The sequence below is a fragment of the Ipomoea nil genome, unplaced genomic scaffold (assembly GCF_001879475.1).
Source record: "Ipomoea nil cultivar Tokyo-kokei standard unplaced genomic scaffold, Asagao_1.1 scaffold2847, whole genome shotgun sequence".
NCBI lineage: Eukaryota > Viridiplantae > Streptophyta > Magnoliopsida > Solanales > Convolvulaceae > Ipomoea > Ipomoea nil.
The window spans coordinates 331,269-392,216 of NW_017619275.1; the positions used below are offsets into that span (position 1 = coordinate 331,269).

Genomic DNA, 60,948 nt, shown 5'->3' on the forward strand with positions numbered 1-60,948 from the left:
ACGGACCCTCTGGGAGGTCATCATTAGAGAAGGTGATGGCCTCCTGTCTCTGTTTCTCTTCTCTAGGAAGACTCACCACTTCTCCACGTATAGCTGCCGGCTCCACTTCTTTCTTTGATAGGAATATTTTTGTAAGTTTTGATGAAGCCAAATGTACTTTAGATCCCCTTAGTTTTTAGGTCTTTGAGTACAAGCATCATAAATCAGAATAACGAATCAAAAGGAATCTACCATATGAAGAAAAAAATTAATTTTGGAAATTAATTTTGGTCCTACGAGTATTCATCCGAGAAAGAAGCATAAAGAAATGATGTTGCAAAGAATGATTGGATGAGCCTAACGGCGAAATGGTAGAAGTCCTTACTTAAAATGATCACACCCGAGATCGATTCCCCCCCAAGGACTTACTTTTACAAGTCAAATTTTCGGACAAGCACGATGTTCACCAAGGAGCACAATGCTACCAAGGAGCACAATGTATTAAAAAGAGCACGATGTGCTAAGGAGCACGATGTTTGCTGACAAGCACAATGTGTGCTAAGGAGCACGATGTGTGCTGACAAGCACAATGTGTGCTAAGGAGCACAATGCTATCAAAAGGAGCACAATGTTCTACAGGAGCACAATGTGAACAAGCACGATGTGTCCAAAAGAGCACAATGTGACCAAATCAGAAAAGCACAATGTTCAAGTCAAAGGAGCACGATGTTCAAAGTCAAAGGAGCACAATGTGGCAAAGAAGCAAGATGATCAGAAATTGAATCAATTCGAAGGAATTTATTCCAAGTCTACCCACATGCCACAGGAATCCAAAATTGTCTGAAAGACATTTGATCAGAACGGAAAAATATTTATGAAGACATGAATATAAAAACTTATCCTAGAAATAAATTCTATCAGATGAATTTATTTCAAAAATACGTTAGATATTCAGTATGACAACAAAATAATATTTTGAACAAATCAATTGGAGATAAGATATTATTTTGTCAGGCAAGTTGACAATCAAATCAAAATTGAAGACCTACTATTGTCAACAATATCAGGCTATGAAGATTCAAATTTCAAATATCAAATTATCCCACTCCAACGGATATATTTGATTGCCTATAAAAAGCCATGAAGACTTGAAGACAAGTGTGTATGGAGCAGAGGTGTACAAGATAAACACAAGATAGAAGAGCAATACACACGAAAATTCAAAAAGTGCAAGTGCTCAAATATTCATAGAGACTTAGTCTGAATAGTTTCAAATCTAGTTGGAGAGAGATACAATTACCTTTGTATTTGTAATTGTAGAAAGAGTATAGCTGTGTGCAAAATACTCTAGTGAGTGTAGCTGTGTGCAAAACACTCGTAGTTGCTAAGTGTAGCTGTGTGCAAGACACTTAGTTGGCGTTGAGTATAGCTGTGTGCGAGATACTCGGAGTTGAGTGTAGCTGTGTGCGAGACACTCGGAGTTGGGTGTAGCTGTGTGCAAGACATCCGGAAGAAGTGCTTGTGTAGCGCTTATTCACTATTGTAACTGTGTGTGGAAAAATAGTGAATTTCTCCTAGACGTGAAAGGAGAAAAGTGGACTAGGAAGATTACGCCACTTCCGAACCACTATAAATTGCCTCTCTCATTTACATATCGCACTTACATAATTTGCTCTACCTATCTATCTTATCCGACTAACCCGTTTACTATTCACAATCAATCTTAATCGTTCGGGTTTAGTGTGTCTTCACGTATGCATGTGACTCAAACTTCTCGAGCTTAAATATTGAATTATTCTAAGCAAGTTTGACGTGTTGCATGTAACATTCGTTACACGGTCGACGTGATACGATATTTATTTACAATCTTGAATATTGCTATTATATATTGAGTGAACCATCTCCTTTATATATTCAAGATCCCTCTGTCACTTTATTCATCTTACATGCGTATTTAATTCATTAATTGGGCATAACTCTTTACATACTACCTTTTCCGCTGTGCAGTTTAAACTTGCTCTATTTACTTGCTACTTAGAGTTGAAGTTACCAAAGAGTTATTTAAATTGTGAAAAAGTTTAGAAAGTCTATTCACCCCCCCCCCCCCCCCCTCTAGACTTTCTACCACCCTATCGGGACCAACAGACTTCTTCGACTTGACGCTTCAATCACTGCACTTTTGGCGAACTGAAGGTTCCTAACCTTGATTCTGACGCGTTCCCACGCTAAGATCTATATCAGATCTTCCTCGTAAGCTGAGATCACAAACATATTCACCCCAAACCCATCTTCAAACACTGGTTTCTCCTTCAACTTTGTATCAGCTGAGTGAAACTCACACGGTGCAGGCAACTGTGATTTGACTTGCTTCCCTTATCGGTCTTCATCATAGCGTCGGCAACGAAACTTTTAGCAAACTTCCTTAATCTTCTTAGAGATTCGGCTTGTTGTCCGATCTAGCTAACTCAAGATCGATCGAAACACTGACCACCGCTTTCCTCTTTCTTTAAGCGCACCCGGTTGTCTGTTCTTGCCATCTCAAGACTTCGGTGATTTGCAAACCAAACCTTCTTCTTTAATGCACCTGAAGATCGTCGAGGTCTAAGAACCTGCGTGATCCTTATACCTTCCTTAGCATCGTGACCGTTGGCACTCCAAATCTCACCAAAATCTTGTAAGGAGTCTTTTGAATGCTCGACAAAAACCACCACTGTAAGTGAAACTTGATCCATCATTAGAGCACAATCCACGGCCTTCGAAAATCCATAGCACAAGTTCCCAACTTGTCTTCTTGATCTGTATGGATCCTTCTCGTTAACCACTTCTTAGCTGATTGAATCGTAGAGCTCAGCTACAACCTTAAGCCAAACGCAAACGGTAGAACTTTTGTAAACTGTAGTCTTTACCAAAGTCAACATCTGGAGACGTTACATGGTTCATTGTCCCAAGATTTGCTCAGATCCTTACTAAAAGCTCAGTAGGTCGAGTCTTGTACACTATTGATAACCTTGCAATCTTCATACGGTAGTCTGTTACAACCACTTGGTATTTTCTTGTCTTGATTAACGGTAGGTCTTTCCCTGAAAACTTTGTTGCCGCACGAGCATGTCTTACTTATGAAGGTCTAACGGTAGAATCGGTCTTTAGGTTGATCTCTGACTGTCCTTCCTTTTAGTGTTCAAACTTCCCATACAAGATTAGCTACTTCTCGTTCCTTCCTTGTTTTAGGTAGATCTCTTACCAGGACTCTTCGGCACCGCGTCTCACTTGCAACTTAAGAACACTCGGTGTTCAGATCTGTCTTTGCTTTGCTCTTGTCGGTTTGAGTCTTCTGATGGCCCCAACGATTGTCTGCAACTTGGTTACGGCTTCATTCCTTCTTGTTGCCAAACCTTCTTACGAAAAGTCTTCATGCTAGACATAACTTTCCAAGTGTGTCGCATAGGATAAACGCTACCCTCGTTCACTAACTACTACTCAACCACTTCACGTTTCACCGGGTCAGACGACTTGCTAGCAACGATGTTCTTCTCTTCCATGTACCTGAGGGGTCCAAGCTTTTCATGTATGGCCATCTTGATCTTGATTTCTTCAAGGATAGGTAGAACTACTTCTATGTTGAACACCTCGAACCTACACTTTAACTCTTCGCGTTTTAGAAAGGTTCAAGGTTGACTTGTAGCTCTTTAACTCTGAGAGGCTTCAAACACGTTGACCCAAGAACGATCCCTTGGCGTAAGTTGACATCTTCTTAGAGCGTCTGGGACCGTTCTTGACGTCCCTTCACGAGTGAGGGTCTTCTAAATTTGATCTTCGAACTCTAAACGACGTCTTACTTCTTATCGGACTACGGTTGCATGAAAGATAAACTTCAACTCTAGGATTAGCGTAGAACTTGATGACGATGTCGTACGAGAGACGATGTAACTTGCTTTAATGAGGATTGTTGTAGCTAACTCCCGGTTGCGTGTAGAGTAGTCCATCTTCTTTGCGTTGACCACGTGCCCAGCTGCAACCACCACGCCTTGACTAACTTGTGTCAGCAGATCTTCGGTCTTCTTACCCTTGGACACAGTCTTCGTCAAGACTTTAACGAACCCAGAACGAGGCGACTTACCGAAAAGGTTCACACCAACCGATAGCAACAACTAAAACTACTAACACTAAACAACAAAACAAGATAAGAGAACTACACAGATACAAAAGGTAACACACAACCTCACTGCGCGTCATAAGAATCTTAAACTTAGGTACTTAAACACTTAGAGGCTTCACTAAACATCTTAAGGTCTCAACTTACAGCACTAACCTAAGCTCAACTTAGGTTCTTAAGGTCCAACACTTAACATCATAGGCTCAAACCTAGGCTCTGATACCAACTGTAACACCCCCGATTTTCAACAACTTTTAAAACCAATTAAAGCTTAGAAAAGGGATAAAGTCTACTCATTAAGATTAAACAAGGCGAAAGCTAACTAAACAAACCGGAAGGTGCTACGCCACACCTATATCAAACATAGGTGCACAGGCAGATACTACAACTACAACAATCTAACGAATCAACTACTTGGGCTCACAGGCCTCAACAACTATTAAAGGAAGAGATAATCTATCTACAGGCCACTAGCGCGCTCTCCAAAGCTACCCAACCTGTAAAGCAACAAATAGAAATGGGACGACGCCCGGTCAGCGAATAATGCTGGTAACCCACCAATACATGTGAAATATCATACATAGGTAAGATATATATATATATATATATATATATATATATATATATATATATATATATATATATATATATATATATATATACAAATTCATTTGCGAAACAGAATACATATATATAAGTTCAAAACCAAGAGCAAAGGTCAACACAAGACTCAAAGCACTCACAACAAGATAAGGGAACACATCCCAATACCACAAAGGACAACAACGACTCGCAAGGACGGCCCAAGGTATAATCTATCATCATACAATATATTAACACCCGACATGCATAACTCAAAAGAATAAGGACACACCCAACGGCAACACATGCCTTTGTAACTACACACGTCACAAGAAGAGAACTCACAACAACGGCTACACAAGCCCTCGTGACATCACCCATCACAAGTTGATATGTCTTCCTTATGCCCGGTTCCAACCTTATGGCTAACCCCAACCTTATATCTAGTTCCAACCTTTACCTCCAGGACCCCTGTACACCAAGTCCAACCTTATTCCTCCGAGAACCGTCGTTCCCCCTCCAACAGTCCCTCCAACAGAACCACCGATTTCATAGTACACGAGGGTACCGATCACATACACGGCAACACATGCCTCCCAAGAAATACGTGAACCTTACACAAAGGTCACAACTCCATAATCACGTCATGGCCACCACGAGGACCACTGCAATACCTTGGTGACTAGTGTCCCATACCACTAATCGTGCAATCCAAGTAAAGCCACACATATCACGCCTCAACAGAAATCAATCAACGGATCACAACAAAGATATGAAACCATATTCAATCAAGGAATGGATCACAGTCCAACGACAACGATGAATAATACAAGTCATCATCAACCAATAGGAAGGTACAAACAACACACAAGCTAGCATTTAAACACCGAACTAGCATGCTTATCAAACGGGTAAACCAAACGTAGTTCTGAAGAACACACAAGACTCATCACGGTTCAACGAAACACAATGTTGAACACTTAGCACGATTCCAGACACCAAAACCTACATGGATTCCTACCATATAGTTCTAGATATACGAAACATCAAGAAAACGCTCAAATAGTTCCACAAAAGAACATCGGGAAGTCAAAAGACCAAATACCGAGTCAAAAGAATCACGAGGAACAAATCCCCAACCAACCACATCATGTTCCCCGCGGGTGGACCCACGGGTAGGCCCCCACCCGTGGTTCTACCCGCGGGTACACACCCACCGGCCATATGTTCCCCGCGGGTGGGCGGCGGGTGGAGCTCTACCCGTCGTTCCGCCCGTGGGTACATACATGTGCCCAAAATAATCCCTTCGGGGATTTTCAACTCCAAGCTCAAATTCAAGTCCAAAACATGCCAAATCTCACCAAATACAACAAAATGACTTGAATCAAAGGAATAGCCAAACAGTGGCATACAAGAACCCTAAACGCAAGCTCTAGATATGCATTTTCACAAGACAATGCATAAACACTCACATTTCATAGCAAAACACATGTAAAATCCAAGAAATCATCACATAGGTAAGCAAAATATATTTTGTAGAGCATGAGTTACCTCATTCGCTTAACATCCAAAACAATGCCAACATAGACTAGGCTCAACTCATAAGCCAAACGGGAACCTAAGAATTAAACCGGATCTCAACTATTAACACAAGTACTAATTAAAACTAATTAGGTTTCTAAGGGGATTTAACCTATAATTCAACTCTAAATTACCCACAAGCTCAACCATCTAGGCTAAGCATCCTATTATTAATTTAATCACAACATTATTGTTCTAATAATTAGTAACCAAGCTTAAGGGATAGGATTAATAAATAAAGCTAACAACTTAATTAATTAGCTAAGGTGGGGATTAAACTCGAACCAACAACAAACATAACCACCCCTCTTACCACTAAGCTAAGAGCTCACTTAATTATCCCTACGCAACATTAATTAATTAAACACTAAACAAAGCCAAGCATTAAAACTACTTAATTATCCCTACGCAACATTAATTAATTAAACACTAAACAAAGCCAAGCATTAAAACTAAACCAAACTAAGGATTTGAACCCTAGCTTCATCATCATTAATAAACCACAAGCTTAACCAACTAGTCTAGGATGATTCTTATTACCTAAACAACACTAAAACTATTTAACACTAAATAATTAACAACAATCAAAGAAAGGAGCAGCTCACCATCTTCTTCTTCGTCTTCTTCAAGAAGTTGCACCCGCGGGTGGAACACGGGTACTACCACCACCCGCTATCCTCCCTTTGCTAGCTGCCACGACGGAGTATCACCACCTCACCGGAGAGCACCGCCGACGACGAGATAAAGGAACACAGCCTCCGCGTAGCTCCGCCGCCGTGACACACCTCCACCGCCAAGAGCTGCCGGAAGCTTCTATGGACTCCCCGAGTCATCACTGCCGGAGGAGAAGCTCACCGGAAACGTTGATGCTCTGCCCGCACCGGAGACCCAAGCCGCCACCACGAACCTAGCTTACCTGACTTCGCCGGAAATCCGAAGGAGAAAGAGAGACCGGAGTTAACGTTGCTGCTTTTCTCGTATGCTGGTTCTGACTGGTCACGCCGTAGCTAGGGAAAAGGAGAGGAAGGATGGTGGTGTGCGTTGCTTGTCGGTTCACCTCGAAGAAGAAACGAGAGGGGTAGGGGAAATTGTTCGCTGGTTTCGGACAGAAGAAACAAGGAAAGTGGAGGGTGTTTGGCTGCTAGGTTTTAGGGAACAAGATACACATACACATATACACTATAGGCTATATTTAGTAGGCCAAGGATATTAGTTGGGCTTAGGCTAGACTTGGGTTGGGTCAAGGTTCAAGATCACACTTGGGTTGGGTAATTCTTTTGGATCAAGGATCATACAAAATATATAAATATATTTTGGGCTTTCAAAATAGTAACACATATACTCATATCAACATATGGGTTTGACTAGTTGCGTTCAAAGCTCATATAATACATATAGGCTTAGGATAATAAAACACTTTGAGCTCAAGGAAATTACTAAGCTTTAGGGATTAAAACCATTTGGGTATAAAATACTAGTTCACCATACAAGATAGACCCGAGCCCATTTTCAAGATAAATAACTATATAAATATTTTTAGTAAAAATATTTAATATCGGGACTCTAATTTATTTTAGGAAAATACGGGATGTCACAAATAGGAACATGGCTTTAGAAATTGATGGATTTTCTCCTGACCCTCAAATCGAGTGGCAGAATGGCCTAATGGATGACGACATACCTCTAGACTCCTCCTTTTGGGAGAAGTTTCTTCAGAGTCCACCACCTGTTGAGGTTGACCAGATGGATTCAACCATATTAGAAGATTCTATGGTCGACGAAACCAAGAAAGTTGAAAATGGATGGAACAAAGCGGATCACATGGAACAGCTTACCGAACAAATGGGGCAGCTAACTTCCAAAAACAACAAAGATCAGCCTCCTCCTCCTCTCTAGACAAATGTAAATGAGGTAAAATCACATTGTTTGTTATACTACTTCACTTTTTCTAATCATGGGCCACTCCCCTAGCTTCCCATTACAGAGCATATACTACTTTTTTTTTTTGTATTGGGGCCTTTAACCCTAGATCCCTCTGCCTACTTTTCCTCTTTGTTTGTTGCTTAATTAGTTTATCCTTCCCTGCTTAGGCCATGCTATGTAGTATGTAGTGCAAGGTCCAGTGGACTTCATTGGGATGTGGTATTGAAGGCTTCTTCCTTGTACTTTTACTTTGTTTCCCATAATGCAATCTGTAGCTTATTTTATATGATAATGAATCAAAAGCGAGTACTATGTTTGTTAATTTGATGATGCTTATATTCATTGCTTTGGTTAATATGCCTTCATTTCACATTTTAGATGGATGTACATGGCAAATTATACCATAGACCAGGTCTACCATGTATTGTGGACCCTGGTCTAAAAATAACCTTTAGATTATGTGTTTGTAATTGAGACATTTTGTACCTATAGTTAACCGGTTTTGTACCTATAAAAAATTGAAGGCACATAACATGATAATTACAGACACAAACTATTAATGGTAAATACATAATATGTTAACTGTAAATACAAAACATGGTAACTAACATCTTATGTGTTCACAATTAACATATTTTGTATCTATAATTAACTATTTATGTGTATGTAGTTATATTTATATGTTCGTAATTATCATGTTATATGTCTTCAATTTGTTAACAGGTGCAGAAACTGTTAATTATAGGTATAGAATGTATCAACTGCCGATGCATAATTTTTGGACTAGGGTTCATAATGTAATATGAACCATGGTCCATGGTCTAACAATTGGATATACATTTACTGTGGTTTTGAAATTAGAATAATACACTATTGTGTTTTTATTTTTACTTTTGTTAATTTTAATTTTAATTATCCTTTTAAGTTCATAACTAACTAGGATTAGTCTTATTACACAAGAAGTAGATGCTAGTGCTGGATGGAAAAAATGAACTCTACTAAAGGAAAAAGTTGTTATCAATTTCAAATGCAGCTTCATTAAACCCAAGATCCATATTTACCCAAACTACTTAAATGTTAGCCCCACATATAAGTAAGCGGTAAATTATTGTGTGGACTATAAATATCAGGTATATTTTTAATATATTAAAAGTACATTATTTTTATACTTAAAGTACATTATTTTTGTTGAAGGTACATTATATAAATAATATATTTCACTGGGTTGCGGTGTTGAAGGCTTCTTCGTTGTACTTTGACTTTGTTAATGTGACGATGCTTATATTCATTGCTTTGGTTAATATATTTACTGTGTTTTTTAAATTAGAATTATAAATTATTGAGCTTTTCTTGTTTTGTTTTTGTTTTTGTTTTTGTTTTTGAAGAACACAAACTGGGTTATCCTTTTAAGATTAAAATTAACACACAGTGCATCACTACATTCAGGGGCCATGCATCACTACAAATAAACACTTACAACTAAAACTGACTTGTATTGGCAGTATTGCTGCACATGGTATATATGTTATTAAAATTAAATATGATTTGTGAAGTGGTTAATAATATATCCCGTTAAGAGACCATAACAAATTATACATAATATATACAACAGAATTTTATATTTAGAGACTTATTTAAATAAAAATTAAATATAAAAGAAATTTAAAATTAATTCAACAGATTCAATCATGTCTTAAAAATCTCTACAATATAATAGCAATCTCTAATTATTGTGCCCCAAAAGGTGGCATATTGGGGGTACGGTGCTTGGTAAATAGTTGTTGATTGATAGCTATTTGCTAATTGGGTTAGTGGATTTGATTAGTTGATAGTATTGGTTGATTGTAGAAATCTGTTTGGTAAATTAGTTGTTAGCTGAGAGCTGATTATATATAAAATGACTTTATCAAAAAAGCTAATCGAAAAATGTGTTTTGAACAGCTTTTTGAATTTTAGCATTTTGGAGCAATAAATTGTTATAAAAAACTAATTAACCAAACACTTATATTGATTGTTTAATCAAGTCAAACAATTAATAATGATCAAACAAGTTAAAATTAACTGATAGACTAACTATTTTACCAAACAGGGCTATTATGAAAACCTATGCTGCAAACTAAACGACTTGTGGATAAATCTTTGGTGATGAACACATTCAAAGAGTATTAGACAATACAATAAAATCATATGATAATCTAGCTACCATCAATTAATATTACAATCAAAAGTTTTAAGTAGTTAATACTCTAGAAAACAACTAAATTTAAATCACAAAGTATATATATACAACACAACATACTAAATCTCATGACCACCAGACATTAAATCACAAAAAGAAAAACTTCGCCTGCATTGGTAGCTTAGTTGGTCACATGGGTGAAGTTTGGGAAAAAAGACCAAAGATCAAGTCTCACCAATGGTAATGAGAGCAACCTCTCAAAGTGAGGGGGCTCCTTGTGCGCAGTAAGCAAAGGTCTAATCTCCCAGATGCTGTGTCGGCCGGACTGTAGGGGCCCATTTGGATTGGGGATTAAACTTTTGGGAAGAAAGACAAAAAGAAAAACTCCCTCTTACCCTCTATGACATGGGAAATGTTAGGGGTCGTTTACTTCGTTTCTCTGTTTTTCCATTTTCAGTTTTTTATTTCTCCATTTCTCCAGTTTTTCTTCTCCATTTTTCCAGTTTTCCATTTCTCCAATTTTTCAATTTTCATTCTCCGTTCCTCTAATTCTTAATTTCTCTAATTTTTTGATTTTATTAAATACAATCATCCCATATAACATTTCTACATTTCTACAAAAAAGATGATAATAATAATAATAATAATAATAATAATAATAATATTATTATTATTATTATTATTATTATTATTATTATTATTAAAGATGATAATAATAATAATAATAAATAAATAAATAATAATAATAATAATAATAATAATAATAATAATAATAATAATAATAATAATTAATAATGATGGCGAAAGGCTGAGGTAAAGACAAAAACTGAAACAAGCTAAAATTGAAGTAAGGACAGAAACTGCAACAAGCGCACACAGCTAGATTCGAACTGTCGACCCTCCGCAAAGATTACTGTTCATCCGCATTTTCTCCATTCTTCCAATTAGAGAAGTCTAAAAAGGCTTTCTCCAAATTTGTACATGAAGTTGGAGAATGGAGAGGAGTTAGGCAATTGGAGATATTATTTTAGTAAACAAGTTTTCCATTTTCCATTCCTCCACTTCTTCAATTCTCAATTTTTTTGGAAAATTCTCCATTTTTCCATGTTAGTAAACAACCCCTTAATTTTTGGAATGTGAGATATCTTTGCATACATTTCACTTTGTTTGCTTTCTGAGTCTAAATTTGCAATGAATTTGTCAGCCAAGTCATAGATAGTAATTACCTTAAGATCAGACAAACGTTCAATTCCCATTGGCATCTGCTCAACGAATTTGCATTTTCCCAGTTCAAACTTTTCCAGATAAAGCAGTGCACCTTCCTGTATTCTTATCCATTTCAGTGGGTCGCAGTTACGGATACACAGATGCTTGAGCTTTGAGAACTTTTTGGCCTTGAAGCACAATCCTTCCCCTTCATAAGACTTTGAAAATTGAAGACATGCTAACAGGGGCAGATCTTGGAAAAATGGTAATGGATCTTCAACAAGTCCATTCCATTGCAAGCATAGAGTGGTTAAGCCTACAAGTGAGGATAACCATTGAGGTACTCTTTCCAAACGCCCTATCAATTTAATGTACGAAGACGAAGAGGAATGACGTTCAGAGGATGCTGAATATCAAGGATCTCATCCTCTGAATTCGACCCAAGATTTAAAGAGCAAAGGTTTGTCAACTTTTCCAATGACGAACAAATTCTTTGCCATCCTCTCGTCTTAGTTTTCTAACTCCTAGTCTTCTTAGTTGTGTTAGTTTTCCCATCTCGGACACAAACATTAGTACCATTTGCTTGTATATAACACAACTTTTGTAAAGACAGTAATTCCCCAATCTTAAATGGAGCATTAAAGATTTGTGCACCATTAGTCCAAGGATTGAACCGCATACTTTGGTAACTGTATACAAGGAGATGCCGAAGTTTACAAAGTTGTAAGAGCTCCTCTGGCAACTCAATCACATAAGTTTCCTTAAGATCAAGTGTCTCTAAGTTTTGAAGACGTCCTATAGATTTGGAAATGCTTCTCAACTCTGTCCTCCTCAAACTCAAGTACTTCAGTTGAAACAAGTTAAAAACTTCATTGGGAATTTCCTCTAGTTCAGCACCGGTTAAATCTAATGGCCCTTCTCACCTCCTACGAGTCGTCCGGCGGCCTTTAGAGGAATATATTTGGCAGTAAACATCTTTGACAATGAAGATGATGCCATGCTTGAAAGTGGTTCAAAGAATTGTAAAGAACGAAGATGCATTTTTGATGAAGTGCACTTCAGAATGTTGTCATCAAACTCATGAATTGCTAGGCGTCGAAAATTATTGGATGATTCTGTGTTTTGCCCAGTGGCAATGATGGTAAAGTTTTGCTCTACTGACTTGTAAAGAATAATTTCTCGCAAAATATCATGCACTCGAAATCCCCTCATTCTTCCATCTAAAGCCTTCTCAACAAGTATGATTAAGTTTCGAGAAAGTAATTCATTTAGATAGGCTTCAACAACTTCTTCTTTTACTTGTTTGTTGTTTTCCCTAACAAATCCTTCTGCAATCCATAGTCGAATCACTATATTTTTGTTGATGATGACATCTTCAGGAAAGATGCTCAAGTATAAAAAACAATACTTGAGATAATATGGTAGATCATAGTAACTAAGGGAAAGTAGATTCTCCATGCTCTTCATCCAATTATTGCTTTCCATTTGGATGTTGAGACTGTGCTGGAATCTTTCCCATTCTTCAATGCTCTCACTCTTTGTAGCCAACACCCCAGCTATCACCACAATCGCTAGGGGTAGACCATTACATCTCTTTAAGATGTTTTCAGCAATGCTCACCAAGTGTGGAGGACATGAACCATCAGAGAATATATTTTTGCAAAACAAAATCCATGAATCTTTATGAGACAATGGCTCTAAAGGGTAGACAACGCCTTGGGATTCGTGACTTGTGTAGGCACCAATTTCACTATTCCTCGTTGTGATAACTATACGGCTACCAAAACTCTGCCTAGGAAAAGAATATTTTATAGCCATCCAAGCATTAATGTCCCAAATGTCATCAAGAACAATGATGTATCTTTGGCATGAAAGAATATTCTTAATGAATTCTTTCAATTTATTTGAGTCCATGGTTTCAAAATCTTGTGGGAGATCTTGCTTAGTTTGCTTCACTAGTTGTTTAGTTGCATCTTTCAGCAACTCCTCAATCTTAAATGTTTCAGAAATTGTAACCCACACACGATACTGAAAGTGATTTATCACTTTGGCATCATCATAAACCTTTTTAACCAAAGTAGTCTTTCCCAATCCCCCCATACCCACTACAGAATGGACCCTTAAATCATCATCAACAGCAAGCAGGAGGTTAACAAGAAAATGCTTGGGATTTTCAATACCTACCAGATCCGACTCTTCTGGCAAAAGGGCATCCCCTCGACTATCATACCACCATTTGTTGTAGTTGTGGGCAGTGTGAGCAGAGGTTGTTAACAATCTTGGCTGTTCCTGAGCGATGTCGTTGACTCTTGCCTTGATCCCTCGCAGTGTATGAGCAAGCCTTCGCCGAGCTCTTAAGTTCTTGAGGGAAGTGTACATGTTCTTGATCTCAGTGTAGACTCTTCCAACTGTCACTACTGGAAATTATAGAATTTCCGACCACCTGAAAGTGATCTTGAATCAAATTAATACCAAAAAGTGATCGGAAATAGCAACAAAGTTTTTTCCGGATACCAAAAGTGGTCGGAACAAGACTTTCGACTTGATTTAAGATCACTTTCAGGTAGTCGGAAATTCCAGAATTTCCAGTAGTGTGTCCTGCGAGCTCCAAAGCGGAACAAGAATTCGTCAAGAACATCTTCGGCGTCATATGCCAGCTCCCGGACTATCTTCACCCAGGCTTTAACTTGAGGATCACTTTCTTCCATCTCGTCCGCAACTCTCAAAGTCGCCCTTAGACGATCCAAACCATTTTTGATGTGTTCCACATCTTTTCTGATTCCTCCCAAGAGTGACTTCTCTTCACGGATCAACTTTGACAGTTGGTCCAATAGAAACGTTACGGCAGCGTCAGCCATGGTTACAACAAGGAATTGAAGTTCACTTTCAACTGTTACCTGCGAAGAATTGTTAGTTCTCTTATGGAGTGTTTTCTGTACTCAGTTCAGAACAGGATAACTGAAAGTTGGAATACAGTGGACGGGAATAACAAATTGAATATTATATTTTTAATACTTAAAAAAAAATTAATTTAATCTCCATTTGCACTAGGATGGCAAAGTGGGCCAAAATAACAGAATGGTTTTTTATGCTTTTTTTAAACTTTATTTTTGAATATTCACTGGCCGGCAATCTTGACAGCGATTTTATTTTATTTTATTATATTTGTGATTTTATTTTATTTTATTATATTTTTATTTTAGGTGATATTTTTTTTCATTCTCTGATTTTATCTTCATGGATACTTTGGTGCTAATAATGTTTGTTTCCCCCTGTTTTAAGAATGCAACATCGGAAATAAATATTGTGTAATGAGTTTTATAGTGGAAATTAAAATAACATTTAATTTTCAATTTTTTATAGCTTTAGGAATCGCGGAGTATATATGATTTACGAATGGAAAAATGGTCAAATTAGTCCCCTAAGTCGAGCGGATAGTGCAATTGGGTCCCTTAATTTGTTCAATTAAGTCTAAAGTTTAACAGGTTGTGAATAATATGTTTACTATTATGAATATATTCCTCTTGTAATAAAGTATTTAATATGTGGTGACTTTTACGTGTAGCATTTATCTATAGCATTAGTCTCTCTCTGTAACTGAATTGGAATAGAATCGCATTTCATCTGGTATCAGCTAAGCCATAGGTTAGATCCTCCACTTTTCTCTCCCTCCCTATCGACGATCCTCTCCCAACCGTCGACCACCTTTTTTTCCACCTCCGATGTCGACAAACTCCTCTGAGAGGACTGTGTCCGCCGGCGCACCACCGTCGGCCACCACTACAAACACCCTAGCTACAGCCCACCACTTCGTCTCCATCAAACTCACCTCCCGAAATTTCCTCTTTTGGCGCACACAGCTCGTGCCCTTTCTCCGGGGACAGGGTCTGCTTGGTTACGTAGACGGAGAAACCCCCTGCCCACCACCGACGATCGACTCTCCGCCATCCGACGCCTCCGGCGCTACCACGACCGTACCTCAGGCAAATCCAGCGTACAGGTTGTGGACACAGCAAGATCAGTCCATTCTCTCTCTTCTGATTTCATCCCTATCAGAAGAGGTGATGTACTTGGCTGTTGGTAGGAACACGTCGCGTGACGTCTGGCAGTCCATCACTGCCGCTCTCGGTTCGTCGACTCGTGCGCGTTGCCTGAATTTACTTGGGCAGTTCCAATCGTTGCGTCAGGGCAACAGCTCACCGGCAGAGTTCCTAGGCCGTGCGCAGCTTCTAGTCGAAGACCTCGCGCTCGCTGGCCGGCCGGTATCATTAAACGAACATAATTTGTTCGTTTTCCGGGGTCTACGCCCGGAGTTCAGGGCCATGGCGGCCTCGTTAACAGTTTCACTTAATCCTATCACCATCCTGCAGCTCTCGGATTTTTTACAGGCGCAAGAGTTCATACTTGCGGATGATTACCCGGCGCCAGCCTCTGGAGTCGCGCATTCCGGTCTGTACACTGCTCGTGGCAGACGCGGCAGTGGCGAAGGCAATTCCCGTGGTGGACGCGGCCGAGGAGGTCGTGGCGGGAATGGGCGTGGCGGCCGCAATGGTCGTGGAAATCCGCCGAAGTGCCAGATTTGTCGGGCTCTCGGCCACACTGCCGTACACTGCTTCAAGCGTTACAACTCCGCCACCGCCTGCCCAGGCCAATCTCACGGTCGCTGGAGATGAATCCGCAACAAGTGCAGTAGGTAATTGGTTCCCGGATACGGGAGCATCCGCTCATGCCACGCCCGACGCGTCAATGATGTCTCAATCTGATGAGTACAATGGGAATGACGTTCTAAGAGTCGGTAATGGCACATGTTTGATTATTTCACGCGTTGGTTCTTCATCTATTCCATCCGTGTCTAAGCCTCTTAAATTGTCTAATATATTACATGTTCCCGAATTATCTGTTCCATTACTTTCAGTTCAAAGATTCACTAACGAAAATAATGTATTCTTTGAATTTCACAAAGATTGCTTTTTTGTGAAGGATTCAATAACCCGGGCAACCCTGCTTAAAGGGCCCACTTCTGGAGGGCTATACACACTTCCGCTGTCTCAGTCACGTTTCGCATTCATAAGTTCCCTAACCACTCCGGACATGTGGCACCGCAGACTTGGCTACCCACATAATCGAGTCCTAAATAAAATTCTCCAAACGTGTCCGGTTGACAATAAATCCAAAGCAGTTGGCGTTTGCACCGCATGTCATCTCGGGAAATCTTGTCGATTCCCGTTAGATAGGGTCAATTCTAGTAGTGCAAATGTATTAGAGTTACTTTACACAGATGTTTGGGGACCATCTCCCGTTATTTCTAGTACTGGCTTTCGGTATTTTCTCCTATTTGTAGACGATTATTCCCGCTTTACCTGGTTTTATCCTTTACGGGTAAAGACGGATGTATACAAATGTTTTGAGTCGTTTCGAGTCATGGTAGAATGACAATTCTCGCGTTCTATCAAATCCATTCAATCCGACCTGGGGGGCGAATATCGCAAATTACATAACACTTTTCAATCCCTAGGTGTAAACCATAGACAGTCATGTGCTTACACGCACGAACAGAACGGAAGGGTAGAGCGCCGGAATAGACACATAGTTGAAACGGGGTTAGCTCTACTCGCTGAAAGTAAAGTCCCTCTACAGTACTGGGACTATGCTTTTGAAACTGCCACCACTTTAATCAACTACATGCCGTCTGCCGTTCTACAGTTCCAGAGTCCATACTCACGTCTCTTTAATATATCTCCCCCATACTCCTTTTTACGAGTATTCGGGTGCCGGTGCTATCCCTATCTACGGCCTTATAATCGCCACAAGATAGAGTATTGCTCCGCGCCCTGTGTCTTCTTAGGTTACCCACCGTCCTATAGGGGATATATCTGTCGTCATGTCCGGTTTGACGAAACTACCTTTCCTTTTTCAGATAGAGTTGTGCAGCACACACCGCAACAAGTTGCAGCCATTACACCTTGGGCAGCTGGCCCCTTAGTAACGCAATCTATATCACCGGTTGTGGTTGCACCGGAACCCATACCCTTGGCTAGTGAACCCGCACCCTTGGCTAGTGAACCCGCGCCCTTGGCTATTAGACCACCGGCGAGGGGACGTCGGAGAAAGCCACCGGCTCCACCCGTGCCACTCACTATGCGCCTTCGACATATGACGCAGGGTACGGATGAAGAATTTCACGCTCTAAATGCAACTGTAGACCCAACCTGCTACTCTCAAGCCGTTGGGCACCCGCATTGGCGTGATGCCATGGACCAGGAGTTTAATGCACTCCTTCACAACAATACTTGGCAGCTAGTCCCAGTAGAATCACATATGAACATAATTGGGTGCAAATGGGTATTTAGAACTAAACGCAATGCAGATGGGTCCGTTGAGAGATATAAAGCGAGGCTTGTGGCCAAGGGGTTTAATCAGGTCGCCGGTGAAGATTTTTTCGACACTTTCAGTCCCGTTGTTAAACCGACTACAGTACGATTGTTGTTTTCTCTTGCTGTGTCATATAACTGGACTTTACGGCACCTTGATGTTCATAATGCATTCCTGAATGGACATCTAGCTGAAACTGTCTACATGAAGCAGCCACCTGGGTATGAAGATCCCACGCACCCGGACCACGTTTGCCATCTACAGCGCTCTCTTTATGGCCTCAAACAGGCACCTCGGGCCTGGTTCAAGAGGTTGCATGACTTCTTACTCTCTACAGGATTTTTAGCATCCAAGACGGATGTCTCGCTTTTTTACTATACCACTGGTACATCTCGGATTTTTTTATTAGTGTATGTGGATGATATAATCATGCTGGGAAATGATTCTGCACTTATTGACACTCTTCTCAAGCAATTGTCCACGACATTTAAGATTCGAGACTTGGGGACACCTGGATTCTTCTTGGGTATTGAAACGGTGAAGGTAGATGGGGGATTGCTACTATCACAACGTCGTTACATGGGTGATATTCTCACACGTGCAGGTATGAGTGATTGTAAGTCATTAGTCACACCTGCCGCGGTCACTCAAGCTGTTTCCCCTTCTGATCAACCGTATGAAAATCCGACTCAGTATCGTCGTATTGTGGGGGCTTTGCAATATTTAACAATCACACGGCCCGACTTATCGTATGCAGTTAATAGGCTGTGTCAGTTCATGCACTCACCGACAGACGATCACTGGGGTCTTCTGAAGCGAGTTCTCCGTTATGTTAAAGGTACTCAAGACTATGGTTTGCGTTTATCTCCGTCTACATCGACTGCTCTGCATGCCTTCTCAGATTCCGATTGGGCTGGGTGTCCAGTTGACCGAAAGAGTACAAGTGGTTATGCTGTGTTCCTTGGTACCAACCTCATCTCGTGGTTATCCAGAAAACAGCGTACAGTTGCTAGATCGTCTACTGAAGCAGAGTATAAAGCTCTTGCAGATGTATCCGCAGAGGTTACGTGGGTGGTGTCCCTTTTACAAGAACTGGGCTTACACTCTGGTCAGCCGTCTACTCTGTGGTGTGATAATCTGGGCGCCACGTATCTCTGTGCTAATCCAGTTTTTCATGCTCGAACAAAACATGTGGAAATAGATTATCATTTCGTACGAGACAAAGTCGCATCTGGGGATTTTGTTGTCAATTTTGTGTCTACTAAAGATCAACTTGCAGAAATTTTCACCAAGCCACTCCCGGGCCCGCGCTTCCAGCTTCTTCGTGACAAGCTCAATGTGGTAGCACACCCACCTTGTGCTTGAGGGGGTGTGTGAATAATATGTTTACTATTATGAATATATTCCTCTTGTAATAAAGTATTTAATATGTGGTGTTAGACTAGTCAGCTTAGAATAGTCTATTAGTCAGGAGACTTTTACGTGTAGCATTTATCTATAGCATTAGTCTCTCTCTGTAACTGAATTGGAATAGAATCGCATTTCATCCAGGTTAAGCCTTCCCATGGTCGACATGTGTCTTTTTAAAATATTATTTATTTTTTTTATTTTTATAAATTTTATTTATTTATATATTAAATTAAAAATATATTATATATATAATAATTAAAAAAAAAAAAAAAAAAAAACACAGCCACCCGCTGGTTCACGCAAAATCAGAGAGACCGGCAATCGATGAATATATTTCGGTCCTGGCCGCCGACGGTGGCTCTGGTGATGTACAGTGTGCCACCGTAGACGTGTTCCCTCCTTAGCACCATGGCTTGGGCGGCGCCGGTGGCCGGAAATTTCGCCGGTGATCAATTCTCAAATATAAGCCCACTGGTTGGAGCTCAAGAGTTGCCTCCTATTTCACTTTCTCCTTCTGATATGATGATGCCAGAGATTTCTCAGTTACAAGATATAGTGCCTAAGAGCAACATGGATATCATGGGATCACATGGAATAGCTTACCGAACAAATACGGCAGTTAACTTCCAAAAACAACAAAGATAAGCCTCCTCTCTATCTCTAGACAAATGTAAATATAATGAGGTAAAATCACATTGTTTGTTATACTTCACTTTTCTAATCATGGGCCACTCCCCCATTAAATAGCATATACTACTTTTTGTTTTCAATTGGGGACTTTAACCCTAGATCCCCTATGCCTACTTTACCTCTTACTTTGGGCAAATTATACCGTGCACCAGGGCCCACACTGCCTTGTGCGCCCTGGCCCCAAACGACATCGTTCGGATCTTTTTGTGTGTTTGTTATTAAAAAAAAAAAATCATGTTTCGAATGTACAAAATTGTATAATAGAAAACACAAAATTTTATACCCGAAAACACATAATTTTATACCTGAAAACATATAATTTTATACTTGAAAACACATAATTTTTATAACTAAAAATCCCCATGTTTCGAATGTACATAATTATATAATAAAAAACACATAATTTTGTATCTGAAAACACATAATTTTATACCTGAAAACAGATAATTTTTTTTAAAAAGACAAAAATCCCCTATTTCGAATGTACAGAATTTTATACCTAAAACCACATAATTTTATAACAGAATACAAAACGACGTCGTTTTAGGAGGCGCAGGGCGCACATTGCTATGTGCGCCCTGGTGCACGGTATAACGATTGCTTACTTTGTTCAATCATTATTGTGTGGACCATATTTTGTCTACTGTAAAATAATGTACATTCACTACAAAAATAATGTACATTGTATTTAGGGGATGTACATTATTTTTGTTTTGAGTGTACATTATATTATATAATGTACATTCAGTACAAAAATAATATACATTTAGTATATTAAAAATGTATTTTTTGTTATGGTCCAAATAACATTGTGTGGACCCATGGTCCACACAATAATTTGCCAATAGTTATGATGTGCAACCTAATGCACCATGCACATGGTGCATACGATGCAAAACGACGTCGTTTTGACTAAAAACGCGCGTCCCACTTAAAAAAAAAAAAATTCAGGCTCGATTCTCGGCAATAGCATTATTATAGATATATAGTTATGAATTTCTGGATATATAGTTATGAATTTGTGAATATATAGTTATGAATTTATGGATATTTAGTTCATTCATTATGGATATTTAGTTCATTCATTGTAGATATTTACTTCATTCATTCACTGTGGATATATAGTTATGAATTTGTGGATATTTAGTTCATTTATTTTGGATATTTAGTTTGTTCATTGTAGATATTTACTTCATTCATTCACTGTGGATATTTAGTTCATTCATTGTGGATTTTTACTTCATTCGTTCACTGTGGATATATAGTTATGAATTTGTGGATATATAGTTATGAATTAATGGTTATATAAAAATGCTATTGCCGAAAATCGAACTTGATTTCTTCTTTAAGTGGGACGCGCGATTTTTAATTAAAATGATATCGTTTTGCATCGAATACACCATGCGCATGGTGCATTCGGTTGCACACCATAATTTGCGATAATTTGCCTACTTTGTTGCTTAATTAGTTCTTTGGGCCATGCTCTGTAGTGCAAGGCCCAGTGGACTTCATTGGATTGTGGTATTGAAGGCTTCTTTCTTGTACTTTTACTTTGTTCCATAATGCAATCTGTAGCTTATTTATAGCAGCGTTATGCCCTGGACCCATTTTCACCATGTGTATGCCCTGGACCCATTTTCACCATGTGTATGGTGATTGGTGGACTTTACATTTATAATTTTTATACTGTAGATTCATACAATTTATAATGTAGATTCATAATTTTTATACCGTATATTCATAATTTCTGTACTGTAAATTAATAATTTCTATACTGTACATTCATAATTTTTACTGTAGATTCATAATTTTTATAATGTAAGTTCATAATTTTTATACTATAGATTCATAAAATTTATAATGTAGATTCATAATTTCTATACTGCACATTCATAATTTATGTACTGTAGATTCATAATTTGATAAATGCACAGTATAATTTATGTACTGTAGATTCATGGTTTGACGCTGCTAAATGGAGAGGAAGGAGAAATCTTGTAAAATTATAATTTTATCCCGACTTTTGACAGTCAACAAACAGTCAAATTAATACAGAGGACTAAATTGGGTAAGAATTGTATAGTTGAGGACTAAATTGGGTAATCATTGTATAGTTGAGGACTTAATTGAGTAAAAATTACATAGTTGAGGACTTAATTGGGTAAAAATGGTAGTTGAGGACCAAATTGATAATTATGGCATAGTCGAGGGACTATTTTGGGTATTAACTCTCATTTTAATTACACTTTAGTTTGTTGTAAAAAAAAAAAAAAAAATTACACTTTAGTTTTATTTGACAATATTGTTAATTTTTTTAGTTTCATTTCCTGCCACACTAGTTTCATTATAGCAATACTAAAGTATCATTTTAATTCTACTATAGTTTCATTTGATAATATATATTATTGCATAAACTCTATTTTTTTTTTTTCATTTTCCACACACTAGTTTAATTATAATAATGTTGAAGTATTATTTTAGTTGCACTTCAGGTCATTTGATCATATATGTCATTGTATTACTCTAGATTTTAATTTCATTTTTCACGCACACTAGTTTCATTATCTACTATATCTACTATACTAATAAGAGCCCAAGAGAGTTAGGCCTATAATGGGTAGAAAAAATGGCGGTCACAGATTTTAATCAAATGAATGGCTCAGATTGATTTAAAGATTGATCAGATTTAAATTTTACACTAAAATTTCCTAAAATACCCACACACCGTTACTAATTCCGTTAAAATTTTAAGAATTGCCGTTAGTTCACCGTTAACTTACTCATTGATTTCAATAAAAAAAGGTCTTAGGTTCGAACCTCATCCCAATCAAAGTTGGCATAATTAGTACTCTATTTTACTCTTATAAATTTATATATATATATATATAAATAATAATTTAGTAGTTACAACAAAAAATAATACATATGCATTTTTTTAATTTAGAATTATGTGTCCACAATGTCTTTATTCCAAAAAAAAATTTATTCATTATCAATAAATTAGATAAGATAAATAATTTTATTAGTTATATTGTCTTTATTTTCTTCAATATAAAAATTCTTTATATTCAAATTTATTAATTGATTATATTCGCTACATTGTCTTTACAATGTCTTTATTCAGTGAAAAACAAATTATTAATTATCAATAAATTAATTAAAATAAATATTTTCATTAGTTATATTGCCTTTATTTTTCTCAAATGTAAAAATTTTTACATTCAAATTCATCAATTGATTATATTCACTACATTATCTATTATCTTTTTTTGTGAACTATTTTTCTAATTAAATATCAATGTTATAACATAAAATAATGCTATATATTTATTTACCAAGTATTTTATTAATACCATGAAAAAATTAAAAAATATAATTAATAAAGCCAACCATATTAACTACTTGAGAGATTTTGTGACAAAGAGAGTATTCAAATCACACAACAAATTGAAGTGAGAACTACCTCGCAATGTCGTTGTTTGACAATCAGCAGTTAGCGGTTAGCGTTAGCGGATTTGACCAGCGAATTTATTTAATTATTAAAAATTGGGTAGAAAAAATGACCGCCAAATTATTAAATCAAATGAATGGTTCATATTGTTCAGGTTTTAATTTTTTTTCTTTTAAGATTTTCTAATTTATCCTTAATTATATGATTATCCATTTAACTTTTCCGTTAATTCACCGTTAGTCTAATTCTAATATTAAAGTCTAATATAGAATTATAACTACACCATTAATCTAATTCTAATATTAAAGTCTTAATAGAACTTAACCACAAATCCTAATGTCGGAATCTCCTCAAACAATATTAGTATATATTTAATATTTTATGCCCTAATTTTTATTTGTTCTCCCTTATGTCCCGTATTTGGTTTCAACCATACCTATACAATTATTTTATTGACAATTATAATCAATATTGACTATATTATATTGCATTTGTAAACTTAGAATTACCTATTTAACCCGCACGGGCTTAGCTCAATGGTTTAGTGGGTAGTATTTGGGAGAAGAGACCAAGGTTTGAACCTCGGCGGCGGCAATGCGGGAATTATGTCCAAAGTGGGCAGATTCCTTGTGCGTATCAGCATTTGGCCCTGTCTGCTGAACCATTGAGTCACCGTGATTTACAACTTCCCACAATGCTCTGTCGGGTCGGAGTGTGGGGGGCCCTTGGGGTTGGGGACTTAACCTTTGGGAGAAGAATTACCTATTTAAATACGCAAATTCAACATTCAATTATCTATGCATGAACAATTTCAATATAATTTTTCCTTAATATACTTTAAAGTACTTATTTTAAAAAAAACATTGGGCATTATCCCAATCGCGCAATGCGCATAAAAAACTAGTATCAATAATAAAGTATCATTTTAATTTTTCAAAACAAAAAAAAGTATCATTTTAATTATACTATAGTTTTATTTGACAATAATGTGCTTTGTTTTTTAGTTTCATTTTCCATACACACTAGTTTCATTATAATAACACTAAAATATCATTTTAATTTTACTACAATTTTATTCAACGATCATGGTCCAAACATCGATGTGTAGACCAGGGGCGGAGCCAGGATTGGTTGGTGCGGGGGGCCAATCACAATTTGAGAGGGAATAATAAAACATATAAATATTTATTTAACATATTTCAAAATACATCATTATATTACAAATATAATAAAATTTGGAACACCTTCCAAAATTCAATAGCTCAATACTTGTAAATGAATTTACTCATTTTGAATTTTCAGAATTCTTTCTTTTAAAGAAAAGATCAATTTAAAGTAGTAAAAATTTAAAGATTTTGATACCAAAATGACAATTTATTATTATAATAAACACAATTTTAATGTATTTCATTTGCAAATTAAAAAAGATAAAAATTAAAATAGTAGAAATTTAAAGATTTTGGTAGCAAAATGACAATTTATTATTATAATAAACACAATTGCAATGTATTTCATTTGCAAATTAAAAAAGACAAAGATTAGAGTAGCAGAAATTTAAAGATTTTGGTAGCAAAATGACAATTTATTATTATAAATTATAATAAGCACAATTGCGATGTATTTCATTTGCAAATTAAAAAACTAACTATATAGCAAATTAGCAATCCACTAAATTACCCTAAAAGCTTGCTTGAAGGGGGCAAAATAACAAATATTTAGTGAGGGGGGCCAAAAAAAACTACAATACTAATAAATAAATAAAAAATTAGTTGGGGGGGGGGGGGGGGGGAGGGGGGAGGGGGCAAGGCCCCTGCACCTTAAATGTGGCTCCGCCACTGGTGTGGACTATGGTCCACTGTATAACAAGTGCACTTTCAAAGGGCATTAGCGGTACCAACCTAGCCACAAAGTGCTGTATTAGACAATAACACTACAAACATAATGAGGGTGTTTGGTAAATAGCTGTTAGTTGATAGTTGTTACTTGTTAGCTAATTGGGTTAGTGAGTTTAACTAATTGATAGCATTAGCTGATTATAGAAAAGTGTTTGGTAAATTAGCCGTTAGCTGATAGTTGATTACATGCAAAATGATTTCTCAAAAACTGATTGAAAAAACTACTTCAAGTAGTTTTTTGAATTTTAGCATTTTGGAGCAATAAGTTGTTACAAACAGGTAATTAATCAAATACTCATATTGATGGTTTAACCAAGTCAAACAACTAAGGCAAATTATGCTGTGGAACTGTGTCCACCTTGCAAGGTGGACACGGTTCCAAAACTGTTCATAATTATGAATTTATAGTTCAAAAATTATGAACATATAGTTCTATAATTATGAATATAGAGTTGTGAACGTAATTATGAACATATAGTTGTGTAATTATGAATATAGAGATTCAATAATTGTGAATATGAAGTTCAAAAATTATGAATATATAGCTTTATAATTATGAAAATATAGTTTAGTAATTATGAACACATAGTGTTTTGTAATTGTGAATATAGAGTTCAATAATTATGAATATGAAGTTCAAAAATTATAAATATATAACTTTATAATTATGAATATATAGTTCAGTAATTACGAACATAGAACCGTGTCCACCTTGCAAGGTGGACACGGTTCCACAACATAACCATTGAACATCTAATTGTGGTCAAAATTGACTGATATGCTAACTATTTTACCAACCAGGACGAATATGTGACAATCTATAATCAATTAATTTACCTACTACAAAATCCATCATAATAAAAACTTCTAACTGTTATAAATATCTCATTCATTATGGATATTATTGTTGATTTGTAACATATGTAACAGTTATGTCATTTAGTATAATACTTAATGATTGTACATGTATATATATTCAGATATTGAAATAACAGGATGAGAGGTTTCTCTGGCTTATTGTGTTCTTCATATCTTCTCTATCTTCTTTATCTAAATTTTTATTGGTCAATATGTTTGAGCTAATAGACTTATTACAACACGTTATTAGTGCTTTGCTCTCTACATCTACTTGGCGTAAATTTTTTCCTGGGTGTTGGCGACGATATTATACCTTCGAGAATCCTCATCGCTGGCTTGGAGCGACACCGATGTCGAAACAGCATCCAAAGTCGAAGCCTGGGTCGCGGTTTGAGAAACGCAAACTGTTGGCGATGAAGATTACAGACCGGTAGAAATCATCCCCAGCACAGCAGCTACTCATCCGGACCATCGGAGTGATGATCGGCCGCGGTTTGAGAACTCGGAGTTCGCGCCGATCACGACTAATCTCGACGGAGACCGGCCATTCTCTCGCCGGCGATGGTGTTTCTGACCATCTCACGGGACTCCCCACCTCTGCCGCTCTCGTTTGCGACCTTCGGGAGACAAATCGGCCATCGGATGCGTTCTCCGCAATCGCGACTTCGTTGGAGGCGATCCGGCTGCCTCTTGCTGGTGGTGGACGATCGGCTTTGACTGGACGATCCTCCATCTTAGTGGCTTTCCAACGGGACCAACAACATGACGATCAAGGACCTTATGATACTTCGCAAGTTGCGACTGCACCGGCGTCTCTTTCTGCTATGACGATGATGATCAGACAGCTGATACTGAATCCGGCAACTGCTGCGCTGAAAAAAAAAAAACACACACACCGTCGGAACGAGGACCGCCGGCGCCGGAATTGGCAGAAACTAGCATCGGCCGAAGTTTGGTTTTCTCTTTACGTCAACCACTGCTACTCCTATCAGGCACCGCCTTTATCCGAGTGCGGCGAAGCTCGCAGATTATGCCTGCTACTCATAGTACACTGCTTCAATAAGATGAGTATTTTTATCCTAATATTGTTAAAGAAGCTTTATATTTTTGTGTCTAATTGCCTCCATCGTTGGTTTATGTGATCACCTGTTTTAGTGTTTCTTCTTGATATGATTATTCCCTTTCATTATTTCAAAGCATTTGATCTAATTTCTCATAGATCCCAAGTTGTCTAGTAAAACTTGCTTCTGGGTTATCTTCTGCTTTGACAAAAGGGGTTCAAATTGACAGTTTCAGAAGATGTTGGGAGAATTCATAACCAGTAGAAAATGAACTGGAAGTTACTGCTGCATCATGAAATCCCTCTTGTCTGCTACTATCGTTTTCAAGAATATTGACCCTTTGTCATAATACAAAAGGAGTTGGCACATAGGCTATACTATTACACTATACACAGATCAGGCACGCAGTATGGTAACAGACAATAGATAGTAGCATAAACATGCAATTATGGTGGCAAAATACAAAAGTGGATAGGCAAGCAGGATGTTGGTCATGATAAAGTCACTTTAATTTGAGACAAGATCCCTCTTCACGTCATCGTTGGCTCTTGACTATACTCAGAGCTAAGTATTTTCATTCTTAAAGAAAATATTTATATATGCATATATTTATGTGATAGATGATTATCATGTGTGTGATCATATATATGCTTGAAGATTATTTTTGTCTCATGATTAAACTTTGATGAGTGATCATGTATGTTGGCTAAGAGGGTTATATGCCATACGCATTTGCATCCCGTTGATGCTTAAAATTTTGAGAGCATGATTGAAACATAAAATATTGTGATAATCATGGCATTTTAGAAATTATCATTTCATGTATTACATGGTAATTGTTATGAAGGTTATGTGACAATTATTTTGTATCACAATTTACTCTCTTATGCAATATGGTCATGTGAATCATGAAAGAAAATTTGACATAATAATTAGTTGCTATAGGCCATATTTGGTAATAAGATTTTTCTTAATGGGAACTTGCATAACTGCATGCAATATTTGCCCAGAAATGAAGCACTTATTATATGACTGTCCCTGAAGGATTATCTTGATCAACAAGTGATTATAGCCAAAATTTTAAACATAGCATTGCCCAGAAGGCAACAAGTCATAGCACAAATTAAAAACATCAGCACTAGGGCAGTTTCCCCAATGTAAAATTGGCTTTGTATTGTTTTAAAAGTTAATTGATGGTGCTAATTTGCTGCTAATTTGCTATAGAAATTATTTCACATGAGTCTTGGGCATTAGAATAAATCGTAAATTGGAGTATTTAAACAAAATGATAGTGTCTAATTTTTTTTAATATAATTTTACCCAGAAGGTAAATCAAGAGCACTAATTTTATCAGTCACCCGTTATCTTTATCTTCCCTCAAGGCCTCGATTATAGATATTTGATCTAAAAGGATCTATAAACCCTAAGTGAATCCCTGAAGGATATTTGGTGTATGCGGATCTCATTGTCAATGATCGTATTGTACTCCAGTAGTAGTACATGACAAAATTATGCTAACTGTTTGGTCATTGGGCTATTTTTTTAATAAGGTCTGGAAGACCCTGAATGTGGATTGATCTTTAAAGTGACTAATGACTTATGAATGAAGTTTGCAACTTCTATTTCTAATGCTATGATACTCTCCAAAAGTCAAAATTGACTCACATCATATTGGTTTGCCTGAAGCAAACAAGTTGTGATTTTTTTTACACATAGTAATCACTGTCTTAAAATTCTGACCGGCGCAGTTTGAAAATTAAATTCGTGAAAAATACTTCTTGAACTCCTTATGGCATGGAATTTTTTCTGGAGAACCTAGACTCATGGTATTTGATATTTGTAAAAAGATTTTGTTAAAAATATGCTTTGGTGATTCCAGAAAAATTAAAGTTTTGGCACTGTGCTGTCAATTATTTTTCTGCCTGGAGCAATGTTGGGAAAATTTTTAGAAAAAATACTTCCTAGACCTTAGATTGGCATGAAAATTTTCGTATATGTTCTAGACTTGCTGAACTACATATCTGCAAAATTTTGTGTCAAAATGTGCTACCGTTTTTTCCCAGAAAATTCAGCAATTCAGGTCAAAATTCTGAAAATTTCTGCCATTTTCAGCTTGTATATCTTGTTGTTTTGTGATATTTTCATACTTGAATGAAACTATGAGATAAAATGAGAGCTTTCTTGGAAAAGTACTATTTTTGACTCCCCAAAATAGGAATGAATGGGCCCGGCAGCAAACATGTGCTCATTATCCTTCGGCGAACGGTACTTCTCATTTTTTTCTAATTTATGAATTAATAAGAATATCTCTTGTCATGTCATGCCTTGTGTGTACCAAATATGATGTGCATGACTAAATTGAGTCTTTGGTGTCTAAGACATAAGGGACAATTATATCACATGTTGAATATGCTTATCTTTAATTGATAATAGTTAGCCTATAATCTTTTGATTAGGCTTATATAAGAGAATTTGTTATTTCTCTTGTTGGCAATTTATTATTTGCTATAGGCCATAGCTATTGAAATTCATCACGCAACATATAAGTGAGGCAATAGCATGAATTCTCAATATGGTTAGGTTGCACCTGTCGTTGCTAAACCTTAGCTTGCATGTGATAACAATGAAAGGCTATGACATGTTTACAGTGCTAGTCTCTGCTATAGAAACTCTTTGACATGATATTTGGGCATATGATATTTAATTAAATTTATAGCCCTCATTTTTTTTTGTATATTTATTTTCCCAGAAGGTAGATTAAGGACTTTAATTCTCTAAGTCACCCTTTAGGTTGAAACGTGACAATGAATTCTTGACAAAAATGGTCCACCAATCCCTGAAGGATTGCTATGACGTTACTATGAGTCAAGTTCTTTTTACCCAAGTCAAACTCAATGCATATCACAAATCAATCCCTCAAGGATTGCTATACCCCCTTTTTCACCTAGTATGTGGTTTCAGAAGTAACATTTCCCTATCTGCGTTATTTTTTTTTTTTTGCGCAGTCTATTTTATATCACCACCACAACGTACCTCTAAAAGGGCTATCAAAGAAACCTCCGTCTATTGATTAAATACCGAAAGCCCATGATAGGGGATCAATACATATAATTGGGTACGTTGACTGCATTCTTAATGAAGATTGTTTCTCGGCATTAGGGGGGGATAATATACTACTCCGTAGCTTTTTGGAATGCCAAGAAATTTCATAAGAATAAAAACATCTTCATTATTTAAATCCATGTACTAGTTAGATTGAACTGGAAGTTTAAAAGATAATCTATTTGCGATTTTAGCAAATAATCTGCCAAATACATCTATTGATCATAATGATCATAAAAGAAGTGACTAGGTCTCATATCCTTGGACCAAACATATCTATCGATACTCCTTGACACTAGAAATGTAGGAGATCTATTGGTGAAAGAGATATGGATCATAATACTAGATCTAGTAAAGAAATATTGTCACTCTTGAAATAGCTTGAATAATTATGTCCTGCAGACGTTCGTCCAGATGACGAAAAACCCTGGTAAGACTTATGGGTGCACCAAACAAACGTAATACTAGGGATGCGGAACGATCAGATCAAAATATCTTTGAGAAATGTTTAGAATCTGGTTGTTTTAGAAATTGCCATTACTTTTACAAATATGGGAGTTTTACAAAAAGGTTATAGTTGTCGACAACACAATTGCCATTACAAATTGCTCGTTATATGATAATCTGGATCCAGAGTTAGACACCAGAAGTGCCATGACTATTTAATATATAAAGGAGCAATTAAGGCATAGCTCGACTCGCTAATATGAATAAATTCTCTTTATAACAATACACCATTAAGCGTTAACCCTGAAGGTTACAAATGGGTGTGTGCATGAAAGAGAAGTAAGAATAATAAGGTGATATGATATGCAGCGAGTTTGTAGCCTATGGGTCCACGCAGAGACCTTTAATTGATTTTAATCAAATATACTCTCCCATGGTAAATGGCATTTAGTTCCGCTACATAATACAATTGGCAGAATAATAAATTTAGATATGCAGTTAAATTTATTTTGAGAAATCCTGGATGGATTTATAATTCTCGAAGTGAGGATTTATTTAAGTATTATTATGTGTCATTATTTACTCTTTAAAGGGTTGCGAATGGAGTTAATATCCTCATTGAAGGAATAATATGTACCATTGTGTGCTGGATAAAGGGTTGATAATGAACTTATTTATTATTTATTATCTTAGTCAAGATTGATGGTGTAAACATCAATGAAATATATAAAGAGCTTGATACTGTCAGTTCATGTTTAAAGACTGAGACTTTTGAAATAAAAAGCTTGTGAAAGCTATAAGTATTTATCTCGACTTGAAGATCGAGTTTTTCTTTGAAGATTTCTTTTATATACACTAGTCAGCCTACATCTAAAAATGCTTTTTTCACATGTCTATATGCATATAAGTGTCATGTTTTTATCAAACTAAAGATTGCCTAATAATCTCTTGAAGCAGATAAGGAACCTTTTTTTGGACTCGAAGTCCCTTACTTCATTATTGTTGGAGCATCATTATAGAACCAGAAGTTCCATAATCGCAACATATTTGCGATGAAATTGCTAGCAAAATCTAGTGCCCCCCTACAAATGAAATACTTGAATAATGATTAACATATCCTCCGGTATCTTCGAGATACAAAGACATGACATTTATGTAAGAAACCATGATACGATTTTAATAGGCTACTTGGGTACTGGCTGTTTGTTTGATCCCCACAATATGCCAAGTCCAAACTGGTTATACAATGAATTTCCCTAAATGTTCAAAATGAGGACAATAACACTTGTGTTGCACAAATGTTATATGAGCTCTAGAAGAGCCATAAGATTGTTGTACACTACTCTAGTGATAATCTAGAAGATTTGTCCAATCCATCTCTTCAAATTTTGAAATATATGTACAACTTGAAGATTGTTATCTTCAGGGGGAGACGGGAAATACATTTACTTGAATCAATCCGGAAGATTGAACGTAAAATCCTGAAGATTAAGTCATAAAAGACTAACAGTTGCACACTATTTGCAACACACATAAATATCATGTACTCTTTTCCTCACTAGTTTTCTCCCATTGGGTTTTCTAGTGTGGTTTTTAACGAGACATGAGTATGATATAGTAATGACAATGGGGAAAAGTTGCAAAATAATTGTTTAAATGGACAAACCCCAAAATCCTGAAGATTATGCAGTTTGCGCCCTGAAGGCTTATGGTTGTACTCTTTTTCCCTTAACAAAGTTTTTCCCACAGGGTCTTTTTAAGTTAAGGTTTTCAATGAGGCAACCAAAGACAATATATGCTTTTACATATATCATGTACTCTTTTCTTCAACTAGGTTTTTCCCACGTGGTTTTCTTAGTGAAGTTTTTAATGAGGCATGAATATATTTTCTATTGTACTCCTTTCTTGTCTAGGTTTTTCCCACAAGGTTTTCCTAGCAAGTTTGTTATTGAAGCAAGATTGTGGACAAATAATGTCCAAGGGGGAGTGTTATAAATATCTCATTCATTATGGACATTATTGTTGATTTGTAACATATGTAACAGTTATGTCATTTAGTATAATACTTAATGATTGTACATGTATATATATTCAGATATTGAAATAACAGGATGAGAGGTTTCTCTGGCTTATTGTGTTCTTCATCTCTTCTCTATCTTCTTTATCTAAATTCTTATTGGTCAATATGTTTGAGCTAATAGGCTTATTACAACACTAACTTCTAATTGTTCTGAAAAACAATTAAATTAAAAATAAAAACACAAAATTTAAAATAAAAACACATGTGCATCAGTGCTGCAGTGCATATTAATTTGGTGATCACCCATTAATAGAAAAACTTCCGCTTACCATCTATGATATGGGTAATGACAATCTCTGGAATGTGAGATATATTTGCATAATTTTCACCATTTGGCTTTAAAGTTGCCATCAATTTGTCAACCATATCATGAATATCAATTCTCTTAAGATTAGACAAATATTAAATACCCAATGGCAGCTGCTCAAGCAATCTGCATTCATCCAAGTAAAGAACTTCGAGATGTTGTAATGCACCTTCCTCAATTCTTATCCATTTCAATGCATTCAAACTCACCGATACACAGTGTCTTGAGCTTTGAGAACTTGTTGGCCTTGAACCAGAATCCTTCCCCTTCATAAGACTTTGAAAGATTAAGATATGCTAACATGGGCAGATCTTGTAAAAACGGTAATGAATCTTCAACAAGTCTATTCCATTCCAAATTTAGATTGGTTAAGCCTACAAGTGAGGATAACCATTGAGGTGCTCTCTCGAGAGGCCCTATCAATTGTAATGTACGAAGATGAAGAGGAATGACATATAGAGGATGGTGAATATCAAGGATCTCATCTTCTGAATTCGACCCAAGACTTAAAGAGCAAAGGTTTGTCAATTTTTCCAATGACGAACAAAATTCTATGCCATCCTCTCGTCTTACTTTTTAACTCCTAGTCTTCTTAGTTGTGCTAGTTTTCCCATCTCAGACACTACATTAATATCATTTGCTTGTATATTACACAACTTTTGTAAAGACAATAATTCTCCAATCTTAAATGGAGCATTAAAGCTTTGCGTACTCATCCAAGGATTACTCCATTCATCTTGGTAACGGTATACAAGGAGATGCCGGAGTTTACAAAGTTTTAAGAGCTCAACTGGTAACTCAATCACATATGTGTGCTTCAAATCAAGTGTAGTCTCTAAGTTTTGAAGATGTCCTATAGATTCAGAAACACTTCCCAACTTTGTTTTCCTCAAACTCAAATACTTCAATTGAAACAAGTTAAAAACTTCCTCTGGAATTTCCTCTAGTTCAGCATCTCTTAAATCCAATATCTTTAGAGGAATATATTTGGCAGTAAACATCTTTGATAATGAAGATGACGCCGTTGAGCATGAAAGTGGCTCAAAGAATTGTAAAGAACGAACATGCATTTTTGATGAAGTGCACTTCAGAATGTTGTCATCAAACCTATGAATTTCTAGGCGTCGAAAATTGTTGGAAGATTCTATGTTTTGCCAAATGGCAATGATTGCAAAGTTTTGCTCTATTGACTTGGAAAGTATAACTTCTCGCAAAATGTCGTGCACTCTAATTGAAAGCCCTTCATCCTTCCATCGTCAAACTTCTCTACTGTTTGAATTAAGTTTCTATGAAGTAATTCATTGAGATAGGCTTCAGCAACTTCTTCTTTTACCTACTGGCTATTCTCCTTAACAAATCCTTCAACAATCCATAGTCGAATCACTTTGTTTTTGTTGATGATGACATCCTCTGAGAAGATGCTCAAGTACAAAAAATAATACTTAAGATAATATGGTACATCATAGTAGCTAAGGGAAAGTAGATTCTTCATGTTCTTCATTCCGTCGCCATTGCTTTAATTTCTAATTGGATGTTGAGGTTGTGTTGGAATCTTTCCCGCTGCCAATGTTTTCTGTATTCAGTTCAGAACAGGATAACTGATGGAACATTGAGTAATGGAACACTTACCAAGCAGATGATCAAAGTGTAGCTCAGTTCTAAAGGCTAAAGGCTCAGGGGTATTTTTGTCTTTTCCTTCCTGTGTGGCAGTTATAACTGCCGTCCTTGTATATGTAGCTAAGCTGCTTCCCGCTTCGCATTCTAACTTTTCACTCCTTTATTCATCATCAATACAGAAGAGTTTTCTCTCCGTTTTCTTCATCTTGAGTTCATCCTGTATGACGAATCATCTCACATAGCATATGTTCGACATGGTATCAGAGCCACACCGGAGCTATGCGGCGGTGGTGACAGCCGGCGGCGGTGATGGAAACCAGACGCAATTTACAGCATGATCATCGACACAGAACCTTGTTAATCATCGCATTGATGAGATAGATGATTCTCTGTACTTACACATAGCTGAAAACCCTAACATGACTCTCGTTTCACCTCCTCTGTCTGAGATCAATTACTCCTCATGGAGTAGATAGGTGAGAATAGCTCTTGAAGTCAAAAACAAGTTTGGATTTGTTGATGGATCCATTCAATGTCCAGAAGAATCCGATCCAAGGTTTACAGCATGGAATAGGTGCAATCGGATTGTTTGCTCATGGATTCTGAAATCCCTCAATCCGGCTATTGTAGAAAGCATCATGTACTTCGACAAGGCATCTGACATCTGGAAAGCCTTGAACAAGAGGTACGCACAGTCTGATTCCCATAGAATCTCAGAAATCCAGAATGAGATCTTTAGAAATGTTCAAGGCAGTATGTCAGTGAATGAGTATTTCACTAAGTGTAATGCATTGTGGCAACAGATGAATGCATTAAGGCCCTTACTTCTGTGTGAATGTACACCTAAGTGTTCCTGTACACTTATGGCTAGAATGCAGAAAGAAAGAGAAGATGATCAAGTAATTAGGTTCCTAGAGGGACTAAATGATGAGTATGAGACCATTAAATCAGGAGTTCTTATAATGGACCCAATGCCTGACATGGAGAAAGTCCTAAACATGACTCTGAAAGTGGAAAGAAAATTCAGAAACTTTATATCTCAGAAGCGTAGTGAGTTTGTACAGTCTAATGCCATTCAAAATAACCAAACCAACTCTGAGGAAGAACAGTCTGTTGTAGCTGTTTCAGCTTCCAATGGAAGAAGAAAATTTAACAATAATGGAGGGAAAAATGTTCCCAAGTGCACCTTCTGTGGGATGCTTGGTCACACAATTGAAAAGTGCTACAAGAAGCATGGATATCCACCTAGTTGGGTTGCAGTCTATAAATCCAAAAATAAGCAAGTACAAGAAGTGCAGCAACTGTCTAACACCTCTGTGAACCAGGTGGGAGATATTGGATTGTCCAATGACCAGTTTCAGAGGTTATTATCCCTTCTGCAAGGCCAGAATAAGGGAAGTCAGGGCTCATCCAATGCTGCTGTGTCAATGACTAATCCTGGATTGAGATCAGATTTCAGAAACTCAACAAATAATTCCACTGAAGGCATGTTTATCTCTCACTCTCATACTGTTAATGCCATTTTGGATTCACCTACTGTTTGGATATTGGATTCAGGAGCCACAGATCACATAACTTGCTCTATGGAATACTTTGAGGATTCTCAAAGAGTCCTAGGAATCTTTGTCAAATTGCCTAATGGAAATGTAGTGGGGGTCACACACATTGGACAGATTAAGCTTAGCAATCACATAGCCCTCAAGAATGTTTTATACATTCCTTCATTCACCTTCAACATTATATATGTCAGCAGGTTAGCTAAACATTTTGGTTTCAAAGTTGTTTTAGATGCTGACTCTTGTGCTATTCAGGGGAATCATGGAATGATGGATGGTTTTGCTATAGAAGAGAATGAGCTGTATCTGATCAATAGTCCCCCAATCAAGAAGGGTTCACAACATTTTGATAATAATTGTGGTAAACAATGTAATAGTCTGTCTGTTGAATTGTGGCATAACAGACTTGGTCACTACCCTATTAATAAAATACCTTTTTTGAATGGGATAAAGCATAATGATCTTCATAAACATTCCAATTTTGTGTGTGATGTTTGTCATTTTGCTAAGCACAAGAGGTCCATGTTTCCTATTAGTAACTCTAAAGCTGACAAATGTTTTGACTTGGTTCATATGGATGTTTGGGGGCTATTTGCAGTAGAATCACTTAAAGGAGATCATTATTTCCTAACTATTGTTGATGATCACAACAGGTTCACCTGGTTGTACATGATGAGGAATAAATCAGAAGTTAAGTCTGCATTCTAGAATTTTTATACTTATGTCTGCACACAATTTTCAGCCAAAGTCAAGGTTGTGAGGTCAAACAATGGGACTGAGTTTATGATGAGTGCCTTCTACAATGACAAAGGAATCACTCACCAAAAATCTTGTGCATATACCCCCCAAAAAAATGGGGTGGCAGAGAGAAAACATCAACACATTTTGAATGTTGCAAGGTCCCTGAGTTTTCAGTCTGGATTACCTGTTCAATTCTGGGGTCATTGTGTCATCCATGCCTCCTATTTAATCAATAGATTGCCCATTAAGATCCTTAATGGCAGGTCTCCTTTGAAGGTCCTTACAGGAAATGATGTGGACTATAATCAATTAATAGCTTTTGGATGTTTGTGTTTTGGTGCAACTGTCTCAAAGGGGAGAAACAAAATGCAATCTAGGGCAAGGAAATGCATCTTCTTGGGGTATCCAGCTAATGTCAAAGGTTATGTCATATATGACATTAATAATAAGTCTGTCTTTGTTTCCAGGGATGTCAAATTTTATGAGGAAAATTATCCTTTCAAACAGCAGTGCTCAGTAGAAAATGTGGTTGGTGCTCATAATCCCTCTTTACCTAATATTCCTATATCTGACAGAACAAGCTATGACTCCTCAGAAACCATACAAAGAGTTGACTCTGAGGATATTGATAGAAGTCTTGATAATGAGAGATATGTCATTGAAGAAAGTGAACATGGCAGTGAAATAATTGGTGATACACATGTTCACAATGAAGGCCAGCTCAATGATGCAGATATGGTCATTGATATACATCTGGACAATGATGTACCTGAAATAAATGATGAAGACATGGCAGATGATAATGATCCACCAAGGAATTGTACTGATCAGCCTAGAAGGTCAGCAAGAACTAAGAATATCCCTGTCAGATTGAATGATTACCACTACCAATCCATGATGAGAACATCCCCTCATCAAATCAGCAAATTCATTTCCTTTGATAGTTTTGTGTCCTCTATTACATCCACTCAAGAGCCACAAACCTATCATGAAGCAGAAAAACACCAAGTATGGAGAGAAGCTATGGAATCTGAGATAGAAGCCCTTGTCCAGAACAATACATGGACTCTAACAGATTTACCAAAGGGAAAGTCACAAATTGGTTGTAGATGGGTCTATAAAGTGAAACACAAAGCTGATGGTTCCATAGAGAGATATAAGGTCAGATTAGTTGTAAAGGGATACACTCAGCAACTTGGGGTAGACTACATTGAGACTTTCTCACCTGTGGCAAGGATGACCACCATTAAAACTTTCTTGGCCTTAGCTATTTCCAGAGGATGGGACATTCAACAGCTTGACATTAATAATGATTTTCTTCATGGAGATTTAAAGGAAGAAGTTTACATGGTCTTACCTCCTGGATTCAAGTGTGACAAGCCAAATCAAGTCTGCAAGTTACTAAGATCATTGTATGGCTTAAAACAGGCTAGCAGGCAGTGGAATGCTAAATTGACAGGAGCTCTTCTTCATTATGGTTTTCACCAATCAACAGCTGATCCTTCCCTCTTTACCAAGACTACAAACACATCATTCACTGCTTTGCTTGTATATGTAGATGATGTCCTTGTTGCAGGAAATGATTCTGGTCAGATAAGAGAGTTAAAACACCTGGTTGATGATGCCTTCAAAATCAAGGATCTTGGACCGCTAAACTATTTTTTGGGAATTGAAGCCCTAAGAACTCCTACTGGTCTCAATCTATGCCAAAGGAAATATGCTTTGGAGATACTAAAATAAAATGGTTTCTTGGAGTCTAAGCCTTGTCACGCCTCGCTTCTAGGATATGACCCGGCCGTATCGCTACACGAAAGCCTGTAACAATACGAAGCCTAGCCATACATACCTCTTGGAACCTTCATAACAACACTTTAATAGATAATAATTCCTCACTTTTATGGCAAATATAAACAACTAGTTCTTCCCAAAAACTCCCCAAATCACCACTATTAAATATATACAATCAAGACTAGCATGACAAAATGCATTACAAGCACAAAAACCAAGCACAAAAACAGGAATATCCAAAAGAAACAAAAATCTGTGATAGGCTCCAATAGTAGGACTAAGTCTCCTAGTTTCCAAAAGTCACCTTCGAGACCCCACCACTTGTGCTCGTGCTATTCGTCCTTAACTACTCTGAAACATTAGGAAACAAAATACAAATAATGAGCTAATGCCCAGTAAGTGGTACTCCTCTCAACCCCGGATAAGTTACCCCAATATAATACAAAAACTTTAGAGCAATAACTAGATGCAAAACATGATCTTTAAACTATATCGAAGCCATAATATACTCCATCATACTATACATAAGCTCACAAAACAAGAAACTTTAGCTACATGGGCATCAACAATATTTCATAACACAATACTTTCAAAAACACAAATCATTCCTTAACATATGACCCATTGGCAACGTACAACCACCATTATATTCTGTGACACATGCCATTATCGTTGTAATGGTCCAAAAAGACTCGACGATTCGGAATGAGTCAGGCTCGACGATTCAAAATGAGCCGGATGGAACGTTCCAACAAATAATTCAAAAGACTCGACGATTCGGAATGAGTCAAGCTCGACGATTCGGAATGAGCATTTAGGAACGTTCCAAGCCAAACAAAACAAACAATAAAATGTAGGTTGCCTCATAAATTTGACCAAAACACTCAAAATAGTTCTTATAATCAAATAGCTCGATGTAGCAAAAATCCTTTCCTTAAAATCACATAACAAAGTACATATTTCCAAAATAGATAATAAGTTTATCAAACTAAGAAATATGCAAGTTATGAACCATTCTCAAAATAATAATTTTCTTAGTACATAACTCTTTTAAAAATTATAGAATAGTTTATTAAACCAAAGTAATTTTAAAGGAAATGAAATGGCTTAGTTGGAAGAACTCAATTTAATATATATAATCATGAGGTTAAGAGTTCAATTCTTTCTCTAAACAAATAATCCATTTTATAAGCATGTAATACATATAGAAAAATAAACATAAGGTATGCTAACAAGCAAAGTGGAACCCACAACCTACCATTGCCTACACAATAACCACAAGCCATTCTACCATCTCTACACTTGATGATAATTCCAGTTCAGATTAAATAAGAGCATAATTTCTGTCCAGAAACACAGTTCACAACAATTCCAGTCCAGATTACATAGCAACGTTTCTAGTCCAAAAAAAACGTAGCTCAAGCTTCAATATACAATTCGGAACACAAGCTTATTTTATAGTATAGGGTAAAAATAGTTTTGAGAGGAATAAACACTTACTTAAAACATCCAAATCTTAGCTATTTATCTCGCCCAATTACTCCTTGTCAAAATCCCTAATATTTTCAAACAATCAATCTTAGGGCTCCAAAGATAAACCCAACTCATAAAGAGTAAAAGATAGAGGTTAAACTGACCTAGAATACCCAATATCTTAGAGATCTAAGCTTGAAGAAGATGGAGATCCAAGCTTCAAGGTTTTTCTTTCCCCTATCTCTCTATAATTAGCTCTCATTGTCTTCTTTCAAATGAGATGCTTATCCAAGACTAAAGTGGTTCCTTAACCTTTAAGGGTAAAGAAGGGTAATTTGGTAATTTTATCCAATATCAAAATAAGAAGCTTTGACTTGTTGACTTCACTTAATAAAACTTAAGCATAATTGCATTTATAAGAAAGTGGGTATTACAATCTCCCCACCTTAAAATAAGTTTCGTCCTCCAAACTTACTTACCTTCAAACTTGAAGAGTTCAGGATATCTATCCTTCATATCATCTTCCTTTTCCTATGTTGCTTCTGTTGGGGTCACTACTACAGAAATTGTATTTAACGTCTCCAATACAACGTCGGTTTTTTAATAAACCGACGTTAAATATTTATAATAATTAAAAAAAGACATTCAGCGTTGGTTTCTTCAAACAACCGACGTCTTATCTCTTAAAAATAAATTAAAAAAAAAAAAGAAATTACAAAAGATACGACGTCGGGTAGACCTATAACCGACAACGTACCTTATTAATTAAAAAAAAAAGAAATAAATATACTATATGACGTCGGCTAGAAGGTAGCCGACGTTGTATAGTTTACGATTTTTTTTTAAAATTTTTATATTGAAGATACAACGTCGGTGATTTTTAATAACCGATGTTGTATCCTTTATTTTTTTAAAAAAAAATAATAATTAACTATACGACGTAGGTCAATATTTAACCAAGGTCGTATTGTTATTTCAGCCCTAATATTTCGTCCGCCGCTGCTACTTCTTTCAAACAACACACATCTTCTTCTTCCATCTTCTTCTCCCTCTGCTACTTCATTCAAACAACAGACATCTTCTTCTTCCATCTTCTTCCATCCGCTCGCCACACCGTCGACTCCACCGTTTCCATCTTCTAGTCGCCACGGTCGTCGCCCCCTCCCCTTCGTCTTCGCCAGCCGTCGCCTCGCCTCGCCTCGCCACAACAGCGTCGCCGGTCTTTCCTTGCCTCGCCGGACGTCCCTTGCCCCGCCGGACGTCGCCTTGCCCCGCCGGACGTCGCTTGCCTCGCCGAACGTCGCGTTGGAGGAGGCATGAATGAATATAAGCAGACTTGAATGCTGGATCTCGTTGCCTGTTTACATTTATCTGTACTAAATAAATTAATCTGTTATATACTCCGTATTAAACAGTGGGCGAAGCTTACATAACATTGGACATGGTCTTAATCCCTACAAGCAAGCAATCTCCATTATTGGGAAAACTTTAGCTGCCTTTAACCTCATCTCGATCGGGTTGTATGTATTTGTAGGCATAGATGGACAGTTTGTAAGCATAGATGGACAGGATGGTATGAAGCTCATTTGTGGGATAATAGTTGCAGGAGGGAAGGGCAATCACTAAAGGGTCGTCAAGGTTTAATTTTCACTTTTTCTAAGTTTTAATTATTATAATAATAATTATTATTGTTATTATTGTTGTTATTGATGATTCCTAACCATTTTTCTTTTATTGGTATTGACTTGGTCAGATCTGATAATCACTAATAGTGTATCTGGGTGAGCTTTTCCTTCTAAGTTCTACATTCTCTCCATATTTTAAAAAATAAAGTATATTTATTAATAATCATAATCTTTTTATTATTAGGGTTAATGTTTGTTTGTTTTTTAATAATATGATCGAATATAGGTGGATAGAACTATACAAGGAGGATAAAGCAGCTAGGGTTTATGATCTTGCTGCATTAAAATACTGGGGAACTTCTACAACTATTAATTTCCCAGTAAACATTTTGTTCTTTCATTGCATGGGTAGTATTAATTTGGACCGTTTAATTTAATTTTTGAGAGAAAAAAAAGAGGAAGAAAATTTAATGTTGTTGGGTATTTTTTGAATGCAGATCAGTAACTATGAGAAAGAAGTGGAGGAGATGAAACACATGACTAGACAAGAATTTGTAGCTGCAATCAGAAGGTAATTAAGTTGTTTTTATTATTAATTATGGATTAATTTAATTTAATTAATAAAAAATAATTACTAGATAATGAATGGATATTACGAATTCTTTATATGTGAACACCTGGTATAAAACAAGAATGTGGTTATTATGTTATGAAATTCATGTTGAAAATTATTTTCAACAACCACTTCAAGGGAATGAACAAGGCAAGTAGTCCTTGAAGTTTAGTTGATGTTGATAATTTAAGTTTGAAATTATTATTATCAATATTATCAATTGTAGAATTACCATAAATTTAACTTGTTTAGTTGATGGTATGAGTTGCTTTTGAATTAATTGTAAGATTTATTAGTTTTGATTAATTGTGAGGAATATCAAATTGCTGGATAGGTTAAGAAAATTGTTGTGATTTGTAAAAGCTGTACAGGTTTAATTGGGTGGAAAATTGTTAAAAAAATAATAAAAAATAAACGACGTCGGTTGTTTATAAATAACCGACATTGTTTATTTTTTTAATTTTTAAAGTTAACATAAGACGTCGGTTTTTTCATAAAAACCGACGTCTTATGTGAATTTATTTTGTTTTTAAAATATACGACGTCGTTTCTTAACTAAAAATAATTTTTAAAACTTTACGACGTCGGTTATTTCTTAATAACCGACGTCGTATGTTAATATTAAAAATTTAAAAATTATACGACGTCGGTCAAACATTATTTACGACGTCTGCTGCCTAGACGTCAGTCGAAAACCGACGTTAAATGGGGTCAAAAAACCGACGTTAAAGCCCTTTTTTGTAGTAGTGGGTATGATGTGACCATTGCACTTTAACAAAAGGGATTACTCGGGACCTCAACACTTGTTCCTTCCAATCAATAATGCGAAGAGGAACTTCTTCATATGTTAAGTCATCCCTAACTTGTAGTGGTTGATACTCCACCACATGACTCGGATCTGCAATGTACCTTCGTAGCATTGATACATGGAATACATTGTGAACTCCAGCTAATTGTGGTGGTAGTGCTAGCTCATAAGCCAAACTACCCACTCTACTCAGAATCTCAAACGGTCTAATGTAACGTGGACTTAATTTTCCTTTCTCTCCAAACCTCATTACTGCTCAAGTTGGTGAAACCTTTAAATACACCAAATCCCCAACTTTGAATTCCAATTCTCTTCTTTTCAAGTCAGCCCAGCTCTTTTGCCTGTCTTGAGAGGCTTTAATTCTTTTCTTAATTAATTGGGAAAATCGCATTTTTGGTCCCTCAATTGTTCCCAGATATGCAATGTAGTCCCTCATGATCAATTTTGCTAAATTGGTCCCTCAAATGTTTCAATTCTAGCCAATATAGTCCTGCGGTCAAATTTGTCACTAACTAGAGTTAATACTATGGACATTTTGGTAATTTCACAACACTAAGTTTTGCCCCCAATTTCCTCCTTCCTCCCACATTGACTTTTCAGATTTGTCACTCGCACCAGAATTCATGGTGACGATAACGCCGCCGTGGTCGTCGGCGACTGGCGGCGGTCCGGTAGCTGACCGGTCGCCGGAATTTGCAAATTCTGGAAAATGTTCAAAATCAAGTGCGATGTGTCACAAAAAACATATCAATTTAGGTTTAAGGCTCTGGAAGCAATCTTCACCAGAAAAACCCAATCGAACCACCACCTTTGCTAGCAGCCAAATTTATGGACACTGGACTTGAAGTACTAAAATTCTAGACACCCATCTGTTGATTTACTTGCCGGGACACCGGGATCTGCGAATAAGGTGAAACGGGAAGCATATACGGATGAGAAGGCGGGATGCCGACCCTTTTGCTTGTGTTTTTGGAGCTAAAATTTGGAGAGAACTGTAGCATCTCCGCCGCGATAAACCCTCAATGCTGCGGCAGCGGCCTGGTTGCCAAAGGCGACAACAACAGCGGGAGTCCACTTCCGCCGCCGCTGTAGTGGTGGTTGAGATTTCTGTCAATACACTGACCAAGGAAGCAGAATTTCTCACCCAAATCCTAAAAAAAAACACTCCAAAAAATCAAAACTCAAACAGACACCAGATCTAAAACCACACGAACATCAAAAGTTGACCAGCACCATACGCCAACACTAAAACAGAACAGCAATTCAAGCACTCGCGAGAGAATCTACAGTTGGATTTTGACGGTCTTGGAGTTGGACTTCGCCGGACCAGAGTGGTAAGAGTTGGTCGGTGTATTGACAGAAATGCCCGCTCGGCAGGCGGACAGAAGCTTCCGACAACAACAATGGGAGTCCACTTCGGGCCAGCAGGAACGCAATCGACAGAAGCTTCTGGAGCAGGCTCGGCAGAAGCGTAATCGCCAGCAGTACTTGCGTCAGCAGAACTCGGCTGCCATCAAAATTCAAAATTCTCACCATTACCACCCATTTTTACTCCAAAATACCAACATCAAATTGGGTTAGGTCAAATCGGATGAAGGAGGAAATTGGGGGTAAAACTTAGTATTGTGAAGTTACTAAAATGTCCATAGTATTAACTCTAGTTAGTGACAAATTTGACAGCAGGACTATATTGGCTACAATTGAAACATTTGATGGACCAATTTAGCAAAATTGATCATGAAGGACTACATTGCATATCTGGGAACAATTGAGGGACCAAAAGTGCGATTTTCCCTAATTAATTTAATCTTCACAACTGTGAGTTGTACAAGTTCTGGTCTTAAGATCTTTCTTTCTCCAACTTCATCCCAATATAAAGGAGATCTACACTTCCTTCGGTATAAAGCTTCAAAAGGTGTCATCCATACTTGATTGGTAGCTATTGTTATATGCAAACTCAATCAAAGTTAAGTATTTACTCCAACTACCCTTGAAATCCAAAACACAAGCTCGAAGCATATCCTCCAAGGTCTGAATTGTCCTCTCGGTTTGCCCATCCGTTTGTGGATGAAATGCAGTGCTTAATCTTAATTCAGTCCCCATGGCTCGTTGTAAGCTTCTCCAAAACTTTGACACAAATCTAGAGTCCCGGTCAGATACTATACTAACAAGTACGCCATGTAACCTTACGATTTCATTCACATACAACTCACCTAGGTCATTCAATGGAGTTGTCTTCTTAATGGGTAGAAAATGTGCAACCTTAGTAAGTCGATCCACAATAACCCAAATGGTATTTTTCCCTTGCTGACTGTTCGGTAATCCACTCACAAAATCCATAGATATATGTTCCCACTTCCACTGAGGTATCTCTAGGGGTTTCAGTAATCCTGCAGGTCTTTGGTGTTCAGCTTTGACTTGTTGACATATCATGCATCTAGCCACAAAGTCAGCAATATCCCGCTTCATACCACTCCACCAGAAATGATTTCTCATATCTCTATACATTTTGGTAGCACCTGGATGTACTGAGAAGTGGGACTGATGGGCTTCCTTTAAAATATCCTTCCTTATCTCGACATCATTTGGAATGCATAGTCGGGACTTGAGATAGAGCGACCCATCATCATGAATACCGAACTCTCTTGGGTCACCCGCTTGAACTTTTTCCCGAATCTTAATCAGCTCGGGATCTAGAACTTGGGCCGCTTTGATGCGATCTAATAATACCGGTTTTGCAGTCATAGTTGCCAAAATTCCTCCTTGCTTATCTTGCGAAATAACCTCAACTTCTAAATCTTGCAAGTCTTTCAACAATTGGGTTTGAGTGGTTACTGTTGTCACATTAACCATGGAGGACTTACGACTTAAAGCATCGGCTACCACGTTAGCCTTACCTGGATGATAATTAATAGAGAGGTCGTAATCTTTGATTAGCTCCAACCATCGTCGATGTCTCATGTTTAATTCCTTTTGGGTAAAAAGGTACTTCAAACTCTTGTGGTCCGTGAATATTTGACAAGATTCTCCATATAGGTAGTGCCTCCAAATTTTTAAAGCAAATACCATAGCTGCTAGTTCTAAGTCATGAGTGGGGTAATTAACTTCATGGGGCTTCAATTGTCGGGACGCATAAGCTACCACCTTATCATTTTGCATCAACACACATCCTAATCCTCTTCTTGATGCATCACTATAAATAACAAATTCTCCTTCCCCGGATGGTAGGGTTAAGATAGGTGCACTAACCAATCTTTCCTTTAATTCCTGAAAGCTCTTCTCACACTCCTCATCCCAATCAAACTTTATACCCTTCCGAGTTAACCGAGTCAATGGCATAGCTATTAATGAGAAGTTTTTCACAAATCTCCTGTAATAACCTGCTAAACCCAGAAAACTCCTTATTTCTGTGACATTAGTGGGTCTCGGCCATTGCGTTATTGCTTCAACTTTACCCGAGTCCACAGAAATCCCATCTCCAGAAATCACATGACCAAGAAAAGATACCTCCTTAAGCCAAAATTCACATTTACTTAGCTTGGCATACAATTCATTTTCCTTCAAGGTATGCAAGATGATCCTCAAATGTTGAGCATGCTCTTCCTCACTCTTTGAATATATCAAAATGTCATCAATAAATACCACAACAAATTTGTCCAGAAATGGCTTGAGGACCCTATTCATTAAATCCATAAAGAAGGCAGGAGCATTAGTTAACCTGAACGGCATCACCAAAAATTCATAATGGCCATACCGGGTCCTAAAAGCAGTCTTGGGTACATCGCTAGCTTTAACCTTCAATTGATGGTACCCTGATCTCAAATCAATTTTTGAGAAGTATTTAGCACCTTGCAGCTGGTCAAATAAATCATCTATGCGAGGTAGAGGATATTTGTTCTTCACAGTGACTTTATTTAATTCCCGATAGTCAATACACAATCGCAAGCTACCATCCTTTTTCTTCACAAATAACACTGGTGCACCCAAGGGGATACACTAGGTCTAATAAATCTCATATCAAGCAACTCTTGTAATTGCACCTTTAACTCACGTAGCTCAGATGGTGCCATGCGGTAAGGGGCCTTTGAGATTGGAGTGGTTCCGGGAACAACCTCTATTTCAAACTCAATTTCTCTATTTGGAGGTAATCCAGGTAATTGCTCTGGGAACACATCCGGAAATTATTTAACAACGGGGATATCATCTAACTTAACTTCTTTACGGTGGGTATCCATTACATAAGCCAAGAAACCGCTATACCCTTTTCTCAATTTCTTCTTAGCCTTGAATGCTGAAATTACTTTTAATGGCACCCTCGAAACCAACACCCCACTCCTAGGAAAGTGTTCCAAAGTAAAAATAGGTTGCCCAGGAATTTGAAATACCACCTTCCTACGAGCACAATCAATGAAGGCATAGTTTTTTTATAGCCAATCCATTCCTAATATCACATCAAAATCCCGCATATCTAGTTGAATTAAGTCAATTGACAAATTACTCCCATTAAGTTGTAGATGACAATCTTGAAACCAAGTGTCTGTCACCATAATTTTCCCCATCGGGGTACTAACATATAAAGGTTCACTCAACTTTTTAGCTTGCAAATTTAAGCTCTTTGCAAACCTCTCAGAAATAAAACAATGCGAAGAACCAGAATCACACAACACATAAACATCCACAGTGTTTAGGGGAATAATACCTGCAACTACATTGTCCACCTTATCTGCATCTTCCTGTGTCATGGCAAAAACCCGAGCATTAGCCCTTTTGGGATGAGTCGACTGTGCTTCATTCTTCTTCATGGAGGGACAATTCTTGATCAAATGGCCTTGTTGTCCACATCCAAAGCAAGCACCAGTCTTACGGTGACATGGACCGGTATGAGATCGATGACAATATCCACATGTATTTGCCTTTTTTTGAAATCCAACATCTCTTTTCTTATTGCTAGAACCACTAGCTTCTTTAGATATCTTGGGCCCTGCTCTTTTCTTCCTTGCCCAATATTCAGCTTGCTTATTCAATTCGGTTTCAGCTTTAAGAGCGCTCATATACACAGCCAAGTAGGTGGTGAAGATGGTCCCACACAACTTATCTCGAATATCAGGTCTTAGTCCCCGCTCAAACTTTCTAGCTTTGTCTTTCTCGTCAATCATATATCTCAAGCAGAATTGGCCCAACTCATGAAACTTGTGAGCATACTCCAACACAGTCATACTTCATTGCCTTAAGTCCAGAAACTCATTTTCCTTGATTGTCTTCAAACTGTCAGGGAAGAAATTGTCAAAGAAAATCCTTTTGAAATCTTGCCAATTAACACCATCAGGGTGGGCAGCCCTTTCTACCTCCCACCAATGCTCAGCATTCCCTTGCAATAAAGGAACGGCTACTGCTACCTTGACGTCGTTAGGGTATTGCATTGCATCAAATAATTTTTCCAATTCCTTAATCCATCTCTCTGCTGCTGTAGGATCTGGGCCACCATTAAAGGTAGGGGGGTTCACTCGCCTAAACCTTTCGAAATATGAAGACTGGGTAGTGACATCTTGTTGTCCTTGTTGTTGTCGAATTAGATTAGCTACAACAGTACTGATCCCACTGATATCTGCTTGTGTAGCTAATGGTGGTGTATTTGGCAAGGTAGTTGGGGTAGCTGTAGGTGTTGTACCAGGAGGGGCCGCAGTAGCTCCAGGATTGACTCCCTGAACCGGGGGACTCCTTGATGGTCCTGCATCCACAGCTATGTTCCGAATAGGAGACACATTTGTCGACGGCCTACCTCGATGAGTTTGACCACGTGTACGAACACCCCTCCTAATCATAGTAAAGAAACACTCCCTAAATTCACAACAGAAAAAGTATGGCCACATTAGCAAAATGTTTAGGAATCCACACCTAGCTAGAACTTGCTCAAAGCCTAAACTTATCAGCCACTAGGTTAAAGCCTAATTTTGCAAAAATTTAAACTTAAGTTCTTGACCAACTAAGGATTCAAACCTAGGCTCTGATACCAACTCTGTCACGCCCCGCTTCTAGGACATGACCCGGCCGTATCGCTACACGAAAGCCTGTAACAATACGAAGCCTAGCCATACATACCTCTTGGAACCTTCATAACAACACTTTAATACATAATAATTCCTCACTTTTATGGCAAATATAAACAACTAGTTCTTCCCAAAAACTCCACAAATCACCACTATTAAATATTTACAATCAAGACTAGCATGACAAAATGCATTACAAGCACAAAAACCAAGCACAATGGTTTACCAAAATACAAATGGTCAACAGGAATATCCAAAAGAAACAAAATCTGTGATAGGCTCCAATAGTAGGACTAAGTCTCCTAGTTTCCAAAAGTCACCTTCGAGACCCCACCACTTGTGCTCGTGCTATTCACCTGTCCTTAACTACTCTGAAACATTAGGAAACAAAATACAAATAATGAGCTAATGCCCAGTAAGTGGTACTCCTCTCAACCCCGAATAAGTAACCCCAATATAATACAAAAATTTTAGAGCAATAACTAGATGCAAAACATGATCTTTAAACTATATCGAAGTCATAATATACTCCATCATACTATACATAAGCTCACAAAACAAGAAACTTTAGCTACATGGGCATCAACAATATTTCATAACACAATACTTTCAAAAGCACAAATCATTCCTTAACATATGACCCATTGGCAACCTACAACCACCATTATATTCTGTGACACATGCCATTATCGTTGTAATGGTCCAAAAAGACTCGACGATTCAGAATGAGCCCGATGTAGCAAAAATACTTTCCTTAAAATCACATAACAAAGTACATATTTCCAAAATAGATAATAAGTTTATCAAATCCTAAGAAATATGCAAGTTATGAACCATTCTCAAAATAATAATTTTCTTAGTACATAACTCTTTTAAAAATCATAGAATAGTTTATTAAACCAAAGTGATTTTAAAGGAAATGAAATGGCTTAGTTGGAAGAACTCAATTTAATATATATAATCATGAAGTTAAGAGTTCAATTCTCTCTCTAAACAAATAATCCACTTTATAAGCATGTAATACATATAGAAAAATAAACATAAGGTATATTAACAGGCAGAGTGGAACCCACGACCTACCATTGCCTACACAATAACCACAAGCCATTCTACCATCTCTACACTTGGTGATCATTCCAGTTCAGATTAAATAAGAGCATAATTTCTGTCCAGAAACACAGTTCACAACAATTCCAGTCCAGATTACATAGCAACGTTTCTAGTCCAAAAAAAAAAACGCAGCTCAAGCTTCAATATACAATTCGGAACACAAGCTTATTTTATAGTATAGGGTAAAAATAGTTTTGAGAGGAATAAACACTTACTTAAAACATCCAAATATTAGCTATTTAGCTCCCCCAATTACTCCTTGTCAAAATCCCTAATATTTTCAAATAATCAATCTTAGGGCTCCAAAGATAAACCCAACTCATAAAGAGTAAAAGGTAGAGGTTAAACTGACCTAGAATACCCAATATCTTAGAGATCTAAGCTTGAAGAAGATGGAGATCCAAGCTTCAAGGTTTTTCCTTCCCCTATCTCTCTCTAATTAGCTCTCCTTGTCTTCTTTCAAATGAGATGCTTATCCAAGACTAAAGTGGTTCCTTAACCTTTAAGGGTAAAGAAGGGTAATTTGGTAATTTTATCCAATATCAAAATAAGAAGCTTTGACTTGTTGACTTCACTTAATAAAACTTAAGCATAATTGCATTTATAAGAAAGTGGGTATTACAAGCCTGCTAAGACATCCTTCACTCCAGGCCAAAGACTCACCAGGACTGATGGGAGATCAATTGATAATCCTGAGGTGTTCAGGAGACTAGTTGGTAAGCTCCTCTATCTGACAAACACAAGGCCTGATATATCATATGCAGTGCAGCAACTGAGCCAGTTTGTAGATAAGCCCAGGGATATTCATTTGATTGCAGCACATAGGGTACTAAGATACCTAAAGGGATCTCCTGGCACAGGTCTATTTTACTCATCCACTTCTGATATTAAGCTACAAGGATTTTCTGATTCAGACAAGGCCACTTGCACTGAGACTAAAAGATCTATAACTGGCTATTGCATATATCTTGGGGAATCTCTCATTTCCTGGAAAACCAAGAAGCAAGCAACCATATCAAGGTCCTCTTCTGAAGCTGAATGTAGAGCCTTGGCTTCCACAGTGTGTGAGATCCAATGGCTTCTATATCTCCTAGCTGATCTGCAGTTTATCACCAACAGTCCCATTGCCTTATTCTGTGATAACCATTCTGCCATTGCTATAGGGGAAAACCATGTTTTCCATGAACGCACCAAACATATAGAAATTGATTGCCATGTGGTGAGGCAAAAAGTGCTTGAAGGAAGGATCAAGCTGCTGGCAGTTCCCTCTTCCAAGCAAGTTGCGGATGGCTTTACTAAGGTCCTGTCCAAGCCCTTATTTGATGTCTTCTAATCTAAGCTGGGCCTTCAGGATGTTCATGCTCCAGCTTACGCAGGGGGGTGGCGGAACATTAAGTAATGGAACACTTACCAAGCAGATGATCAAAGTGTAGCTCAGTTCTAAAGGCTAAAGGCTCAGGGGTATTTTTGTCTTTTCTTTCCTGTGTGGCAGTTATAACTGCCGTCCTTGTATATGTAGCTAAGCTACTTCCCGCTTCGCATTCTAACTTTTCACTCCTTTATTCATCATCAATACAGAAGAGTTTTCTTTCCGTTTTCTTCATCTTGAGTTCATCCTGTATGACGAATCATCTCACATATCATATGTTCGACAATAACTGAAAGCTAGAGACCTAGAGCACAGTGGACCCGAATAACAAATTTAATATTTTTAATACTTTTTTTATTTTTTTAATCTCCATTTGCACACTATATATATAATACGGAGTATATATATATATATATATATATATATATATATATATATATATATATATATATATATATATATATATATATATATATATATATATATATATATATATGGATGTACTCAGGTGCGAATAAGTGCCCAGGAAGGAATATGCGAACGAATCAGCGTGCAACACGTGTCCAGATCTAATAGCTTAAACAAAATGCGGTGACATTTTCGTAAATAATTGAACATCGAAGTGCAAGTAAAATCACTTACAAGTGCACCTACTTTCACCTATAAGTGATTAAATGCATGTAATTTTGCCTTATTAGCATTCACTTCACTCACACATTCATGCACCTGGGTGTGCTTATAACTATAGATGCAACTATTTATAACTATAGGTGCAACTACTTATAACTATAGGTGCACCTACTTTCACCTATAAGTGCATGTAATTTTGTCTGGTTAACATTCATTGATCTGAGTTCAGCGGGTAGTAATAGCCCTGAAAACCACCCGCAAACATTCATGCACCTAGGTGCAACTACTTATAACTATAGGTGCACTTAGTATTGATGCCCAGTGTAAATTTTTACTTGCACCTATAATACATTTTACATGCACTTGTAATAGATTTTACTTGCACTTCGATGTTCAATTATTTACGAAAGTGCCACCGCGCTTTTTTAAAAAATCATTGTTTTTCATCCATTAGATTTGGACACGTGGACGGACAGAATCCATTCCTATTTCGCGCCTGGGTGAAGCATTCGCACCTGAGTGCGATTATATATATAGGGATGCACTCAAGTGCGAATAAGTGCCCAGGAAGGAATATGCGAACGAATCAACGCGCGACACGTGTCCAGATCTAATAGCTTAAAAAAAACGCGGTGGCATTTTCGTAAATAATTGAACATCGAAGTGCAAATAAACCACTTACAAGTGCACCTACTTTCACCTATAGGTGCATGTAATTTTGTCTTGTTAGCATTCACTTCCCGCAAATATTCATGCACTTGGGTGTGCTTATAACTATAGGTGCAACTATTTATAACTATAGGTGCAACTACTTATAACTATAGGTGCACCTACTTTCACTTATGAGTGCATGTAATTTTGTCTTGTTAATATTCATTGATCTGTGTTTAGCAGGTAGTAATACCTCTGAAACCACCCGCAAACATTCATGCACCTAGGTGCAACTACATACAACTATGTGTGCAACTACTTAGAACTATAGGTGCAACTACTTATAATTATAAGTGCACTTCGTATTGATACTCAGTGTAAATTTTTAATTGCAACTATAATACATTTTACATGCACTTGTAATACATTTTACTTGCACTTCGATGTTCAATTATTTACGAAAATGCCACCGCTCTTTTTAAAAAAAATCAGTGTTTCTCATCCATTAGATCTGGACACGTGGACGGACAAAATCCATTCCTATTTCGGTCCTGGGCGCAACATATATATATATATATATATATATATATATATATATATATATATATATATATATATATATATATATATAGAATAAATTTCAATTTTGGTCCACTGACTATTGCAGTTGTGTTAATTGCAAGACTTGACTTTCAAAAATGTTAATTTCGTACCTTGACTATGTAATTCTTATCAATTTTGATCACGCCGATCAAATTTCTGGCCAAATGTGACCGGAATCTTTTAATTCATTTTAATTTTTTTTAGGGGTAATCGCACTTTTGGTCCCTCAATTAGTGCCCATTATGCAATGTCATCCTTAGTTCCCAATTTTAACACATTTGGTCCCTCAATTATTCGACCATTAAGCAGATTTGGTCCTTCCGTCTGTATGGCCGTTTAACACCGTTTAAAGCATGGGTAAAAGTGGAATTTCACATAGCATCGTTTATAATAAGTAGGGGAAATCGCACTTTTGGTCCCTCAATTAGTGCCAATCTGCAATGTCATCCTTAGTTCCCAATTTGAACACAATTGGTCCCTTAATTATTTGACCATTAAGCAGATTTGGTCCTTCTGTGAGACCATCAGTTTAATTAACTCCGTTTAAATCAGGGATATAATTGAAATTTCACATAGCCTTGAATATAATAAGCTAATTTTTTCCCCTTTCTCTGCCCGGTTGTTATTTCCGCCGCCGCAGATGCCAGATGCTCCGCCACCGTCGAGAAATGTCTCGGCATCCACCATTCGCAAGTCCACTCCCTACCCATCTTACTGCCAAACTGTTCTCCCCAGCAACAACTCTTCTTCCAATGTCTATGACTATGGCCGATATGATTCTCCGTTTGCAAATCCTTATCCGCTGCGCGCAAGTTTCTGTCATTGATCCAGAAGTACCTTCGCCGCAATTCCAAGTCGTTAACCACCACCGCCGTTCGAGCTTTCAAGGATTGCGAGTTCCACGCCGGTGTAAACATGGATTATCTCTCCAGTTCTTTCAAGACTGTCAACGGGACTTCCCGGTATCTCCCGGTGTTGGAAGCCGACGACGTGCAAACATTGCTCAGCGCCATTCTCACCAACACGTAGACGTGTATAGACAGCCTGCAAGCGACGTCGTCGGCTTGGAGCGTTAGGAATGGGATCGTGGCGCCACTGGCGAATGACACGCGGCTGTTTAGTGTTTCTCTGGCTCTGTTCACTAAAGGGTGGGTGCCGATGAAGAAGAAGGCCGCCGGCGCCGGAGCTTGGCGTCCGACCAAGAAACAGCTTGGGTTCCGGAATGGGCGTTTGCCTCTGAAGATGTCGGAACGAACGAAGGCAATTTTTGAGAGAGTTAGCCGGTGAAAGCTCCTGCAAACTCAGGAAGATGACCAGGTTCTGGTGACTGACATTGTGGTTGTGAGTCAAGATGGGAGTGGAAATTTTACCACCATTAATGACGACGTCGCCGCTGATCCCAACAACACTCTGTCTGACGGCGGCTACTTCCTCGTATACGTGACTGCTGGCATGTACGAGGAATACATCTCCATTGCCAAGAACAAGAAATACTTGATAATTATCGGTGACAGCATTAACTAGACCATCATCACCAGAAATCACAGCTATGTTGATGGCTTGACTACTTTCAATTCTTACTCATGTGAAATTTCAATCATACCCCTGATTTAAACGGAGTTAATTAAACTGATGGTCTCACAGAAGGACCAAATCAGCTTAATGGTCAAATAATTGAGGGACCAATTGTGTTCAAATTGGGAACTAAGGATGACATTGCAGATTGGGCACTAATTGAGGGACCAAAAGTGCAATTTCCCATACTTATTATAAACAATGCTATGTGAAATTCCACTTTTACCCATGCTTTAAACGGTGTTAAACGGCCATACAGACAGAAGGACCAAATCTGCTTAATGGTCGAATAATTGAGGGACCAAATGTGTTCAAATTGAGAACTAAGGATGACATTGCAGAATGGACACTAATTGAGGGACCAAAAATGCGATTAGTAATTTCCTTCTTCTTGGTTCTTCTTCTCCATTCTTGGTTCTTCTTTTCATGAGAAAAATGTCACAGGCCAAACTTGTAATCAAAGACGGTTGAGATTGAATCGTTGATGATTCAGCTTCAAGAATCAGAAAGCATAATCAAACGCCTATGACTAGAAGTAGAAAATCTTAGGGATTTAAAGTTGATGATTGAGGAACAAGCTGAAAAGTACAAGCTTATGAAAGAAGACCTTGAGATGGAGCTCACAGAAACCAAACTGGAATTAATGAAGCTTGCCAGAAATATTCTCATCTAGAAAAGGAAAAGGAGAGCAGAAAAAACTCATCTAGAGAACCTGGGTCTGCACATGATAAACTCCAGTTCTATGAAGAAAGGTATGCTCTGTGCTATTATCAAGTTTGAATGCTAATTTCCAGGGGCTGGTGACATTTTTATCAGGAGAAGAAGAATCAAGAAGAAGGATGGAGAAGAAGGAAGAAGAAGAAAATTACTAATTTGTCCCTAAATTAAAAAAATTAAAATGAATTAAAAGTCACATTTGGCTGGTAATTTGGCCGACATGATCAAAATTGATAAAAATTACATAGTCAAGGTACTAAATTAACATTTTTTAAAGTCAAGTGTTGCAATTAACACAACTGCAATAGTCAGTGGACCAAAATTGAGATTTACTCTCTCTCTCTCTCTCTCTATATATATATATATATATATATATATATATATATATATATATATATATATATATATATATATATATATATATATATAGAGAGAGAGAGAGAGAGAGAGAGAGAGAGGTATGCACTCAGGTGCGAATAAGTGCCCAGGAGGGAATATGCGAACGAATCAGCGCGTGACACGTGTCCAGATTTAATAGATTAAAAAAATACAGTGTCATTTTCGTAAATAATTGAACATCGAAGTGCAAGTAAAATCACTTAAAAATGCACTTACTTTCACCTATAAGTACATGTAATTTTGCCTTGTTAACATTCACTTCCCGCAACCATTCCTTCACCTAGGTGCACCTACTTATAATTATAAGTGCAACTACTTATAACTATTGGTGCACCTACTTTCACCTATAAGTGCATGACACGTGTCCAGATTTAATAGATTAAAAAAATACAGTGTCATTTTCGTAAATAATTGAACATCGAAGTGCAAGTAAAATCACTTAAAAAATGCATTTACTTTCACCTATAAGTACATGTAATTTTGCCTTGTTAACATTCACTTCCCGCAACCATTCATTCACCTAGGTGCACCTACTTATAACTATAAGTGCAACAACTTATAACTATTGGTGCACCTACTTTCACCTATAAGTGCATGTAATTTTGTCTTGTTAACATGCATTCACTTCTCGCACCCATTCATTCACCTGGGTGCACCTACTTATAACTATAGGTGCAACTACTTATAACTATAGCTGCACCTACTTTTACCTATAAGTGCATGTAATTTTGTCTTGTTAACATTCACTTCACGCAACCATTCATTCACATGGGTGCACCTACTTATAACTATAGATGCACCTACTTATACCTACAGGTGCAACTACTTATAACTATAGATGTAACTACTTATAACTATAGGTGCACTTCGTATTGATGCTCAGTATAAATTTTACTTGCCCTATAATACATTTTACTTGCACTTCGATGTTCAATTATTTACGAAAATGTCACCGCGTTTTTTTTAATCCATTAGATCTGGACACGTGTCGCACGCTGATTGGTTCGCATATATATATATATATATATATATATATATATATATATATATATATATATATATATATAGAGAGAGAGAGAGAGAGAGAGAGAGAGAGAGAGAGAGAGAGTAGGACGGCACAGTGGACCAAAAATAACAAAATGGGTTTTTAAGCTTTATTTTTTTTTTTTTTAACTTTATTTTAGAATATTCACCGGCAATCTCGACAGTGATTTTATTTTATTTTTTTTTAGGTGATATTTTTTTTTTTTCATTCTCTGTTTTTACCTTCATGGAAACTTTGGTGCTAATAATGTTTGTTTCTATTATTTAGGCCATTGCTGAAAGATTTTTGGAAAAATTGTCAAATAGGCTATTGAATTTTTACATATTGTGCAATCGAACCATCAAACAAAAAAGTGTGCAATGGGACCATTAAAAATTTAAAAATTGTGTAAATTAATATTTTTTACATGTTACTTTCAAGTTTCCCTTAAATATGATGTTATAATGTCATATTATATATAAAAAATTATTTTAATTATTACTTTTAAAAATTAAAAGAAAAAACATTTATTTTTAATTTCAGAAGAAGATGGAGGTAGCTATGGATGCACATGTTTGCTTCTTGGTTTTCAGTTTTGTTGATGCATTAATGTGTGATTTTTTAACTGAATCTTCGCTGTCGACTTGGAGGATTCTTTTTTGGATTGCTAAGTAGCATGTTTGCACAAGCCACAAAATGAGAATGCAGTACAAAGACATTTTCTTTTTATGTATGATGTGATCGTCATGAGATATTATTTCTACTATGATATGTTTGTCTTGTTCTTAAAAGTACTAGTTCTCTTTATTTTCGAGTAATTTTTATTTTTTTTGTACTCTATTTGGCTGTAGCAATATATACTTGATTTTGCATATTATAACCTAGTTTGTAGTCCTGTACTACTTGTCCACTTGTGTACTTAGAAATGTCCAAGATGTCCATTAGAAAAAGTATTGAATACAGTTGAAATATGTATCTAAATGAAGGGGTCGGTCATGATTGCTTCCTCATTCTAGATCGGATGAAGGAGGGAGTCGGACAGCTATGACTACCTCCATCCTCGTCCAGGATGAAGGTGGGGGCAACTATGGCCGCGCCTCCCCCTTCATCCACAGTAGACGAATGTGGAGGCCGTCATAACTGCCTCCACTTTTTTCTAAAAATTTTTTAAAAATTGTTTTTTTTTTCTTTTAGTTTTTCTTTTAAAATAATAATTAAAATAATTTTTATAGATAATTTTACATTAGGAGTAACCTGCAAAAAATATTATTTGTACAATTTTGAGTTTTAATAGTCTAATTACACAATTTTTTGTTCGATAGTTCAATTGCACAATGTGTAAAAATTCAGTGACCTAGCTATTTGATATTTTTTTCAAAATGTTTTCCTCCCTATTTTAAGATTGCAACATCGGAAATAAATATTGTGTAATGAGTTTTGTAGTGGAAATTAAAATAACATTTTTATAGCTTTAGGAAACACGAAGTATATATCATTGGGATTCATTAGTCACACTTGTGTGAGACCGTCTCACAAATAAAATCGAGTCGGGTTGAATCACCATGCAAATGTCATACTTAGTGGCGGAGGCAAGTGCATGTCTTGGGGGGCCTTGGCTCCCATTGCACCCCACCCCCAATTTTTTTATATTATATATAATATTAATTTTTAAAAAATTTATTTTATAGAATACTAAAATTTTATTGTTCCTTCAAAATATTTGCCCCCCTCCCACTTAAATTAATATTACAGCTAAGTTATAAATTTCTCCATCTTCTCAACTTCTCTAGTTTTTTCCCATTTCAAATTATGTCTTCCCTATATTGTTGATTCACATTCAAATTAAACCTCATTTAACCTATCTACTAGTTTCTCTCTCTGGAACCATGCATATATGCGGCATATACGCGATACTAAGATAATTTGTTATTATTAAAATTTATGATATATTTCAAGTTAATTTTTTTTCTAACTATTTGTTTGGATAATGTTTGTTTATATTATGATCTATTGTTTATTTTAAATAGTTGTTTTGTTTGATTCTAAATAATGGATATTACGGTCAGGGCCGTTCCTAAGAAAATTGGGGTCCTGTACGAAAATTAACATTCGCCCCTTTTTAGTATAATTATAAATATATAAAAGATATATTGTATTGTACCAAAATATATAATAGTCTATACAAATTTTATTATTCAAAATTTTATTTGTAAAGTGACATTCTTCTTCTTCGGCCATATTTAGATGTAAAATTATTCACTAATCCATTGAGTCTTTTTTACAACATAGTTAATCATAAATAAGATTTCAACAACTTTAACTTTAAAAAACTTCTTTATGATAAACAACAGTAATGAAAATAGTCTAGACTAATTGATATTGCAATTGTAGTATCAAAATACAAGAAATTAGATTGTTATTCACCAATCAAAAAAAATCCTAGCTATGGTTAGTTATTGAATTAATAATTTTAAAATTTTGAATACAATTAAAGAATTAAAATATTTAATTATTTACATACCTTCATCCTTTTATCGGAATAAAAAAAAAATTGAGGATGTCAAATGCACAACCAACGCACTTCAAATTAATAATTAGTGAGACCGAATTTTTGCGTTGTGAATACAAATCTTGCTTGTATGCATTATAATAGGAATAAGAGTAATTTTTTACTCTTTATATATAATAATTTTTACAATAATCAAATAAGCCCGTCTCAATTCCTATAAGTTATAGGACTATAACTTTATACGTAAATTAAGTCCCAAGAATTTTTCTTTATACATAAATTACACCTACACTAATATATAAAATATAAATATAAAACAATAATATTTTTTTTAATAAAAGTGCCCCCAAATTTTGGGGGCACAATGCACATATATACTGCATATGTAATATTTGGGGCCCCCAAAAGTTGGGGGCCCTGTGCGCTGGCCCTGGCCAAACATGGCCAGGGGCGATCCTGATTACGGTGCATTTGTTTAGTTAATTATGTAAATTTATGGTTATGTAATAAATTTTGTATTTAAATTTTTTTTGAAAGGATTTTGTATTTAATTTAACATGCATAATAATGTAAAAATTGTGTAGTATATGTATTTGAGAAAATAATTGTTATTATGTTATGTTGTGAAGAGGGTAGTTTTCAAGGAATAATCAATAGTCTTTTAGAACATGTGTAGATGTTTTCATTCTTTCAACCGTACAAAACAATATGCTTTGAAAAGCGTATTACAAAATAATTTTATATAAATTCAATTATAATTGATTTATTCTAAATTTTATTAAATTTATAATGTAATGATTATTTTGAAATATGTTAA

The 60,948-nt window shown here is 36.8% G+C and overlaps 3 protein-coding genes, 2 long non-coding RNA genes and 3 pseudogenes across 5 annotated transcripts; 3 read left to right on the forward strand and 5 right to left on the reverse strand.

The window, feature by feature from the left end:
* The first annotated feature begins 7,922 nt into the window (after positions 1 to 7,922).
* On the forward strand, positions 7,923 to 8,510 carry LOC109160451. Its single transcript, XR_002050741.1, has 2 exons — positions 7,923 to 8,206; positions 8,386 to 8,510. It is a non-coding gene; the product is annotated as an uncharacterized LOC109160451 (long non-coding RNA).
* Positions 8,511 to 10,456: 1,946 nt separating this feature from the next.
* On the reverse strand, positions 10,457 to 34,777 carry LOC109160447 (annotated as a pseudogene).
* On the reverse strand, positions 11,455 to 14,572 carry LOC109160448 (annotated as a pseudogene).
* On the reverse strand, positions 20,078 to 23,979 carry LOC109160449. Its single transcript, XR_002050739.1, has 3 exons — positions 23,969 to 23,979; positions 21,528 to 21,545; positions 20,078 to 20,200 (listed from the first exon to the last, which is right to left on the reverse strand). It is a non-coding gene; the product is annotated as an uncharacterized LOC109160449 (long non-coding RNA).
* Positions 34,778 to 35,531: 754 nt separating the features above from the next.
* Positions 35,532 to 44,176, forward strand: LOC109160431. The gene is made up of 7 exons (XM_019308730.1): positions 35,532 to 36,810; positions 37,192 to 38,883; positions 41,986 to 42,066; positions 42,205 to 42,232; positions 42,363 to 42,456; positions 42,574 to 42,647; positions 44,098 to 44,176. The coding sequence occupies exons 1-7, from the start codon at positions 35,532 to 35,534 to the stop codon at positions 44,174 to 44,176; spliced, it is 3,327 nt and encodes a 1,108-aa protein (XP_019164275.1).
* A 3,745-nt stretch (positions 44,177 to 47,921) lies between these two features.
* LOC109160432 lies at positions 47,922 to 48,713 on the reverse strand. The gene has a single exon (XM_019308731.1). The coding sequence runs from the start codon at positions 48,711 to 48,713 to the stop codon at positions 47,922 to 47,924; it is 792 nt and encodes a 263-aa protein (XP_019164276.1).
* A 3-nt stretch (positions 48,714 to 48,716) lies between these two features.
* LOC109160433 lies at positions 48,717 to 49,334 on the reverse strand. The gene has a single exon (XM_019308732.1). It carries the CDS (start codon positions 49,317 to 49,319, stop codon positions 48,717 to 48,719), a length of 603 nt encoding a protein of 200 aa, XP_019164277.1. The 5' UTR covers positions 49,320 to 49,334.
* Positions 49,335 to 54,547: 5,213 nt separating this feature from the next.
* LOC109160434 lies at positions 54,548 to 55,521 on the forward strand (annotated as a pseudogene).
* The last annotated feature ends 5,427 nt before the right edge of the window (positions 55,522 to 60,948 follow it).

What these genes read in the sequence shown, in the direction of transcription:
- LOC109160431 (XM_019308730.1), top strand. Translation starts at nt 35,532, where the DNA reads ATGTACTTCGACAAGGCATCTGACATCTGGAAAGCCTTGAACAAGAGG. An exon ending in AATAGTTGCAGGAGGGAAGG is followed by an intron (nt 42,067 to 42,204) that starts GCAATCACTAAA and finishes TGACTTGGTCAG; the next exon opens with ATCTGATAATCACTAATAGT. An exon ending in TTTGTAGCTGCAATCAGAAG is followed by an intron (nt 42,648 to 44,097) that starts GTAATTAAGTTG and finishes TTGACTTTTCAG; the next exon opens with ATTTGTCACTCGCACCAGAA.
- LOC109160432 (XM_019308731.1), bottom strand. Translation starts at nt 48,713, where the DNA reads ATGACTGTGTTGGAGTATGCTCACAAGTTTCATGAGTTGGGCCAATTC.
- LOC109160433 (XM_019308732.1), bottom strand. Translation starts at nt 49,319, where the DNA reads ATGATTAGGAGGGGTGTTCGTACACGTGGTCAAACTCATCGAGGTAGG.